Source organism: Lycorma delicatula, chromosome 13 (assembly GCF_047948215.1).
Source record: "Lycorma delicatula isolate Av1 chromosome 13, ASM4794821v1, whole genome shotgun sequence".
In the NCBI taxonomy this organism is placed as follows: Eukaryota; Metazoa; Arthropoda; class Insecta; order Hemiptera; family Fulgoridae; genus Lycorma; species Lycorma delicatula.
Window position 1 is genome coordinate 19475501 of NC_134467.1, and position 55877 is coordinate 19531377.

The following is a 55877-nucleotide window of genomic DNA, read 5'->3' on the forward strand; positions in this document are numbered from 1 at the left end:
AAAAAACAAATCTTAAGTAACTTTTTGCATGTATAATTATAATTCCAATTTATAAAAAAAATAACTAATGGCAGGAAAGTATTACAAATTTTTTGGTTAAATTTCTTTGTAATAATTACATGTAATACATTGTAATAATTAATTAGTAAAAAACGAATTTCAAATTATACATAAATTGTTTGTGTGTTTGCATGTTTTATTAGTGCTTATGTCATTTGTTACGCTATGAAAAAAAACAAACTATTACTTGTTAGTTTCATCATATTACACGAATATACATATTTTATTTAAATAAAATATTCAAAATTGTAATAAATGTTAGAAGATTATTCATAAGGTGAGAAAAAAGTGAAAAAACATACATTTCATTATTGAAAATTATATTTATTCAATAGGTAAATCATATATTCCATTACTGGCAATTTTAATTTAATGCAAAAATCTATTATTTTATAAAATAAGATTTTACGATTTTATAACAAGAAAAGTAATATGTGGCAAAAACAGGTAACATTGTTTATTAATTATTTTTACAAATAATTTATTTTTACAGCAGTTATTTAAAAGACCTTTTGGTTACATTTTGTCATATAAAAAGAGACTTAGGCCTTTTTTTACTTATAATTCTGCAAAATAGTTTAAATATGAATATTTTAATATTTATTTTAGTTACTGTGCTAAAATTAACTGTTACATTATTTTAGAATTATAACAGATATACTTAAAAGAACTGAAAATAAATTCTTCCCCGTATTTTTTTTTTCTTCAGTCATTTGACTGGTTTGATGCAGCTCTCGTAAGATTCCCTATCTAGTGCTAGTCTTTTCATTTCAGCATACCCTCTACATCCTACATCCCTAACAATTTGTTTTACATATTCCAAACATGGCCTGCCTACACAATTTTTTCCTTCTACCTGTCCTTCCAATATAAAAGCGACTACTCCAGGATGCCTTAGTATGTGGCCCATAAGTCTGTCTCTTATTTTAGCTATATTTTTCCAAATGCTTCTTTCTTCATCTATTTGCCGTAACACCTCTTCATTTGTCACTTCATCCACCCATCTGATTTTTAACATTCTCCTATAGCACCGCATTTCAAAAGCTTCTAATCTTTTCTTCTCGGATACTCCGATCGTCCAAGTTTCACTTCCATATAAAGCAACACTCCAAACATATACTTTCAGAAATCTTTTCCTGACCTTTAAATTAATTTTTGATGTAAACAAATTATATTTCTGACTGAACGCTCGTTTCGCTTGTGCTATTCGGCATTTTATATCGCTCCTGCTTCGTCCATCTTTAGTAATTCTACTTCCCAAATAACAAAATTCGTCTACCTCTATAATCTTTTCTCCTCCTATTTTCACATTCAGCGGTCCATCTTTGTTATTTCTACTATATTTTATTACTTTTGTTTTGTTCTTGTTTATTTTCATGCGATAGTTCTTGCATAGGACTTCATCTATGCCGTTCATTGTTTCTTCTAAATCCTATTTTACTCTCGGCTAGAATTACTATATCATCAGCAAATCGTAGCATCTTTATCTATTCACCTTGTACTGTTACTCCGAATCTAAATTGTTCTTTAACATCATTAACTGCTAGTTCCATGTAAAGATTAAAATGAGATAGGGAACATCCTTGTCGGATTCCCTTTCTTATTACGGCTTCTTTCTTATGTTCTTCAATTATTACTGTTGCTGTTTGGTTCCTGTAAATGTTAGCAATTGTTCTTCTATTTCTGTATTTGAACCCTAATTTTTTTAAAATGTTGAACATTTTATTCCAGTCTACATTATCGAATGCCTTTTCTAGATCTATAAATGCCAAGTATGTTGGTTTGTTTTTCTTTAATCTTCCTTCCACTATTAATCTGAGGCCTAAAATTGCTTCCCTTGTCCCTATACTTTTCCTGAAACCAAATTGGACTTCTCCTAACACTTCTTCCACTCTCCTCTCAATTCTTCTGTATAGAATACTAGATAAGATTTTTGATGCATGACTATTTAAACTAATTGTTCTGTATTGTTCACATTTATCTGCTCCTGATTTTTTTGGTATCATGACTATAACACTTTTTTTTAAGCCTGACGGAACTTCCCCTTTTTCATAAATATTACACACCAGTTTGTATAATCTATCAATCGCTTCCTCAGCTGCACTGCGCAGTAATTCTACAGGTATTCCGTCTATTCCAGGAGCCTTTCTGCCATTTAAATCTTTTAATGCTCTCTTAAATTCAGATATCAGTATTGTTTCTCCCATTTCATCCTCTTCAACTTCCTCTTCTTCCTCTATAACATCATTTTCTAATTCATTTCCTCCATATAACTCTTCAATATATTCCACCCACCTATCGACTTAACCTTTCATTTCCCCGGTTAGCTTCATTTATTAATAAAATACCTTTACGAAATTAGGAAGATTATATGTCAAATTGCGATTTGACATATCTAGAGTTTTACTTTTTACATTATCAACTAAGTTTTATTTATATACTCAGTTATTTAATTGAGGATTAATTATTGTTTATAAACCATGATAATGTTGTCTTCTTAGCTAAAATATAGAATATAACGAAAAAATACAATTTATAATATTTTTCTAGTGAAAACTTTGACTTAAAATCTGGATAACTCACTTAACTACAAAAAAGTGGGCAAAGTATGATTTTCCCATCTTTTCTGGTCAAATCATACTTTGCACTGCCTTTATTGGAGTGTTTTAATAATAAAAATTAATTAAATAATATCAATTAGAGTTACAAAAAGCATTATATGTATTTTTGACTTGGAGAATAAATTTTAAGAAAAATATGTTTAGTAATATTCGTATATAAATTAAGCATGACAAATTTACATAAGTAAATTTTTCTTAAAATCTAAACCTCCTTTAACAAAGGTTAAATAAGAAAAACTAAATTAAAAAAAAGTTTTTGCATTTTAGGTCTAGGGGAGTAAAAATTAAAAAAAAAAAAAAAAAAAACAGTGGTAGACATTTCTTTATATGTAAATATAAACTTTTAAAAAGTTTTTGATAAATATTTCAACCAAAGGGAAAAAGTAGAACAAAAAACATACATTTCAATTTTACGAGGTGAGGATTGATTTTTTGAAAAAATAATGTTGGTTTTATATATGAATTGTACATAACAAATTTGTTTTAATAAAGTTTTCTCAAAATTGGTTATTACGATATCCCCTCCCTCTTGACAAATTTTGAAAAAAAATTTTCAAAAAATCCTGATGCACCATTGTTGACGAGATTGCCACACATTCTTGTTATTGTTAAGGAAGTAATGCATATCGATATAAAAATATTGTTTTTTCACAGCAATGATTTAATTAAAATTTCAGAATTGGCACAAGAGGTCTTTTTAATGAATGGTGACACACCTATACATGTAATGCTAACATCAATAGACTCAAAAGTACGTTATTTTCTGTTAAGATTCTGAGTATCATAGCAAGACTTTTAAAAAAGATTTTTATAAATTTTGATTTTTAATAATAGTTAATTGTATTTTCCATTTCTGAATTTAATTTGTATTCATATATCTGATTTCATTATTCAGCTATTTTTTTAAAGAAATTAATCCACAGCTAAATTACCTGACCATTCAGATGTGTAATATTTTATAATCTGTTTATACATTTAAAATATTATACTTACTTTTGTGAGTAATTACCTTAATTTTATTATATTATACCTAAATGGTTTCTATTAAACAAAAATAATTTTTGAAAAAAATAACAAATTTGAATAAATTACATACAAAGAATGGTTAGTGCAAGTTGAAAATTTCATAATGGCTTTGAAATTTCATTTTTTATGCATACTTCAAAGTTTTTGTGTTCAAAAATGATCACAGTTAGTAGTATTCTTATTTTAAAATAAGTTGATAAAATATTTTACTACAAGCAAAAAAAAATTAAATATCATTAAAAATATCTTTATATAATACGAGTAATAATTTTTTACTTGCCTTAAGTTTCTTAGTCATCGTCTGCTTACTTGATAATTAGTGAATTATCCAACAGTTAACGGTTAGAAATTTCAAAATTACATTGATTATGTGGTATGCGTTTATGAATGATTACACTATGATGCAACTATTCTACAACTTGACCTACCTTACACACTGTTGGAAAATAAAGGCAAGTTAAAGAGAAAAAAAACGCTAAATTTATTCAAACAATGTTATAAAAACTGACATTTTTAAAATTTCTAATGTTTTTGTTTTTTTTTCTAACTATAAAATTTTTATAATGATCGGAATCAATTTTTTTTGAAGAAGTTTGTATTATCTCTTTCCTTAATAAACTTAACAGTAATAAAACCAATGAATTACAAAAAAAGTCTGTTGCTGTTAGTGCATCAGGAAGGTGGATTTCTGGTTTTAGTTAACCTTTAAAACGTACCCAAAAATCCATTTTATTGGTTCTAAAACTAGTTTCTGTAAACCGCTTCATTTGTTAATTATTGATGTAAATTGAGAAATCATCCCTTTTTACTGGGGTTATGGGAATTGATTGCTATAACCATTTAGTTCATTGGAAATTTTTAATATGAAAAATGTCATGTCTGACTAGGTCATGAACCTCGGATTTCAGGTTGAAAGACGCTATCACTCTACGAATGAGTTTTGCGGAAAACTCATTTTTTTATAAATTAATTAAGAAACTGTTAGTTCAATATCAACGTGACTCATAAAATGTCATTAAAAGTATATTTAAATGATATCCTATTTTTTGGTTTATGATGCGTAATAAAATTAATCATAAATGATAAAATTAATTAAATAAGGTCTGTAAAATTATACATTTCCTTTAATTACGTCATTGTAATAATAATTTGTTTTAATTGAATTTATTAAGATGAAACCAACAAATTTGAAGGTACAGAAGGTAAAGCATTCAAATCCCTCATTCTAACATATTTGATTTGACATCAAATATTCATTCATAGTGTTCTGCCATTACGACAGATCCTGTCATGGCTGTTCCTCTCCACCTATCCTTTGCTAATCTCTTACTTTGTTTCCATATATTTTCTCGTTTCCATAATCCCATCCATAATGTGAAATACCTTCCTTTCCTTTCGTTCACCAAGCCTTCTTCCTATTTTATCCACTAATAAAAACTACTTGTACAAAGTCCTGGCCGGTTCCTTTTCCTATACTTAATCACGTTTAACATTTTTCTGTTCTCTCTGATTCTCCTTAATACTTCTTCTTTTGTTACACCTTCTTACCATCTGACATTTATCATTCTGCAACATAAAATATAGCCATTTATTTATTAAACTGCTAATTTAATCAAAAGGAATAATTTTTTTTTAATATGTAAGAAAAATGTATATAATTTATTTATTGTTTTATTTTTATTGCAGCAATTATTTATATGTTTTATAATAACTGTAATGTTTGTTGGCATACTGTCTAAAAGCTTATGTATAAAATTTAGAAATGGAATACAGCAAACTGATAAAAGAAATAACGGTTATAAAGACAACAATTTAATTAAGTCATACAGTAATATGTTTTGTGGGAAATTTGGTTGCAAACCACAACGAAACCCTTTTCTAAGCGTAACATGCTCAAAATCAATGGACAAATATTTAAAATTAGTTGGAGAAAGTGAAGGTGATATAATAATGGTAACTATAAACCCATGTTTTTCACTAAAAATGATGTGGACACTACATGACTTCTTTGTATGCCTATTAAGTTGCATATATATATATATTATAAGATATTAATAGTTATTAATAAATCAATATATATAAATTTAAAAAAACTTAAAAAAAGAAAGTATGATTCGAACCAATGTGCTTTCTTTTAAGATACAAATATTTTATTAATAAAAATTCATGTGGCTATAGCTCTTGAACCAGTGAAAATAAGTACCTCATAATATATCGTTGAAAATCTCTCAATGGAGTCTTACTGCTGCATATAAGAAAAAGTCCAAAATCCAATTTTATTTTTTTATTGGATTTTAGCTTTTTTGGGTACTTTTGGTTAAGTCGATTGCAGTCAAGAAGAAAGATGCATAAATATAGTTACAACAGTCCTAAATCCAAAATTTCAACAATCTACGGGTAATCGTTTTTGAGCTGTGTGAGATACATATGTACATACGTATTGCCGAAACTAGTCAAAATGGATCAGTGATGGTCAAAATTAATATTTCCGTTGAAATCTGAAAACTGAAATTTTTCATGAACACAGTACTTCCTTTTCTTGGTACAAGGAAGTAAAAACATTAAAATATTTATAAAATGTTTAGTTGTCACAATTTAAATGTATCATGTTTGAGAGTATCCAAAAATAAAGTACCCTGAATATAATATAGATGGTTTTACAAGCATCTTAAAATAAGTACGTAAAGATTTCTTTATTACCTTAAGATTCAATTGGCATAACATTAAATGTCACATGTGTCAGGGTTTAGAAGTTTTAATTAAATTTAGATGGGATGGGTGAAAATGATGCCTCTCCTTATAATTAAAAAATTTACAGTATTTATTATTCGATTCACCCTGAAGCTAGATCTTAATTTAAGGTTGTTTCGTTACTTCATTCGTTAGTGTGTTTTGACATTGGTACAGCCATAAGCATTTTCCTGTTTTTTTTATCATTTTTTCAGATGTGTTTATATTGTAGCATATCATATATCATTTTGTATTCTCAAAGAAAATTTTATATCTCAAAGATCAAATCCAGGAATCATTAAAATATTTAGTACACAAGTGTACACCAGCTTTCCCTTACGAATGACAGTTCTTGTGTAAGCACATTCACATTTTCAAAAAATGGTGGCTTCATATATTTTTCAATCTTTTGACTTTGTAATCGTTACTTTTGTCAAAATATGTTTTATTCGCTAGAATATTTAGCCATTCGTCGTATTTGCAACCAAAATTATACATTATTTTGATTTTTTCAAAATCAGTTGACAGATCAATTTTAATCAGATTAAAATTAATGACATTTTCAACTGGATTTAATTTCCGCCACTAATGAAAAATTATTAAACTAAAATAATTTTTGGTTAAAAATTTAAATAATTAACTATTTAGCAACAATTTTAACATTCAATTTACTCCAAATGTTTGTACACAACACATATCACCAAAATATCTCTTCTTTGGTATTATTATTTATTTCCAATTTATCATGAATATTAATAATAATTTTAGTGTAAACATGTACTCAGTTACATCAGGAAATCTTTTATTAACTTCTTTTGCGCCAATCTTCATAGCAGATTATAGCGACTCTATCTTTCACCTGGAAGTTCAGGGTCAGAGGGTACAATCAGTCATGGCATTTTTCACAAGATACAAAAAATTTTCATTATCAACTATTAGCAGCTGTTACAAGGTACCAGCCAGAATAAAATGGGATATAGAGGAGTTAGTTACATTTGGGCTTTCTCTCCTTCAAATAGGTTACAAACATTCAAAAAATTTATTCATTGTTCAGAGTAAATGAATTGTACATATTTAATTGCCAATAAAAAGCTTATGTAAAATTGGTTACAGTGTACTAAAATCGTGTTTTGAACAGCGTTATCATTTTTCCCGTATTAATTCGATAACTGTAAATTTAATTTATATTTATGTTGTATGGATCTCTTATTATTATTTTATATATGTTATTTTCTTTTAGTATGCAGATATGTGTCGACAGATTTTACATTCTTGGAAGGTCTGCTTTGATGTAATTGACCTCTTGCAAAAAAGGTGCTGGGATATGCATAATGCAACCTTACTTCTGAAATTGATACAGAATGTTGACTTGTTATTGAAATTTGTAAAGAATAAAGATATATTTGTATATTATACAGAAGTATTAATGATGAATAATTTTCAGCCAAATAAATGTATAGATGAAATTATTAAAAATAAGCAAACTCGTGATGAAATATTTTTTCATTTTTATTATTACTGGTATATAGATAATCCAGGTGCAAAAGGATGTGACTGTACTAAAGTTATAGAAATATATAACAGGTACAAAGCATTTTTCTTTCAATCTTTATTATTTACCTTTATTAATATTACTAGTATTGATCACTGCTTAGCTTCTGACACAAGCACAGACTATTTTTTGTGAATTGTTCTCTGAAATTTGTATGAGAAAAAATTATAATATATCTTATTGTAAAGTAGCTAGGTTTATTGTTTTCAGCTGTATTCTTAGTCTATAGTTTCCAGCTGTATTTTTAATAGTTTAAACTGAACATCTTCAGCTTATTAGGCCAATTAACATCTATTAATCTGCCTGTCCTATCTCGCTGATTTGTCGAGTAATAGACTTGTCCACTGATCTGGGGTGCATTATTGTGGTCTGGTTTTTGTCATTGAGATTAGTTTAATGGATTTTTCTAGAGTATGGGTAAAAGGACCAATGTTTCACAGGATTTTACTATTTTTTCCCTTATACCTTTTTACTCCCTCTATGAATTATGAGACATTGTCGATGGTAAAGGTGTTATACAGAGTAGCTGGACCGAAGGTGCAACCACATTGGAGAGGTATCTGTTGGAGCCAGGCTTTTTTTCTTTTCTTTTTTTGTGGAGGTGGGGAATCCATTTCACAGATGCTGAAGCAGTATTGGGATTGCTAATAGGTCCTGCTAGGTTTTAGGAAAAGCGTATATGTACCTGCGTACTACCGACTAAACCTCCACTTCTGGCTATCCACCCTCCCTGGCATAGCTAATATTCAATCACACATTCAATCAGATAGGGGGAGATCACCCACACACACACACACACAGTCATACATCATATCATACTACAAGTACAGATCATAAGTTGAGACCACAATACAGATTCTTACATGAGATCATTAAATTATCAGTACAAAACACAATACAAACATCAAATGATACAAATTGTACATGATATATGTACAAATACAGCTAATCATAAGATATACAACAAACAACGTAAATTATTTTTTTTACATAATACTTAAAACTATTCATCATATTCTCATTCAGAATAGAATACATACATACATGTTACATAATACCTAAAACATTGGGAGCCAGGCTAAGGAATGATTACTGAAAGAGGGCAACACCTCTTCCAGTAGTTACGGATGTAGGTAGAGAATATAGAAGAAGAATGGGAGAATGTTAAAAAGGAAATTCTTAAATCAGCACAAGCAAACTTAGGCAGAACAAAGAGAACTGGTAGAAGCCCTTGGGTATCAGAGAATATATTACAGATGATGGAAGAACACAGAAAATATAAGAATGCTAGTGATGAAGAAAGTAAAAGGAACTATCGGAAATTAAGAAATACTATAAACACAAAGTGCAAACTAGCAAAAGAAGAGTGGATTAAAGAAAAGTGTTCAGAAGTGGAAGAGATCATCATTTGTAAAATAGTAATAATAATAGAGCATACAGGAAAGTAAAGGAAGATTTTGTGGTACATAAATTAAAATCTAATAATGTGTTAAACAAAGATGGTAGACCGATTTATAACACGAAAGGAAAGGTCGATAGGTGGGTGGAATATCACCCATTAACCATTAACTGACTAATTAACTGATTAATTGGTCTTGCATCAAAAATCTTAACTAGAATTCTGTACAGAAGAATTGAGAGGAGAGTGGAAGAAGTGTTAGGAGAAGACCAATTTGGTTTCAGGAAAAGTATAGGGACAAGGGAAGTAATTTTAGGCCTCAGATTAATAGTAGAAGGCAGATTAAAGAAAAACAAACCAACATACTTGGCATATATAGACCTAGAAAAGGCATTCGATAACGTAGACTGGAATAAAAAGTTCAGCATTTAAAAAAATTACGGTTCAAGTACAGAGATAGAAAAACGATTACTAACATTTCAGAAACCAAACAGCAACATTAATAAATGAAGAACATAAGAAAGAAGCCATAATAAAAAAGGGAGTCCGAAAGGATGTTCCCTGTCCTCTTTACTTTTTAATCTTTACATAGAACTAGCAGTTAATGATGTTAAAGAAAATTTAAATCCGGAATAATAGTACAAGGTAAAAAGATAAAGATGCTATGATTTGCTGATATAGTATTCTAAGAGTAAAAAAGATTTAGAAGAAACAATGAACAGCATGGTTAAAGTCCTACGCAAGAACTACTGGATGAAAATAAACAAAAAATGAAAGTAATGAAATGTAGCAGAAATAATGTAAATGGACCATTGAATGTAAAAGTAGGAAGAGAAAAAATTATGGAGGTAGAAGAATTTTGTTATTTGGGAAGTAGAATTACTAGATGGATGAAGCAGGAACGATATAAAATGCCGAATAGCACAGACGAAATGAGCCTTCAGTCAGAAATATACTTTGTTTACATCAAAAATTTATTTAAATGTCAAGAAAAGATTTTTTAAAGTATATGTTTGAAGCATAACTTTATATGGAAGTGAAACTTGGACGATCAGAGTACTTAAGAAGAAAAGATTAGAAGCTTTTGAAATGTGGTGCTTCAGGAGAATGTCAAAAATCAGATGGGTGGATAAAGTGACAAATGAAGAGGTGTTGTAGCAAAATGATGAAAGAAGCATTTGGAAAAATTTAGTTAAAATAAGAGACAGACTTACAGGCCACATATTAAGGCATCCTGGAAGAGATGATTTGATATTGGAGGTACAGGTAAGTGGGAAAAACCATGCAGTTAGGCAATGCTTGGAATATTAAAACAAACTGTTAGGGATGTAGATTGTGGGGAGTATATCGAAATGAAATGACTGGCAATAGATAGGGAATGTTGAAAAGCTTCATTAAACCAGTCAAATGAGTTAAGACAAAAATAATACCTCTTTGAATATTTTCATCTTTCTTGTTGGTGTTCTTTTCATTAACAATTTGTCTTGTTAAGTAGATCGTGTGGTGAAACCTTTTTTTCAGTCTGACATATATCAGGGAAGTGATTTCTTTTCTGTATATACTAAAATTTAAATTATATGAAAAGTTGAGGTTTCATTGATAAGTTATTATTTTTATATTCAGAACAGATATGCCAATTAATGGCAGAAGAAGTTTTTAATTTTATTTTAGGTAAGGTTAGTTAGTTTCTATAAGGTGACTTTGTCTAGCGTTAAGTGTTACAAATGTAATGAAGGATTTTTTAGGAAGCAGAAGCATACACCATACAAGACTTGTGAACAGCATTATTCCACTTCGAATGCCTTTGTATCATTGATGAGGAATTTAATTTCCTACTTTTTAATTGGATGAGAACATTTGTATGAGATGACTGCTCTTGTGTACACAACAGCGATCACTTTTGCAATTTCCAATGCTGGACAACAAGTTAGTATCAAAATGTATGTAAATGGATAACTCTATTAAGTTTAAAAAAAATGATATTACTATTAAAACAAAATGTATTTGTGATGACATGATGCCTAAATGTTTTGGGCGTATGTTTAACTCGAAGGAAAAATAAATAAGTCATATGATGTTGGTTGCAGATTAGTGAATCATCTACATTAATTAAAGAACAAGGCAGAAAATGGTGTACTGAAAAAGAAAGTTGCTTTTCTGTATAACCAGGTTCAGTTGAAGCCGAATTCTGTAAGCATATTAATGTTGTACATTTGTGCTGCAAAAACAAGGATGTCAATTATAGAGAGAAAAGAACTTAATCATCAAGAAGGGAATGATCTTTCTTGTCAATCGATCATGAACACAATGAAACATCTCCCAGCAGGGAAGAAATTGTCAACAAATGGAAGATAGTTAAGTCCCACAATTATAAGAAACCTAATTTGAATAAACAAATTAGTGTTGAAAGCTGTTGAGGCTAGTGGTATGAATAACTTTTATCTTGTCAAACCTAAAAGAAAAGCATTATTTATGATACCCCTAGTAGTGAGAGGAATCATCATTCCCTTAAGTCGATTATTCAATATAATGCATGAAAGAAGGCTGAAGTACTTTTTGAGTTTATGGATAGTAATTGCTCGGGTCAATATAATTTTTATTTACCATGTAGCGTAATACTTCACCTAATTTATTCAATGTGGGAGAAAGCATGGGCATAGAAATTAACCAAATTTTTTTATGTAGCTGCTTCTCATGATGCCCTTGCAGTTCATTTCAGTTTACAGGCCATAACAGCTAGTGCCAATAAACATTTTTACAATTACTTTGGAGGTAACTACTGAGGTCTGTACAATGCTTTTAGAGACAAAATACAATGGAGTTTATACTTCCTTATATTCGAGAAGCTGCCAAAACCTTTTCAAATATTTTAACTACAAAGATAAGTAATAAATAGGGATAAGGTCAGGCCCCACTTTTCCAGAGAGCTCATAAGAAATCTTTAAAGATAAGAAAAATCGTGTAAGTATTTTCAAAGAATCAGATCGATTGCATATTATGATGAGTTTTCTCTTGTAAAGAGAAAAGTTAGAGGTTTACTACAAGTTTAAGGTGTAGTACTAGAAGAATAGTAAAAGAGATTAAAATTTTATGCAAATTTATTCAAATATGTCCTTTTTAAAGAATTCTAATATAGTTTGCTCAATTAAGATTCAGTTGAGTAATTTTGAATGCTAAACAACTTAGTGAAGCATTTGGAAAGTATTTCCAATCAGACTACCAACCTCTAAACAAATAGAAACTTTCCAAGTAATTCAGATGACAACTGCATTACCAATATGATTAGAATCCCTGATGTTATTGAATACAAATTTTGGATTGTATTCTGAAGCTGAGTGCATGGTAGCGACAGCATCCCTGCTAGCTCTTCTAAATCCCTGGCAGTACTTTTTTATTTATTCTAGTTACCTTACTCTTATACATATTTTATAAAAAATTTCTTTTTTTTACATATTTCAGTCTTACTTTCTTAAAATTAAAAAAAAAAAATAAAATCAACATTTAAATCAAAATTAAAATCAGTCACTGCTGTTGATATTTGTAAATATCTGAAAATTAACCTAATTTTTTTCTCTGTCGATTTCCCTGCCACTTGGAGCGCAACTAAGTATAAGCTCAGTTCCAAAGGGTGCCATGGTCTCAAACTATCTCGATAGGGCACAAGGCCCTGCCCAGGCAGCTGGGACTTGATCTTTCTTGGTTGTCATACCTTAAATGAGGGGATCCCAAAGGGTTCCCCTCACTGGGGCACCAGTCTTAACACCTGGCTTCTAACGAGGAACCCCAAAGGGATCCCCTACCGGGACTATGATCTTACTTTCCCTCAATAGCACTGTAAGAGAGTCCCCACCCGATCATCAAAGATGAGACGTTGGCACCTTCCACCCCTCCCGGATGAGGCTGTACCTCGCAGACACTACAGTGCAGCTGTTCACATATTCATGGCGCTGGTGCAGGTGGGACCACCTTATATCCTCAACCTCCGGGAGCATGTCTGTGCAACTTAAATGACAGAGTGAGATTCCTGTTTGCAGTCCCTCCTCATGTGGCCGGCCATAATGCAACAAAACAATGACCACTTTGGTCTAGGCCAAGACAAAACTTGGCCCAAATTAACCTAATTTAATTTAACTTATTGCATGTTAATTGAAACATTTACCTGTTCCAATTATCCTATCAAAAATACCTACATGATTTAGACTAAGTAAACGTTATAAATTTGCAACTGCAATTTCTTTTGCTGTGTGTTTTCTTTTTTAAATGAATTTGATTTTTTATTTTTATTGTTGATTTAGTGTGAGACAGGATAGAAAAAATGAAGAAATGTTATCGATTAACTGCAAGTAATGTGGTATTGATAATTAAGTAAAATCTTCAAACATACTTACAACAAAAAAAAATATTTCTATTAATTAAGTTTACATTTTATTTTTCATTTGCTTAACTCTATAAGAAAACTTATACACACTGATGGAAAAAAAATTATTATTATCTCAAAATCAATGAAAATAATAAAGTAATAAAACAAAATGTGGCAACAGTGTTCTTATGCTTTCCTGCACTGGTTATTTATTCTTATTTAGTGGATAAACAATAAAAATTTTAAAAGTCAATATTTATTACTTTTTTTGTTCCCCACCACCAAAATCACCTCTCAAGAACATTTTTTGATTGTTTTAACATTTATTATGTTAAATGGAAGAAACTAAAAAAATTCCATTGAAAAATCTACAACCATAAAATGTTACCTAAAATTGATTTTTTAATGAAACTGTATTTTAATATTATTATTACAATATATGGTCAATATACATGAGTCTGTGTGGCTCTCGTTTTCCTGTTTTAGCCTCTGGTAACAACCGTTAAAATAATTCTTCAGAAGATGATATGTATGAGTGTAAATGAAGTGCAGTCTTGTACATTCTCAGTTAGACCATTCCTGAGATGTGTGGTTAATTGAAACCCAACCACCAAAGAACACTGGTATCCACGATCTAGTATTCAAATCCATGTAAAAATATCTGGCTTTACTAGGACTTGAACGCTGGAACTCTCGACTTCCAAATCAGCTGATTTGGGAAGACGCGTTCACCACTAAACCAACCCGGTGGATGAGTCTGTGTGGCTAATTTTATCAAAATCAGTTTATCCACTCCAAAGACTTTTAGACACATCATATGTAAGTATGTATTCCCTTGTTTTTGTTTTTGAGGTCCCTGGGTCTTTAAACATAGAGAAATGCAAAAAAACCAACCCCATTTTTAGACCGATTACCATACTTTCCTTCTTGCAGCGTGGCTCTAGAGACTAGAGCTATGATGCCAGCAAGATATAATACTAAATTTAAATATTATTTGAATTGTAAATTTTAAACCTTAAAACTTTCTGAAAAAAAAAACACTATGATGGCTGGTGGTTCATCTGAATAAACCACCACCTGAAGTCATGTGAAAAGACCTCATTCAGCAGTGGATGATGAGGATAAGAACTTTATTGAAGAGAACAGTTTAACTGGTAACACTTTCCATCTGCAGTACAAAAATATAATATTTGTTGTTCTTCAAAACGATCAGGAAGGAGGCTCTCTCCTTTCCTGATAAATAAAGTGATGACAGCCTTAAGTGGTTCATCAAAAAATGTCAGGAAATGAAGAAACGGACCGTTACTGGTTGAGACATTTAGCGACGAACAGAGACGATCACTCTTTCTTCCCACCAACATGGGTGATATCAACAGAAATGCAGTATGCCTCAAATCCTTGAATACCAGCCGAGGAGTAATATTTTGTTGGGACCTTCTGAAGACTGATGTTAGTGAGTTTACCGATGAACTTCGCCCCAAGGTATTGTGGAGGTAAAATGAATTATGAAACATCAGATTGGAATGGAAAAACCTACTCCTTTTCTTATACTGAAATGTTTAAACTTATCGTACCACTGGAGAAAATAAGTGTAGGTTATACATGTCTATTTGAGTATGATCATTCATTCCCAACCCTTGCCGATGTTCTCATTGTCAGAGTTATGGCCACACACAACTTCTTGCTCAAATACTGCAATATCTGTTCGATGTGCAAAAGAAGGCCACAACGATTGTGAATACCAGGAAGAAGAAATATGTGAACCGTGGGGGATCACATTCACCTTGCTCACGAGATTGCCCAACTTTTAATGAACAGAAAGCAATTCCTAAAACTTGTACAGAGCAGAGAAGCTATTTTTTCTCGTCGCACAAAAACAGTATAAATAGATGCTAAACACCCAGAAAGAACCTGGTAGACGTCTCTTTTGTAGCCACTACATCAAAGCATATCCCTATAAATGCTAGTAATCAAGAGTGCGGATCTTGTAGTGAATTGAAATAGCTTGTTCAGTTGTTATCTGATCAGGTCACCTCACTCACAAACATTATTACAGAACTAAGAATACAAGCAAGAAGAAATGTATTATTGGTGGAAAGACCAACAGTGGTTTACCAAAAACCACTTAAGTCAGTACACTACCAAATAAAATTCTTGCTGCATCAAACTACCAAGACCCCTATGAAATGCTCTTAACTAATCCTTTTTATGGAACTAACAAACTTAATAATACTTTTCAGTATACACAATTTTAAATACTTCAAATATTTTGTTAACTGTTTTTCACATCTTTTTGCAGTTCTTGCCTTTTTTTATTTCTAAAATATAAAAACGTATGTCACTTAAACAATTGTAAATCAATTGGGTCAACAGGTCAATATTTACAAAAAAAAAATCATAGATTGTTTTATTCTTTTTTGTATTCTGGTCCATAAAAAAACGTTTCCTAAGTATCTATGAATATTATTTATTACTTTTTTTTTAAATTAAATATTTACACTCATTAATCACTGTAGCAACAACCTTAATTTTTTTTTGGGCAAACATACCTGGAGGTTGTTGTAGCAATAATGTTTTATAATTCATACTTACTGGAGATGTTGATTGTCTTTTGTAAATGGAATTGCCAAGAACTGAAATATGGTTGCTTATGATATTCCTCGAGCGTCTATTCTAGATCTATTTAATTTACTCAAAATGGCCTGTTTATCTGTGTTACCAGAATCTGTGCATCATTGTCATGATGCAGCATCATGAATCAAATCAAAACCATGCTTATTTGTTTTTTCGACAGTAATGACATTGTTCATAAGTTGTTTTTGCCTATAGAACAGACTTTCTTTTTCCTGTTTAGCCTCCGGTAACTACCGTTTAGATAATACTTCAGAGGATGATATTATGAGTATAAATGAAGTGTAGTCTTGTACATTCTCAGTTCGACCATTTCTGAGATGTGTGGTTAATTGAAAGCCAATCTCCGCCATGTAGTTAATTGAAAGTTCCTCCAGTCTCTGCTGGTAAATGTATACGTGGACATCTCGGCTGACGAAAGATATCGTAATCGGTACCGATGCGTGTTGCAATTTATCAGCCGTCGTAGAGCAGTAAGTTTCAATCTTGTGTAATTTTGGGTGTAATACCCGCTTTGTTTACATTTCAGGGTCAATGATCTTCAATAAATGAAAATTTAATTATAAATTTTCGGGGTCAAAAGTCAAGGTTAGGCCAGAAGGAATATATCCAATCTACTTATAAAATATTTAATATTACAACCATGAAATAATGAATACGTCAGAGTCCCAGTATAGATGGTAAGGCGACCCCTGACTAGGTAGTAAACAATTAATATGCACAATATTTTTAAAAAAAAATTCTTTATTAATAAATTAGTTTTGAAAACTTGTTAGTTAATTTTTTACAGGCAGTTATAAAAATACATTCTACTAACATTATTTTATTACAGTAAAACATACTTTATTACAAAATTTAAGGTCACATTTTCTGTATTTTACCTTAAAAACTAATTTCTAGTATAAAATAATAATATGTATCATACATTCACAGAATATGATCTTCTGAGGTAGTAATAAACATTCAGCCACTTTAATGCTCTCGAACCATTTTATACCTGATACTCAATACTTCAGCAATTTGGTCGAATTGTTTTATTATCTGGTTAAGAATATTTACTTTTGAACTCTGCACTAAAGATATTTATTAATATCTATAACTAGATATCTGTTAATTAAAGCTATTAAACTTTAATGAACAATCTTTGATGGGAATGACTTCATGAAAATTATATTCGCTGAATATAAAAAAAAACTCATTAAATGTGAAATAACAGTTAACGTATTTTTTAAGAAGTTTTGTTAGCAGCTGACTACTAACTTCATGATGGAAAACAAATGTTGCAGTTTATAAAAATTAAATACCTTAAAAAAATGTGATTAGTTAAAAGATAAAATATAAATAAATTTATACTCATTAAGAAATACTTTTTTGTTTACTCTCTAACTGTAATATTTACCAATTAACAACTAAAGAAGTTTACTTATCGTTATTGTTATTGGTAACATGTACAGGAACCAAACAGCAACAGTAATAATTGAAGAACATAAGAAAGAAGCCGTAATGAGAAAGGGAGTCCGACAAGGATGTTCCCAATCCCCGTTACTTTTTAATCTTAACATAGAACTAGCCGTTAATGATGTTAAAGAACAATTTAGATTCGGTGTAACAGTACAAGGTGAAAAGATAAAATGCTACGATTTGCTGATGATATAGTAATTCTAGCCGAGAGTAAAAAGGATTTAGAAGAAACAATGAATGACATTGATGAAGTCCTATGCAAGAACTACAGCATGAAAATAAACAAGAACAAAATGAAAGTAATGAAATGTAGTAGAAATAACAAAGATGGACCACTGAATGTGAAAATAGGAGGAGAAAAGATTATGGAGGTAGAAGAATTTTGTTATTTGGGAAGTAGAATTACTAAAGATGGACGAAGCAGGAGCGAATAAAATGCCGAATAGCACAAGCGAAACGAGCCTTCAGTCAGAAAATTAATTTAAATGTCAGGAAAAAATTTTTGAAAGTATATGTTTGGAGTGTCGCTTTATATGGAAGTGAAACTTGGACAATCGGAGTATCTGAGAAGAAAAGATTAGAAGCTTTTGAAATGTGGTGCTATAGGAGAATGTTAAAAATCAGATGGTGGATAAAGTGACAAATGAAGAGGTGTTGCGGCAAATAGATGAAGAAAGAAGCATTTGGAAAAATATACCTAAAAGAAAAGACAAACTTATAGGCCACATAATAAGGCATCCTGGAATAGTCGCTTTTATATTGGAAGGACAGGTAGAAGGAAAAAATTGTATAGGCAGGCCACGTTTGGAATATGTTAACAGTTTGTTTTAACAAACTGTTAGGGATGTAGGATGTAGGGGGTATACCAAAATGAAACGACTAGTACTAGATAGGGAATCTTGGAGAGCTGCATCAAACCAGTCAAATGACTGAAGACAAAAAAAAAATTGTTATTGTGATACAAACATTTTGACTAAGTAATAATATTTAATTTGTTACGGTATCAATTTTGTAAAACTATATTCTATTTAATTATTTATACCAGGTTACAGAGTAACAACACAATAATAATGTCAACAGTACACTGCAGAGATGCCAAGGTATCTGTGTACAGTCTGACATGTAAGTGTAAATGTGTAGTCTTGACAGATTAAGGCCGACCATTCCTGAGATGTATGGTTAATTGAAACCATCAAAGAACACCAGTATCCATGATCTAACATTCAATTCCATATAAAAGCAACTGCCTTTACAAGGACTTAGAACTCTTGACTTCAAAAACTAGCTGATTTTGTGATGACAAGTTTAATCACTAGACTAACCCGGCAGGCTAAAATATAACATAATATACTTCGAGTTATATATTGCATGTGACATTACTACATATGTAAAATAAAAAATGATTTTACGATGTAAAGTTATACTAAATATAACAATTAAATATAACAGGTTTACTAAAATTTAGATTCTATGAAATTGGCCTATCCTCATTATGAAAAGTAAAAAAAAAAATCTACAGTGCAATACCTCAATTTTAATATACCCGTAACAAAACTTTAAATGTTTCATATCAAAACTACAGTGAAGCAAGCAATAAATTAACAACATGTCTATCACATAAATATTTAGAAATAAAATACATAATATCATAATTAAGAAAAACACATTTACAAAACTGATCTGAATGTTCAACACTACAACAATTATTCAAATTGGCTTTATATTTCTTAGGGTCATACGATTTAACAACTCTATTTGTTATAATTAATCTCTCTAAAGCTTTTATTAACTGTCTTTTACTTAAATCAATCTTGCATTTCTTTATTTTCATAATAATTATATCACAATAAACTGGAAATAGTTGTTTAATTTGCTCATCATTGTAAACACAGAAATTATCAGATTGTGAAATTAAATTCATTTCAAACTCGGATAATTTACAACAAAATTTAAAGAATGTTAAATTATCAACTATATTTGTAGATTTCATTTTATTTAATTCAATATTACACTCTTTAAGAAAAACAGTATGAAACGTTTTTACTGAACTATACATATCTAATTCCTCAGGATGTACTAAAAATAAATGTTTTATACACATCTTAACAGACCGATTATAACAGCCACTATTATACAACATTTCGTAACATGTTATTTCACCGTAATTATTTCTAGCAGTAACATCAGCATTACCAAACACAATTAACAAATTGATAGCTTCTGCGGAAAAAGTGAAATGAAGAGGTGTATTCGAATTACGATCACATAATTTCGCATTACCACCGTTTTCTAAAATTGCTTTGATCAATTTAACATTTCTACTTCCGATTAAAGCATAATTCAATGGTGTTCGAAAGTGATGGTCAGAATAATTTATATTTATACCGCAATAGAATAATAATCTTTTAATATAAACATCTGGAGCAATGAGAAAACATCTTTGAACGAGTTCCGAGTCTTTCATAAAAGCTTCAGTATGGTCAGAGAACAACAAAAGTGCAAGTTCTGCATGATGACCATATAAATAATATAAAAATGAGATATCACATCCATCAACTTCATTAATATCTTCTTTACTATGTAAAAATTCAATTAAAATTTGCACATCTGTACTATGATTTATAACATAAATTAAAGGCATTTTACCTTCATTGAGATTTATCATACATTTTTCAACAGTTGCTCCATAATCTAATAACAAACATAAAAACTTATCATTATTAATGTAATTTTTAAATGAAAGTGCATAGTTTAACGCTGTATAACCTTCTACATCACTAGCATCTATATAGGCGCCGTTCTCAATTAATGCAACTGCAATTTCAACTTGTTTATTTTCTGCACCATATAATATAGCATACATTAATGGTGTTAAACCTTTATTATCACAAATATTAACATCGGCACCTTTTTGAATCACAAAATCAACATGTTCTTTTTTATTATTACTTTTAACATGTTTCAATATGTATAATAAAAGTGTATCATTATTTTCGTCATGAGTGTTTATATTCACACCATTATCAATAAGTATTTGTATTATTTCTTTAAACATACTAGAATGAACAGCATGCTTTATAGGTGTTAATCCATTATTATCAATTACGTTGACATCAGCTCCATGTTCAATGAGTTTAATAATGACATCCACATCACACTCGTACTTTATAGCGTAAATTAGAGGCGTATATCCTCTATTATCAATTGCATTAATGTCGGCCCCATTACATATGATATTAAATATAAAATTTTTATTTATATTTAATTCTATTGCATACATTAAAAATGTCTGACCAAATTCATCCTTTACATTTATATCGTTCCTACTAGGAATAAGTTCAGCAAAAAATTTATCATTGTGTTTCTTCACAACTTCTATATTAAACCAAAACCTATCGTGACAATCATTTATTTGACTGAAATTGGCTCCTTTTGTAATAAGTAAATCAATTAAATCTTGGTCATTAAAATAAACAACAGCGTAACATAAGCTCGTTCTGCCAAACACGTCCACTGAATTTACGTCGGCTTCTGCTTTAATCAATCTACCAGTAACCTCATCATCATTGTTTTTAATTGCGTACATTAAAGGGGTAACTCTAAGAAAATCACATTTATTTACATCTGCTCCGAAATCGATCAATTTATCAATTATTTCTACCTTGTAATAGTTATTTATTGCACACACTAATGGTGTCATTCCACGTTCATCAATTGCATTAACATCTGCACCTTTATCAAGAAGCGTCAATATAATTTCCTTACCTCTATGAAGTTGCAGTGCTATTAATAGTGGTGAAGTAGTATAATCATTTTCACCTTCGTTAAGGTATTTCAGTTCATTAACATTTGCACCTTTATCAATGATTTCTATAATACAATCAACACTACAATTATTTTTCAGTGCTAAATATAGAAAACGATTACACACTTTATTCAGTGTATTTGTCATGAATCCATTATAAATTAGTACATCTATAAACTGTTTAATTCTACTTGTTTTAGATACTACAGTAGTTAAGAATGCGTCTTTCAAAGAATTCTTTGCTATATCATCACGAATAATTGGTCTTCTCTTTATAAGTTCTAGCCACAAATCTTCATGTGTATTCAATGTTAATTTCATTAAAGGTTTCTCCCTACAAAAATTTTCAGCATTGATATCTGCACCTGAGTCTATCAACAATTTAATAATTTCAATATCATCACCGCTACAAAAATTACTCACAGCTATATGTAATATTGTATTTCCACGCTTATCACATAATTCATTGACATCTGCACCCATTTTTAAAATTTCTTGTATAAAATTTACACTTCTTTTACTCTTTATAGATTGTAATAATGGTGATACATGTCTTACATCTGTATCATCAATAATTCCACCTCTATCAACTAATCGTCGTATCATTTCGATATCTGAACCATGCATAATAGCAACATTAATAATTGAAGTTAAAATGAGGGTGATATCAAATATATTTTTAATGTCAAAATAATCTAATAAAGCTATCAACATTTCTTTACTTTTTGTTTTATAAAATAAGTAATATAATTTAAAATTTGTCATTATCCTCTTCATTTCATTTGTATTCCTTTCCAACAATTCAACAATGCTATCAACATCGTTATCAACAATTCCTTTAACAATATCATCATAACACATACTTACGTTATGTTTTAACTAATATGGATAATTTTCTTCTAAGTTGATTTTACCAGATTTTTTAATCTGAAAAATGAAATTAAAAATTTATTTTGTGTATAATTGTAAAAGTCAATGGTGACTTGGAACATTGTTTTAGTATGAAATATTTTACATAGAAAAAAAAATATATAACTTAATTTTAAGTGGACACTTTCAAGTGGACTTTTTTTTTTTACAAAGACATTTACCTAATATTAAAAAAAGTCAATGTATAACCTCAATAAAAATTTGACCATTATTAATCACTAAACAAATATACTCATTTTATTGTTTTATTTAGAAATACTAACTTTTTTCCTTTCTCCTATAATAATAATAATAATCTGAACATGGTTCCAGAACTTAAAAAGAAAATAATATGTACAGCACACATAATTATGATAATTTGTTTGTTATTTTTTTTAATTTCAATAAAGAATAACCCCATTTTAAGATTTGTGGAAACCTGGGTGAAAATGATGGAATTCATATCTAAACAATTTGTATTTACATAATTTCAATAAGTATAATATTCAATGCCACAAATAAAATGGCATTTAGTTCTATGTAGTTAGAAACACTAATGCACTAATATAACAGCTCGTGAAATAGAAAATACTACACTAATTCAACAGGTTTTTCAGAATTAGTTTAATAAATTAGGGTGATCAATTAATTGTTATGCCTCACTTGCAGCTTATATCGTAAGTTATATTGTTCTTTCTGATAGTAGTGTATTTGAAAAAAGTCGTAGTTAACTGCAGTCAATTCTGACTAAAACAAGTTTACCAAAATACAGAAATCAATCGTAAAATACACATCACTACACTATAATGTAATCTTTTTCCACAAGAATTTTTTTTTTTATTGTTTTATTGCAGTTACAAAGAGACCATTTTATTGAAGTGACTGGTGCAACTGAATATATTTTATAAATATTAACATTCACAAGAAATTTAAATCAGTAAAAAGCACATAGTAAAATTTTCATTCATAAATATTATAAGTGCCATAATTATAAACAAATGACCACCTGATTTGAACACACTCAAAGATTATATTACAATCCTTAAGAACAAATAGCACACCATACTAGGCTTCCTAATGAAAAATTGGAGTTAACTGATTTTTCTTCTTCAATTGAGAACGTTATCTGCTTCGTGATACACTTTTACATCTTCAATTGAGAACATTATCTGTTTCTTGATATACTTTTACATATCGCCATCTTAATCCCGGCAAAATGCAAAGAATGTTCAGCCCTACAAATAATACCTCTAAAAAACCTCCTATGGTGGTTTAAATTCACTTTAAAAAATTAAATTACAACTGAATTAAAGTGAAAGTAAAATTAAAGGTCTTTTTCCGTTTTGGGAAACATTTATGCACCTTTGGTTAATAGTTTCTCTCATAATTATGTACCTCAATGTATGAAAAATTTACAGTTAATTGTAATGTTAAGCTTAATAAACAAGGTTCACGGTATTCTCTTTAAAGGATTCAAAGTTTAATAAATAATCCAGTTTTTTGCTATTTTAAAATGGGTTGACAATATACAAAGTGCCTCACACAGTAAAATATGATCAGAACACAAGTTAAGACGATAATGAAAATGATAACAGTCGGGTATAAATATGTTCAGCATTAGACGTACATTTTTCTTAAACTATGTTAACATAAAAGGACCAAGAATAGTTTGAAACTTAAATTTAGTGAATTTAAAAGCCACATAAGCTGGGTTCATAATAAAACTTAACAGCCAAATTTCTTCTTTAACACTTTCTATTTGCATCAACCAAAAGCAATTTGCCAGAATTTAACGTTTATTAATTAGTAAGCATTCATAGAAAAGTAGCCCTTTCTAAAGCTGACACTCAGTAGCAAATAAGGCTAAAATTAAAGGGACTTAGAATGGATTCTGGAGGAATATTAAGGGGAATCTTGCTTTAGTTCTTTAGTGGCTCGATTTACAGACCACAAACCTTTACAGTAAATATGACCTACATACTATAAAGCATTATTGTTAGTCACCATAATGCAAGCTTATTAATATTTAGTCATGAGACATTTAAAAATACACAATGGTTTTTTAAAAATCATTTAACTTTATTTTTAGGAACAAATAACCACCAGAATTGTATACACTTGAAAGAAATCCCAAAATTAAGATAATTTTCACACAGATTAATGAATGGAAATTAATTTCAAAAACATAATAACCATAAAGATACACATGAGATTTTTTTTGATGCACCATATAAGGAAAAAAGGTACGTACGTATTAACGCCACCGCAGCTACAGTTTTATTTAAATACAAAGTAGTCAATTGGGTTTCGGTGGAAAATGGGCCAATATAGAGTTTAACATAGATTCAAAACAGTGTCTTTATTAATTTTAATAAATGGTTATTTATATTTTCTTTTTTTTAAATATAACTTAACCTACACTCGCTTCGCTCGCTAACCTTGACTAATTAACAGGAGTGTTTTGATTATTTAAATAATAAATAATTGCAATAATTACTGAATTTATTAAATACATACTCAAAAAATTACGGTGTTAATTAGTCAAGGTTAGCGAGCGAAGCGAGCGTAGGTTAAGTTTGGTTAAATTATATTTATAAAATACATAAATATAAATAACCATTTGTTAAAATTAATAAAGAGACTGTTCATTTTCCATCAAAATCCGATTGACTACTTTGTTTTATATGTGAAATATTTAAAATGTGAACAGTGAAGAGTTTATCAAGAACTTTATTATGTAATGGTAACTAATGACTATCAGTTCAAACAAAATTACAAAAATATATAATTTACCTACCTTACTGACTAAATTAGGCCTTCCAAATTTGGTTTCCAGTTAATTACATAACATTGTTAAATTAATGAGTAATCATTTAACATTTATTATAGATATTAGTTCATAAATACTAGTATATTATAATAGTGTTATATCTCTAAGTAATTCAAAACTATTGTAATAAACATTAAAAATGAAATATAATTTAAAAAAAATATTTTACTGAAAGCTCAATAGAGTTTTCAACAGGAAAACTACCTATTTTTCAACAATCAGATAAATGCCGTATAAACAAGAAGTTCATAAAAAAAAGTTGAAATATCTATAAAATAGTTCAGAAAAAATATATAAATTTTTATTTGTTAATAATCTTTTAATAAGTGATAACTGAACAGTTAAAGTATTATTGTGTTATTACAGAGAAGTTAATGCTAGCTGCATACAAAGGATGTAAATTATTTTTACTGCCAACATTTAGAGAGTTAATCTTAGTTACATTCAATAAATTATAATAAAATTATTAAATTTCACTAATTTTTAATCTTAAGGATACTAAAAATAATATTTTACTAATCAGAAATAACTAACTTATGCCAATCACAGGAATTATAAAACACCATAGATGTTCGGATAACATTAACAAGGTTATTTACTAAGTACATGCCATTGAGAGTACCTTTAGTCATTAAAACAATGCTTATGGCTGTATGCTAATTTCCACCATGTGTAGCAAACCAGTTCAGAACATAAAATTAGAATCATTATTCTAGTATCAACACGCTAAAATATGTTTGCTTTATATACAATCACTGTGTATTTACTTTCAATAAATTAATAAGTACATTACATTAATGCACTTACATTATTCTATTATGAATGTAAAACAACTTATAAATCAAGTTTCATAAAAATTGTCATGGCAATGTAATCCAAGCCACCATCCAACTTTCATAAGGCATAGAAAGTTGCGATTCTTTGGCCTTGATTATTAATTTCAGTGTTACTTTCCATTTGTTAAAAACACTGTAACAGCTCCATTACCTTAAGGTGATATTATTCTACATTTCAAATTAATTTTCTACAAACATTTCAAAATAAAACTATTTGATGTAAGAATTTGCAAGTTTTCATTTCTTATATTTCATGCAAAATGATGGAACTATTCAAAAATTATTTTTCAAATTATTTAGATGAATACACCTAACAAAAAATACAAAGGTAGACTCATCTCAATAAGTAGTGTTTTTTTGTAAGTTAAAAATTATGTAAAATATATTTGAGTCCACCACATAAATAACAACTACTAGTTATAGGGTTAAGAATGCAAAAATTATATCCTTATTATTAAAAAGAAACGTTATAATACGATGTAAAATTAGTGGTACTAAATAATGACCTGATAGTTTACTAGTAATTAGAATTCATCAAATATTGCAATTAAATTTTCGAACTGCTTAAAATCAAACTATAGTTTATAATAAACTTCGAAAAACATACACAACTGCAGCCTGTATCATAACTACGTTTCTAAACTGAATTAAAAAGGTCAATTCTAAGTTTGAATTTATATTCATAAATTAATAAACATTTTTAAAAAACAAATAAATCACCAAATCTTGATAAATAACCTACACATTAAAATGACAGTTGTGAAGCAGTAAAGGAAGAATCGTAAACGAGTCGTTCCTTGAAATAGATTTTTTTTTTACTGAACGAAAGAATGTAGGTTTGCGGCAACAAAAACTGATTCTACTAATGACTGTCAACGGTGAATTCAATAAAAACCAAATTTTACTCAGTTTCGATTTGATACATAGTAATCTTTCTTTTTCTTGGCTTGTAGTGGGGGATCCTGCTACCATACAAAATTTTAGTTTGCGTTTGTTTACTTTATATCCAAACGTAACGCATATCTAATCACAATACCGCCACTAATGTGAATGAACATTCGGCAAATTAATCACGGCTTGATTATAAGATATATTTGTTAACTGTGCTATTTAAGTGAGTTAATCTTAAACAATTAAATTTTATCTGTAAGCAAGAAAATACATTTTTTATATTTCATCAGAAACTACAAAAAAAAGGGAATATATATTAATTAATTGAAAAGAAGAATGTCCACAAAATATGAAATCGCTAGATGAACCAAAGATCGAGATATATCAAACAAATTTATTTACAGTTCAATTTAACGTATATTATCAACATACATTTGTTACTCGAAACGAAAAAAGCCCGCAAAATGTGAACTCCCTAGATGAATCTGGTATCGAGATATATGGAAAAATTTATTTACAGTTGAATTTAACTTATATTACCAACATACATTTGTTACTCGAAACGAAAAAAGCCCGCAAAATGTGAACTCGCTAGATGAATCTGGGATCAAGATATATGGAAAAATCAATTTACAGTTCGATTTAACTTATATTACAAACATACATTAGATACTTAAAACATACATTTGTTACGCGAAACGAAGAAAACCCGCAAAATGTGAACTCGCTAGATGAATCTGGGATCGAGATATATAAGAAAAATTTTTGTTTCCAGTTCGATTTAACTTATATTACAAACATACATTTGTTACGCGAAACGAAGAAAACCCGCAAAATGTGAACTAGCTAGATGAATCTGGGATCGAGACATATAAGAAAAATGTTTGTTTACAGTTCGATTTAACTTATATTACCAACATACATTAGATACTTGAAACCAAGAAAACCCGCAAAATGTGAACTCGCTAGATGAATATGGGATCAAGATATATGGAAAAATCAATTTACAGTTCGATTTAACTTATATTACAAACATACATTAGATACTTAAAACATACATTTGTTACGCGAAACGAAGAAAACCCGCATAATGTGAACTCGCTAGATGAATCTGGGATCGAGATATATAAGAAAAATTTTTGTTTACAGTTCGATTTAACTTATATTACAAACATACATTTGTTACGCGAAACGAAGAAAACCCGCAAAATGTGAACTCGCTAGATGAATCTGGGATCGAGATATATAAGAAAAATTTTTGTTTACAGTTCGATTTAACTTATATTACCAACATACATAAGATACTTGAAACGAAGAAAACCCGCAAAATGTGAACTCGCTAGATGAATCTGGGATCGAGATATTTATGAAAAATTTTTGTTTACGGTTCGATTTAACTTATATTACCAACATACATTAGATACTTGAAACCAAGAAAACCCCCAAAATGTGAACTCGCTAGATGAATCTGGGATCGAGATATTTATGAAAAATTTTTGTTTACGGTTCGATTTAACTTATATTACTAACATACATTAGATACTTGAAACGAAGAAAACCGGCAAAATGTGAACTCGCTAGATGAATCTGGGATCGAGATATTTATGAAAAATTTTTGTTTACGGTTCGATTTAACTTATATTACCAACATACATTAGATACTTGAAACGAAGAAAACCGGCAAAATGTGAACTCGCTAGATGAATCTGGGATCGAGATATTTATGAAAAATTTTTGTTTACGGTTCGATTTAACTTATATTACCAACATACATTAGATACTTGAAACGAAGAAAACCGGCAAAATGTGAACTCGCTAGATGAATCTGGGATCGAGATATTTATGAAAAATTTTTGTTTACGGTTCGATTTAACTTATATTACCAACATACATTAGATACTTGAAACCAAGAAAACCCCCAAAATGTGAACTCGCTAGATGAATCTGGGATCGAGATATTTATGAAAAATTTTTGTTTACGGTTCGATTTAACTTATATTACCAACATACATTAGATACTTGAAACGAAGAAAACCCGCAAAATGTGAACTCGCTAGATGAATCTGGGATCGAGATATTTATGAAAAATTTTTGTTTACGGTTCGATTTAACTTATATTACCAACATACATTAGATACTTGAAACGAAGAAAACCGGCAAAATGTGAACTCGCTAGATGAATCTGGGATCGAGATATTTATGAAAAATTTTTGTTTACGGTTCGATTTAACTTATATTACCAACATACATTAGATACTTGAAACGAAGAAAACCCGCAAAATGTGAACTCGCTAGATGAATCTGGGATCGAGATATTTATGAAAAATTTTTGTTTACGGTTCGATTTAACTTATATTACCAACATACATTAGATACTTGAAACGAAGAAAACCGGCAAAATGTGAACTCGCTAGATGAATCTGGGATCGAGATATTTATGAAAAATTTTTGTTTACGGTTCGATTTAACTTATATTACCAACATACATTAGATACTTGAAACGAAGAAAACCGGCAAAATGTGAACTCGCTAGATGAATCTGGGATCGAGATATTTATGAAAAATTTTTGTTTACGGTTCGATTTAACTTATATTACCAACATACATTAGATACTTGAAACGAAGAAAACCGGCAAAATGTGAACTCGCTACATGAATCTGTGATCGAGATATTTATGAAAAATTTTTGTTTACGGTTCGATTTAACTTATATTACCAACATACATTAGATACTTGAAACGAAGAAAACCCGCAAAATATGAACTCGCTAGATGAATCTGGGATCGAGATATTTATGAAAAATTTTTGTTTACGGTTCGATTTAACTTATATTACCAACATACATTAGATACTTGAAACGAAGAAAACCCGCAAAATGTGAACTCGCTAGATGAATCTGGGATCGAGATATTTATGAAAAATTTTTGTTTACGGTTCGATTTAACTTATATTACCAACATACATTAGATACTTGAAACGAAGAAAACCCGCAAAAAGTGAACTCGCTAGATGAATCTGGGATCGAGATATTTATGAAAAATTTTTGTTTACGGTTCGATTTAACTTACATTACCAACATACATTAGATACTTGAAACCAAGAAAACCCGCAAAATGTGAACTCGCTAGATGAATCTGGGATCGAGATATTTATGAAAAATTTTTGTTTACCGTTTGATTTAACTTATATTACCAACATACATTAGATACTTGAAACGAAGAAAACCGGCAAAATGTGAACTCGCTAGATGAATCTGGGATCGAGATATTTATGAAAAATTTTTGTTTACCGTTTGATTTAACTTATATTACCAACATACATTAGATACTTGAAACGAAGAAAACCGGCAAAATGTGAACTCGCTAGATGAATCTGGGATCGAGATATATAAGAAAAATTTTTGTTTACATTTCGATTTAACTTATATTACCAACATACATTAGATACTTGAAACAAAGAAAACCCGCAAAATGTGAACTCGCTAGATGAATCTGGGATCGAGATATTTATGAAAAATTTTTGTTTACGGTTCGATTTAACTTATATTACCAACATACATTAGATACTTGAAACGAAGAAAACCCGCAAAATGTGAACTCGCTAGATGAATGTTGGATCGAGATATTTATGAAAAATTTTTGTTTACGGTTCGATTTAACTTATATTACCAACATACATTAGATACTTGAAACGAAGAAAACCGGCAAAATGTGAACTCGCTAGATGAATCTGGGATCGAGATATTTATGAAAAATTTTTGTTTACGGTTCGATTGAACTTATATTACCAACGTACATTAGATACTTGAAACCTAGAAAACCCGCAAAATGTGAACTCGCTAGATGAATCTGGGATCGAGATATTTATGAAAAATTTTTGTTTACGGTTCGATTTAACTTATATTACCAACATACATTAGATACTTGAAACGAAGAAAACCCGCAAAATGTGAACTCGCTAGATGAATCTGGGATCGAGATATTTATGAAAAATTTTTGTTTACGGTTCGATTTAACTTATATTACCAACATACATTAGATACTTGAAACGAAGAAAACCCGCAAAATGTGAACTCGCTAGATGAATCTGGGATCGAGATATTTATGAAAAATTTTTGTTTACGGTTCGATTTAACTTATATTACCAACATACATTAGATACTTGAAACCAAGAAAACCCCCAAAATGTGAACTCGCTAGATGAATCTGGGATCGACATATTTATGAAAAATTTTTGTTTACGGTTCGATTTAACTTATATTACCAACATACATTAGATACTTGAAACCAAGAAAACCCCCAAAATGTGAACTCGCTAGATGAATCTGGGATCGAGATATTTATGAAAAATTTTTGTTTACGGTTCGATTTAACTTATATTACCAACATACATTAGATACTTGAAACGAAGAAAACCCCCAAAATGTGAACTCGCTAGATGAATCTGGGATCGAGATATTTATGAAAAATTTTTGTTTACGGTTCGATTTAACTTATATTACTAACATACATTAGATACTTGAAACGAAGAAAACCGGCAAAATGTGAACTCGCTAGATGAATCTGGGATCGAGATATTTATGAAAAATTTTTGTTTACGGTTCGATTTAACTTATATTACCAACATACATTAGATACTTGAAACGAAGAAAACCGGCAAAATGTGAACTCGCTAGATGAATCTGGGATCGAGATATTTATGAAAAATTTTTGTTTACGGTTCGATTTAACTTATATTACCAACATACATTAGATACTTGAAACGAAGAAAACCGGCAAAATGTGAACTCGCTAGATGAATCTGGGATCGAGATATTTATGAAAAATTTTTGTTTACGGTTCGATTTAACTTATATTACCAACATACATTAGATACTTGAAACCAAGAAAACCCCCAAAATGTGAACTCGCTAGATGAATCTGGGATCGAGATATTTATGAAAAATTTTTGTTTACGGTTCGATTTAACTTATATTACCAACATACATTAGATACTTGAAACGAAGAAAACCCGCAAAATGTGAACTCGCTAGATGAATCTGGGATCGAGATATTTATGAAAAATTTTTGTTTACGGTTCGATTTAACTTATATTACCAACATACATTAGATACTTGAAACGAAGAAAACCCGCAAAATGTGAACTCGCTAGATGAATCTGGGATCGAGATATTTATGAAAAATTTTTGTTTACGGTTCGATTTAACTTATATTACCAACATACATTAGATACTTGAAACCAAGAAAACCCCCAAAATGTGAACTCGCTAGATGAATCTGGGATCGAGATATTTATGAAAAATTTTTGTTTACGGTTCGATTTAACTTATATTACTAACATACATTAGATACTTGAAACGAAGAAAACCGGCAAAATGTGAACTCGCTAGATGAATCTGGGATCGAGATATTTATGAAAAATTTTTGTTTACGGTTCGATTTAACTTATATTACCAACATACATTAGATACTTGAAACGAAGAAAACCGGCAAAATGTGAACTCGCTAGATGAATCTGGGATCGAGATATTTATGAAAAATTTTTGTTTACGGTTCGATTTAACTTATATTACCAACATACATTAGATACTTGAAACGAAGAAAACCGGCAAAATGTGAACTCGCTAGATGAATCTGGGATCGAGATATTTATGAAAAATTTTTGTTTACGGTTCGATTTAACTTATATTACCAACATACATTAGATACTTGAAACGAAGAAAACCGGCAAAATGTGAACTCGCTAGATGAATCTGGGATCGAGATATTTATGAAAAATTTTTGTTTACGGTTCGATTTAACTTATATTACCAACATACATTAGATACTTGAAACGAAGAAAACCCGCAAAATGTGAACTCGCTAGATGAATCTGGGATCGAGATATTTATGAAAAATTTTTGTTTACGGTTCGATTTAACTTATATTACCAACATACATTAGATACTTGAAACGAAGAAAACCGGCAAAATGTGAACTCGCTAGATGAATCTGGGATCGAGATATTTATGAAAAATTTTTGTTTACGGTTCGATTTAACTTATATTACCAACATACATTAGATACTTGAAACGAAGAAAACCGGCAAAATGTGAACTCGCTAGGTGAATCTGGGATCGAGATATTTATGAAAAATTTTTGTTTACGGTTCGATTTAACTTATATTACCAACATACATTAGATACTTGAAACGAAGAAAACCGGCAAAATGTGAACTCGCTACATGAATCTAGGATCGAGATATTTATGAAAAATTTTTGTTTACGGTTCGATTTAACTTATATTACCAACATACATTAGATACTTGAAACCTAGAAAACCCGCAAAATGTGAACTCGCTAGATGAATCTGGGATCGAGATATTTATGAAAAATTTTTGTTTACGGTTCGATTTAACTTATATTACCAACATACATTAGATACTTGAAACCAAGAAAACCCGCAAAATGTGAACTCGCTAGATGAATCTAGGATCGAGATATTTATGAAAAATTTTTGTTTACGGTTCGATTTAACTTATATTACCAACATACATTAGATACTTGAAACGAAGAAAACCGGCAAAATGTGAACTCGCTAGATGAATCTTGGATCGAGATATTTCTGAAAAATTTTTGTTTACGGTTCGATTTAACTTATATTACCAACATACATTAGATACTTGAAACGAAGAAAACCGGCAAAATGTGAACTCGCTAGATGAATCTGGGATCGAGATATTTATGAAAAATTTTTGTTTACGGTTCGATTTAACTTATATTACCAACATACATTAGATACTTGAAACGAAGAAAACCCGCAAAATGTGAACTCGCTAGATGAATCTGGGATCGAGATATTTATGAAAAATTTTTGTTTACGGTTCGATTTAACTTATATCACCAACATACATTAGATACTTGAAACCAAGAAAACCCGCAAAATGTGAACTCGCTAGATGAATCTTGGATCGAGATATTTATGAAAAATTTTTGTTTACGGTTCGATTTAACTTATATTACCAACATACATTAGATACTTGAAACGAAGAAAACCGGCAAAATGTGAACTCGCTAGATGAATCTGGGATCGAGATATTTATGAAAAATTTTTGTTTACGGTTCGATTTAACTTATATTACCAACATACATTAGATACTTGAAACGAAGAAAACCGGCAAAATGTGAACTTGCTAGATGAATCTGGGATCGAGATATATAAGAAAAATTTTTGTTTACAGTTCGATTTAACTTATATTACCAACATACATTAGATACTTGAAACCAAGAAAACCCGCAAAATGTGAACTCGCTAGATGAATCTGGGATCGAGATATTTATGAAAAATTTTTGTTTACGGTTCGATTTAACTTATATTACCAACATACATTAGATACTTGAAACCTAGAAAACCCGCAAAATGTGAACTCGCTAGATGAATCTGGGATCGAGATATATAAAAAAAATTTTTGTTTACAGTTCGATTTAACTTATTTTACAAACATACATTTGTTACGCGAAACGAAGAAAACCCGCAAAATGTGAACTCGCTAGATGAATCTGGGATCGAGATATATAAGAAAAATTTTTGTTTACATTTCGATTTAACTTATATTACCAACATACATTAGATACTTGAAACCTAGAAAACCCGCAAAATGTGAACTCGCTAGATGAATCTGGGATCGAGATATTTATGAAAAATTTTTGTTTACGGTTCGATTTAACTTATATTACCAACATACATTAGATACTTGAAACGAAGAAAACCCGCAAAATGTGAACTCGCTAGATGAATCTGGGATCGAGATATTTATGAAAAATTTTTGTTTACGGTTCGATTTAACTTATATTACCAACATACATTAGATACTTGAAACGAAGCAAACCGGCAAAATGTGAACTCGCTAGATGAATCTGGGATCGAGATATTTATGAAAAATTTTTGTTTACGGTTCGATTTAACTTATATTACCAACATACATTAGATACTTGAAACCTAGAAAACCCGCAAAATGTGAACTCGCTAGATGAATCTGGGATCGAGATATTTATGAAAAATTTTTGTTTACGGTTCGATTTAACTTATATTACCAACATACATTAGATACTTGAAACCAAGAAAACCCCCAAAATGTGAACTCGCTAGATGAATCTGGGATCGAGATATTTATGAAAAATTTTTGTTTACGGTTCGATTTAACTTATATTACCAACATCCATTAGATACTTGAAACCTAGAAAACCCGCAAAATGTGAACTCGCTAGATGAATCTGGGATCGAGATATTTATGAAAAATTTTTGTTTACGGTTCGATTTAACTTATATTACCAACATACATTAGATACTTGAAACCAAGAAAACCCGCAAAATGTGAACTCGCTAGATGAATCTAGGATCGAGATATTTATGAAAAATTTTTGTTTACAGTTCGATTTAACTTATATTACACCAACATACATTAGATACTTGAAACGAAGAAAACCGGCAAAATGTGAACTCGCTAGATGAATCTGGGATCGAGATATATAAGAAAAATTTTTGTTTACAGTTCGATTTAACTTATATTACCAACATACATTAGATACTTGAAACCAAGAAAACCCGCAAAATGTGAACTCGCTAGATGAATCTGGGATCGAGATATTTATGAAAAATTTTTGTTTACGGTTCGATTTAACTTATATTACACCAACATACATTAGATACTTGAAACGAAGAAAACCGGCAAAATGTGAACTAGCTAGATGAATCTGGGATCGAGATATATAAGAAAAATTTTTGTTTACAGTTCGATTTAACTTATATTACCAACATACATTAGATACTTGAAACCAAGAAAACCCGCAAAATGTGAACTCGCTAGATGAATCTGGGATCGAGATATTTATGAAAAATTTTTGTTTACGGTTCGATTTAACTTATATTACCAACATACATTAGATACTTGAAACCTAGAAAACCCGCAAAATGTGAACTCGCTAGATGAATCTGGGATCGAGATATATAAGAAAAATTTTTGTTTACAGTTCGATTTAACTTATTTTACAAACATACATTTGTTACGCGAAACGAAGAAAACCCGCAAAATGTGAACTCGCTAGATGAATCTAGGATCGAGATATTTATGAAAAATTTTTGTTTACGGTTCGATTTAACTTATATTACCAACATACATTAGATACTTGAAACGAAGAAAACCGGCAAAATGTGAACTCGCTAGATGAATCTTGGATCGAGATATTTCTGAAAAATTTTTGTTTACGGTTCGATTTAACTTATATTACCAACATACATTAGATACTTGAAACGAAGAAAACCGGCAAAATGTGAACTCGCTAGATGAATCTGGGATCGAGATATTTATGAAAAATTTTTGTTTACAGTTCGATTTAACTTATATTACACCAACATACATTAGATACTTGAAACGAAGAAAACCGGCAAAATGTGAACTCGCTAGATGAATCTGGGATCGAGATATTTATGAAAAATTTTTGTTTACGGTTCGATTTAACTTATATTACCAACATACATTAGATACTTGAAACGAAGAAAACCGGCAAAATGTGAACTCGCTAGATGAATCTGGGATCGAGATATTTATGAAAAATTTTTGTTTACGGTTCGATTTAACTTATATTACCAACATACATTAGATACTTGAAACGAAGAAAACCGGCAAAATGTGAACTCGCTAGATGAATCTGGGATCGAGATATTTATGAAAAATTTTTGTTTACGGTTCGATTTAACTTATATTACCAACATACATTAGATACTTGAAACCAAGAAAACCCGCAAAATGTGAACTCGCCAGATGAATCTGGGATCGAGATATTTATGAAAAATTTTTGTTTACGGTTCGATTTAACTTATATTACCAACATACATTAGATACTTGAAACGAAGAAAACCCGCAAAATGTGAACTCGCTAGATGAATCTGGGATCGAGTTATTTATGAAAAATTTTTGTTGACGTTTCGATTTAACTTATATTACCAACATACATTAGATACTTGAAACGAAGAAAACCGGCAAAATGTGAACTCGCTAGATGAATCTGGGATCGAGATATTTATGAAAAATTTTTGTTTACGGTTCGATTTAACTTATATTACCAACATACATTAGATACTTGAAACGAAGAAAACCGGCAAAATGTGAACTCGCTAGATGAATCTGGGATCGAGATATTTATGAAAAATTTTTGTTTACGGTTCGATTTAACTTATATTACCAACATACATTAGATACTTGAAACGAAGAAAACCGGCAAAATGTGAACTCGCTAGATGAATCTGGGATCGAGATTTTTATGAAAAATTTTTGTTTACGGTTCGATTTAACTTATATTACCAACATACATTAGATACTTGAAACGAAGAAAACCGGCAAAATGTGAACTCGCTAGATGAATCTGGGATCGAGATATTTATGAAAAATTTTTGTTTACGGTTCGATTTAACTTATATTACCAACATACATTAGATACTTGAAACGAAGAAAACCGGCAAAATGTGAACTCGCTAGATGAATCTGGGATCGAGATATTTATGAAAAATTTTTGTTTACGGTTCGATTTAACTTATATTACCAACATACATTAGATACTTGAAACGAAGAAAACCGGCAAAATGTGAACTCGCTAGATGAATCTGGGATCGAGATATTTATGAAAAATTTTTGTTTACGGTTCGATTTAACTTATATTACCAACATACATTAGATACTTGAAACGAAGAAAACCGGCAAAATGTGAACTCGCTAGATGAATCTGGGATCGAGATATTTATGAAAAATTTTTGTTTACGGTTCGATTTAACTTATATTACCAACATACATTAGATACTTGAAACGAAGAAAACCGGCAAAATGTGAACTCGCTAGATGAATCTGGGATCGAGATATTTATGAAAAATTTTTGTTTACGGTTCGATTTAACTTATATTACCAACATACATTAGATACTTGAAACGAAGAAAACCGGCAAAATGTGAACTCGCTAGATGAATCTGGGATCGAGATATATAAGAAAAATTTTTGTTTACGGTTCGATTTAACTTATATTACCAACATACATTAGATACTTGAAACGAAGAAAACCGGCAAAATGTGAACTCGCTAGATGAATCTGGGATCGAGATATTTATGAAAAATTTTTGTTTACGGTTCGATTTAACTTATATTACCAACATACATTAGATACTTGAAACGAAGAAAACCCGCAAAATGTGAACTCGCTAGATGAATCTGGGATCGAGATATTTATGAAAAATTTTTGTTTACGGTTCGATTTAACTTATATCACCAACATACATTAGATACTTGAAACCAAGAAAACCCGCAAAATGTGAACTCGCTAGATGAATCTTGGATCGAGATATTTATGAAAAATTTTTGTTTACGGTTCGATTTAACTTATATTACCAACATACATTAGATACTTGAAACGAAGAAAACCGGCAAAATGTGAACTCGCTAGATGAATCTGGGATCGAGATATTTATGAAAAATTTTTGTTTACGGTTCGATTTAACTTATATTACCAACATACATTAGATACTTGAAACGAAGAAAACCGGCAAAATGTGAACTTGCTAGATGAATCTGGGATCGAGATATATAAGAAAAATTTTTGTTTACAGTTCGATTTAACTTATATTACCAACATACATTAGATACTTGAAACCAAGAAAACCCGCAAAATGTGAACTCGCTAGATGAATCTGGGATCGAGATATTTATGAAAAATTTTTGTTTACGGTTCGATTTAACTTATATTACCAACATACATTAGATACTTGAAACCTAGAAAACCCGCAAAATGTGAACTCGCTAGATGAATCTGGGATCGAGATATATAAAAAAAATTTTTGTTTACAGTTCGATTTAACTTATTTTACAAACATACATTTGTTACGCGAAACGAAGAAAACCCGCAAAATGTGAACTCGCTAGATGAATCTGGGATCGAGATATATAAGAAAAATTTTTGTTTACATTTCGATTTAACTTATATTACCAACATACATTAGATACTTGAAACCTAGAAAACCCGCAAAATGTGAACTCGCTAGATGAATCTGGGATCGAGATATTTATGAAAAATTTTTGTTTACGGTTCGATTTAACTTATATTACCAACATACATTAGATACTTGAAACGAAGAAAACCCGCAAAATGTGAACTCGCTAGATGAATCTGGGATCGAGATATTTATGAAAAATTTTTGTTTACGGTTCGATTTAACTTATATTACCAACATACATTAGATACTTGAAACGAAGCAAACCGGCAAAATGTGAACTCGCTAGATGAATCTGGGATCGAGATATTTATGAAAAATTTTTGTTTACGGTTCGATTTAACTTATATTACCAACATACATTAGATACTTGAAACCTAGAAAACCCGCAAAATGTGAACTCGCTAGATGAATCTGGGATCGAGATATTTATGAAAAATTTTTGTTTACGGTTCGATTTAACTTATATTACCAACATACATTAGATACTTGAAACCAAGAAAACCGGCAAAATATGAACTCGCTAGATGAATCTGGGATCGAGATATTTATGAAAAATTTTTGTTTACGGTTCGATTTAACTTATATTACCAACATCCATTAGATACTTGAAACCTAGAAAACCCGCAAAATGTGAACTCGCTAGATGAATCTGGGATCGAGATATTTATGAAAAATTTTTGTTTACGGTTCGATTTAACTTATATTACCAACATACATTAGATACTTGAAACCAAGAAAACCCGCAAAATGTGAACTCGCTAGATGAATCTAGGATCGAGATATTTATGAAAAATTTTTGTTTACAGTTCGATTTAACTTATATTACACCAACATACATTAGATACTTGAAACGAAGAAAACCGGCAAAATGTGAACTCGCTAGATGAATCTGGGATCGAGATATATAAGAAAAATTTTTGTTTACAGTTCGATTTAACTTATATTACCAACATACATTAGATACTTGAAACCAAGAAAACCCGCAAAATGTGAACTCGCTAGATGAATCTGGGATCGAGATATTTATGAAAAATTTTTGTTTACGGTTCGATTTAACTTATATTACCAACATACATTAGATACTTGAAACCTAGAAAACCCGCAAAATGTGAACTCGCTAGATGAATCTGGGATCGAGATATATAAGAAAAATTTTTGTTTACAGTTCGATTTAACTTATTTTACAAACATACATTTGTTACGCGAAACGAAGAAAACCCGCAAAATGTGAACTCGCTAGATGAATCTGGGATCGAGATATATAAGAAAAATTTTTGTTTACATTTCGATTTAACTTATATTACCAACATACATTAGATACTTGAAACCTAGAAAACCCGCAAAATGTGAACTCGCTAGATGAATCTGGGATCGAGATATTTATGAAAAATTTTTGTTTACGGTTCGATTTAACTTATATTACCAACATACATTAGATACTTGAAACCAAGAAAACCGGCAAAATATGAACTCGCTAGATGAATCTGGGATCGAGATATTTATGAAAAATTTTTGTTTACGGTTCGATTTAACTTATATTACCAACATACATTAGATACTTGAAACCTAGAAAACCCGCAAAATGTGAACTCGCTAGATGAATCTTGGATCGAGATATTTATGAAAAATTTTTGTTTACGGTTCGATTTAACTTATATTACCAACATACATTAGATACTTGAAACCAAGAAAACCCGCAAAATGTGAACTCGCTAGATGAATCTAGGATCGAGATATTTATGAAAAATTTTTGTTTACGGTTCGATTTAACTTATATTACCAACATACATTAGATACTTGAAACGAAGAAAACCGGCAAAATGTGAACTCGCTAGATGAATCTTGGATCGAGATATTTCTGAAAAATTTTTGTTTACGGTTCGATTTAACTTATATTACCAACATACATTAGATACTTGAAACGAAGAAAACCGGCAAAATGTGAACTCGCTAGATGAATCTGGGATCGAGATATTTATGAAAAATTTTTGTTTACAGTTCGATTTAACTTATATTACACCAACATACATTAGATACTTGAAACGAAGAAAACCGGCAAAATGTGAACTCGCTAGATGAATCTGGGATCGAGATATTTATGAAAAATTTTTGTTTACGGTTCGCTTTAACTTATATTACCAACATACATTAGATACTTGAAACGAAGAAAACCGGCAAAATGTGAACTCGCTAGATGAATCTGGGATCGAGATATTTATGAAAAATTTTTGTTTACGGTTCGATTTAACTTATATTACCAACATACATTAGATACTTGAAACGAAGAAAACCGGCAAAATGTGAACTCGCTAGATGAATCTGGGATCGAGATATTTATGAAAAATTTTTGTTTACGGTTCGATTTAACTTATATTACCAACATACATTAGATACTTGAAACCAAGAAAACCCGCAAAATGTGAACTCGCCAGATGAATCTGGGATCGAGATATTTATGAAAAATTTTTGTTTACGGTTCGATTTAACTTATATTACCAACATACATTAGATACTTGAAACGAAGAAAACCCGCAAAATGTGAACTCGCTAGATGAATCTGGGATCGAGTTATTTATGAAAAATTTTTGTTGACGGTTCGATTTAACTTATATTACCAACATACATTAGATACTTGAAACGAAGAAAACCGGCAAAATGTGAACTCGCTAGATGAATCTGGGATCGAGATATTTATGAAAAATTTTTGTTTACGGTTCGATTTAACTTATATTACCAACATACATTAGATACTTGAAACGAAGAAAACCGGCAAAATGTGAACTCGCTAGATGAATCTGGGATCGAGATATTTATGAAAAATTTTTGTTTACGGTTCGATTTAACTTATATTACCAACATACATTAGATACTTGAAACGAAGAAAACCGGCAAAATGTGAACTCGCTAGATGAATCTGGGATCGAGATATATAAGAAAAATTTTTGTTTACGGTTCGATTTAACTTATATTACCAACATACATTAGATACTTGAAACGAAGAAAACCGGCAAAATGTGAACTCGCTAGATGAATCTGGGATCGAGATATTTATGAAAAATTTTTGTTTACGGTTCGATTTAACTTATATTACCAACATACATTAGATACTTGAAACGAAGAAAACCCGCAAAATGTGAACTCGCTAGATGAATCTGGGATCGAGATATTTATGAAAAATTTTTGTTTACGGTTCGATTTAACTTATATCACCAACATACATTAGATACTTGAAACCAAGAAAACCCGCAAAATGTGAACTCGCTAGATGAATCTTGGATCGAGATATTTATGAAAAATTTTTGTTTACGGTTCGATTTAACTTATATTACCAACATACATTAGATACTTGAAACGAAGAAAACCGGCAAAATGTGAACTCGCTAGATGAATCTGGGATCGAGATATTTATGAAAAATTTTTGTTTACGGTTCGATTTAACTTATATTACCAACATACATTAGATACTTGAAACGAAGAAAACCGGCAAAATGTGAACTTGCTAGATGAATCTGGGATCGAGATATATAAGAAAAATTTTTGTTTACAGTTCGATTTAACTTATATTACCAACATACATTAGATACTTGAAACCAAGAAAACCCGCAAAATGTGAACTCGCTAGATGAATCTGGGATCGAGATATTTATGAAAAATTTTTGTTTACGGTTCGATTTAACTTATATTACCAACATACATTAGATACTTGAAACCTAGAAAACCCGCAAAATGTGAACTCGCTAGATGAATCTGGGATCGAGATATATAAAAAAAATTTTTGTTTACAGTTCGATTTAACTTATTTTACAAACATACATTTGTTACGCGAAACGAAGAAAACCCGCAAAATGTGAACTCGCTAGATGAATCTGGGATCGAGATATATAAGAAAAATTTTTGTTTACATTTCGATTTAACTTATATTACCAACATACATTAGATACTTGAAACCTAGAAAACCCGCAAAATGTGAACTCGCTAGATGAATCTGGGATCGAGATATTTATGAAAAATTTTTGTTTACGGTTCGATTTAACTTATATTACCAACATACATTAGATACTTGAAACGAAGAAAACCCGCAAAATGTGAACTCGCTAGATGAATCTGGGATCGAGATATTTATGAAAAATTTTTGTTTACGGTTCGATTTAACTTATATTACCAACATACATTAGATACTTGAAACGAAGCAAACCGGCAAAATGTGAACTCGCTAGATGAATCTGGGATCGAGATATTTATGAAAAATTTTTGTTTACGGTTCGATTTAACTTATATTACCAACATACATTAGATACTTGAAACCTAGAAAACCCGCAAAATGTGAACTCGCTAGATGAATCTGGGATCGAGATATTTATGAAAAATTTTTGTTTACGGTTCGATTTAACTTATATTACCAACATACATTAGATACTTGAAACCAAGAAAACCGGCAAAATATGAACTCGCTAGATGAATCTGGGATCGAGATATTTATGAAAAATTTTTGTTTACGGTTCGATTTAACTTATATTACCAACATCCATTAGATACTTGAAACCTAGAAAACCCGCAAAATGTGAACTCGCTAGATGAATCTGGGATCGAGATATTTATGAAAAATTTTTGTTTACGGTTCGATTTAACTTATATTACCAACATACATTAGATACTTGAAACCAAGAAAACCCGCAAAATGTGAACTCGCTAGATGAATCTAGGATCGAGATATTTATGAAAAATTTTTGTTTACAGTTCGATTTAACTTATATTACACCAACATACATTAGATACTTGAAACGAAGAAAACCGGCAAAATGTGAACTCGCTAGATGAATCTGGGATCGAGATATATAAGAAAAATTTTTGTTTACAGTTCGATTTAACTTATATTACCAACATACATTAGATACTTGAAACCAAGAAAACCCGCAAAATGTGAACTCGCTAGATGAATCTGGGATCGAGATATTTATGAAAAATTTTTGTTTACGGTTCGATTTAACTTATATTACCAACATACATTAGATACTTGAAACCTAGAAAACCCGCAAAATGTGAACTCGCTAGATGAATCTGGGATCGAGATATATAAGAAAAATTTTTGTTTACAGTTCGATTTAACTTATTTTACAAACATACATTTGTTACGCGAAACGAAGAAAACCCGCAAAATGTGAACTCGCTAGATGAATCTGGGATCGAGATATATAAGAAAAATTTTTGTTTACATTTCGATTTAACTTATATTACCAACATACATTAGATACTTGAAACCTAGAAAACCCGCAAAATGTGAACTCGCTAGATGAATCTGGGATCGAGATATTTATGAAAAATTTTTGTTTACGGTTCGATTTAACTTATATTACCAACATACATTAGATACTTGAAACCAAGAAAACCGGCAAAATATGAACTCGCTAGATGAATCTGGGATCGAGATATTTATGAAAAATTTTTGTTTACGGTTCGATTTAACTTATATTACCAACATACATTAGATACTTGAAACCTAGAAAACCCGCAAAATGTGAACTCGCTAGATGAATCTGGGATCGAGATATTTATGAAAAATTTTTGTTTACGGTTCGATTTAACTTATATTACCAACATACATTAGATACTTGAAACCAAGAAAACCCGCAAAATGTGAACTCGCTAGATGAATCTAGGATCGAGATATTTATGAAAAATTTTTGTTTACGGTTCGATTTAACTTATATTACCAACATACATTAGATACTTGAAACGAAGAAAACCGGCAAAATGTGAACTCGCTAGATGAATCTTGGATCGAGATATTTCTGAAAAATTTTTGTTTACGGTTCGATTTAACTTATATTACCAACATACATTAGATACTTGAAACGAAGAAAACCGGCAAAATGTGAACTCGCTAGATGAATCTGGGATCGAGATATTTATGAAAAATTTTTGTTTACAGTTCGATTTAACTTATATTACACCAACATACATTAGATACTTGAAACGAAGAAAACCGGCAAAATGTGAACTCGCTAGATGAATCTGGGATCGAGATATTTATGAAAAATTTTTGTTTACGGTTCGATTTAACTTATATTACCAACATACATTAGATACTTGAAACGAAGAAAACCGGCAAAATGTGAACTCGCTAGATGAATCTGGGATCGAGATATTTATGAAAAATTTTTGTTTACGGTTCGATTTAACTTATATTACCAACATACATTAGATACTTGAAACGAAGAAAACCGGCAAAATGTGAACTCGCTAGATGAATCTGGGATCGAGATATTTATGAAAAATTTTTGTTTACGGTTCGATTTAACTTATATTACCAACATACATTAGATACTTGAAACCAAGAAAACCCGCAAAATGTGAACTCGCCAGATGAATCTGGGATCGAGATATTTATGAAAAATTTTTGTTTACGGTTCGATTTAACTTATATTACCAACATACATTAGATACTTGAAACGAAGAAAACCCGCAAAATGTGAACTCGCTAGATGAATCTGGGATCGAGTTATTTATGAAAAATTTTTGTTGACGGTTCGATTTAACTTATATTACCAACATACATTAGATACTTGAAACGAAGAAAACCGGCAAAATGTGAACTCGCTAGATGAATCTGGGATCGAGATATTTATGAAAAATTTTTGTTTACGGTTCGATTTAACTTATATTACCAACATACATTAGATACTTGAAACGAAGAAAACCGGCAAAATGTGAACTCGCTAGATGAATCTGTGATCGAGATATTTATGAAAAATTTTTGTTTACGGTTCGATTTAACTTATATTACCAACATACATTAGATACTTGAAACGAAGAAAACCGGCAAAATGTGAACTCGCTAGATGAATCTGGGATCGAGATTTTTATGAAAAATTTTTGTTTACGGTTCGATTTAACTTATATTACCAACATACATTAGATACTTGAAACGAAGAAAACCGGCAAAATGTGAACTCGCTAGATGAATCTGGGATCGAGATATTTATGAAAAATTTTTGTTTACGGTTCGATTTAACTTATATTACCAACATACATTAGATACTTGAAACGAAGAAAACCGGCAAAATGTGAACTCGCTAGATGAATCTGGGATCGAGATATTTATGAAAAATTTTTGTTTACGGTTCGATTTAACTTATATTACCAACATACATTAGATACTTGAAACGAAGAAAACCGGCAAAATGTGAACTCGCTAGATGAATCTGGGATCGAGATATTTATGAAAAATTTTTGTTTACGGTTCGATTTAACTTATATTACCAACATACATTAGATACTTGAAACGAAGAAAACCGGCAAAATGTGAACTCGCTAGATGAATCTGGGATCGAGATATTTATGAAAAATTTTTGTTTACGGTTCGATTTAACTTATATTACCAACATACATTAGATACTTGAAACCAAGAAAATCCGCAAAATGTGAACTCGCTAGATGAATCTGGGATCGAGATATTTATGAAAAATTTTTGTTTACGGTTCGATTTAACTTATATTACCAACATACATTAGATACTTGAAACGAAGAAAACCGGCAAAATGTGAACTCGCTAGATGAATCTGGGATCGAGATATTTATGAAAAATTTTTGTTTACGGTTCGATTTAACTTATATTACCAACATACATTAGATACTTGAAACGAAGAAAACCGGCAAAATGTGAACTCGCTAGATGAATCTGGGATCGAGATATTTATGAAAAATTTTTGTTTACGGTTCGATTTAACTTATATTACCAACATACATTAGATACTTGAAACGAAGAAAACCGGCAAAATGTGAACTCGCTAGATGAATCTGGGATCGAGATATTTATGAAAAATTTTTGTTTACGGTTCGATTTAACTTATATTACCAACATACATTAGATACTTGAAACCAAGAAAACCCGCAAAATGTGAACTCGCTAGATGAATCTGGGATCGAGATATTTATGAAATATTTTTATTTACAGTTCGATTTAACTTATATTACCAACATACATTAGATTCTTGAAACCAAGAAAACCCGCAAAATGTGAACTCGCTAGATGAATCTGGGATCGAGATATATAAGAGAAATTTTTGTTTACAGTTCGATTTTACTTATATTACCAACATACATTTGTTAGGCGAAACGAAGAAAGCCCGCAAAATGTGAACTCGCTAGATGAATCTGGGATCGAGATATATAAAAAAGATTTTGTTTACAGTTCGATTTAACTTATATTACCAACATACAATTGCTACTCGAAACGAAGAAAGTCTGCAATATGTGAACTCGCTAGATGAAACTGGGATCGAGATAATAAGAATAATTTATTTATAATTGGAATACTTTATTTTACCAATATATATTATTTACTTGAAACGAACCATGTCCGTAAAATATGAACTTTTATATATTTCTTTATTTGTAGATGAATGAATTGGTGTTTTGTTATAGCTAGATTGTAAATAAAAGGTTTTTCATAATCAATCTCATTACTTAATTTACAGACATTTTACCACGTTTTCTATTAGTTCTTGGTATAACACTTTTACTCTGTGTCACACAATTTACTGCATGTGGTTCATATTTCCATTGTTAACCTATCACTGTAGGTGTATAAAATGATTGTAACATATGTAAATAAAAATTCCATGTTCCATGTTTATGCTGTGTGGTGTTGTTAGTGGTGTGAAAAATGTATGTATGTGAAAAATCAGAGTACAATTTGTTGAAAACTGTTGCAAATATTTCATTATCTTAGCTCTTTCTTTTTTAAAAAAGTGAAATGTGGTATGTCTTATATAATAAATCTTTTTAAATAATTATTTGTGTTTCAGTAAAATAGATTTTTTGAGAATATTAATATAAAGAAGATGTTTATCATCTCAAAAAGCCTTTCTATTCACCTGAGCTCTTCAGAATCTTAATGATTGTAAAATATATAGTCAATCAAAATTTATGGATGGGTGAATTATAATGCACAGTGTCTCATAACTTCCTAATGAAAACAGATTCAAATAAGACAATTATAGTATAAAAGTACATTTTATTTGTTACAAAAACTTACATTTGTTTTTCCACCTAATCACTATTTACAGCTATAAATTTCTCCCAAAATTTTCTCATTCCATCAATAAAGATCGACTGGCAGTCTTTCTTGATCCATGACCTGGTTGCTTTCTTCAGTTCATGATCCATGGTGAAATGAATTTTTTTTATATCTCGTTAAATTACAGAAAGAAATAAAAATTGCAGGGTGCCATATCTGTTTATAAAAGGTGTGGAATAGTCAAATTTCAACTTCACAAGAGTTTTGACTGTTGCATGTGATGTTTGTGGCTGAGCATTATCATGCTACAAAATTATTAGTCCTGTGTATTGTTGAACTTTACATAAAAGTCTCCAATGATATTTTAACTTCTCTATATATCATACAGAATTACAGTTCACCAAGCTTTCAGGTAGTTTGTCACATACATACGAGGTGTGTTCAAAAAGTAATGAGAATTTTTATTTTTTAAAAATACTTTTCTTTATTTGTTTACATTAATGTTATCCCCTTCAAAATAGTTCCCATTAGATATTATACAATTATACCAGCACTTTTTCCAATCTCCAAAACACTTCTGGAACTCGATCTTTGGAATAGTGTTTAGTTCTTTCAGCAATTCGCTTTTAATCTTGTATATGCTTCTAAAACTATGACCCTTTAAGATTCCCTTTATTTTTGCAATAGAATAAAGTCACATAGGGCTATGACTGGCAAATATGGTGGCTGGGGTATCATTACAGTGTTGTTTTTGGCTAAAAATTGATGAACAAGCAATGAAGTGTGAGGAAGTGCATTATCATGGTGCAAAAGCCATGAATTGTTATGCTACAAATCTGGGCATTTTTCCAGATTGCTTCATACAAACGGCGTTGAACTTATAGGTAATACAACATATTGATCGTTTGACCTTTTGGCAAGAACTCATGATACACTATCCCATTAAAATCGAAGAACACGGTGAGTATAACCTTCAATTCGACCGTATTTGTCAACCTTTTTTCAGTCTTTGTGATCCAGAACACCTCCACTGGTACGATTGAGCCTGTTTCAACATTATATCCGTAAACCCATGTTTCATCACCTGTTATGACACATTTCAGTAGTTCTGAATCGCTGGTGACATCATTTAGCGACTCCTAAGCAACTTCCATTTGCCGCTGTTTTTGTTTGAAATTCAACAATTTTGGAATAAATTTTGCTGTCACATGTTTCATAGCTAAAACATTCAAAAAATTTCATGGCACAAGCCAATTGATATCCCAACATCATCAGCAACTTCTCTGATTGTGATTCGGCGATCATTCATAATCATTTCTTTCACTTTTTCCTTGTTTTCATTGTTCATTGATATGCTGGGACGTCCAGGGCATATCACAACCTGTTAATGTCTTCACAACCTTCTTGGAAACGGTATACCACTCATAAACCCTTGCTTTACTCATAGCACTCACCAAAAGCAATATTTAACATTTTTTAAATATTGCTACACTTTATTCCATTCTTATAGCAAAATTTAATACAAATTCTCTGATTCATTATTTATATAAATAAAAAATCACCAATTGTACCAAACACATGTTATAGTGTTGACAGCTGACAACAGACTAAACATCCAATATGGCTAAAAATGTACAGATACTTTTCAGACATGTTTACCAATACAACAACATAAAAATCTTGAGAATCGGACTAATACAACCTGCAAAAGTTCAAATTTTTCATTACTTTTTGAACACACCTTGTATGTTTGGAATCCCGGATAATAATCCTTCAAGATAATTTATTTTGCATTGGATTGTGTTTTGAATTTTTTTGACGTGACATACATACATAGTACTGGTATTCCATGATTTGCCATTTTTTTACTGGATTGGGATAAGCAGAACTTATTTTTTTTTTTAAATTGTCTAGTGCAGATATAAGTAGTTTGGATGGTTGGACATATGGAGAGCAGTGTTCAGATAATCAGTGACCCACTGTATTTTAGTATTTTAATGAAATAAGCTCAGGAATAATAAAAGTGTTTGTTAGTTTTACACATCAATACTTTTCATAAATTAATTTACATATTGACAAACTGATTTTTTTTTTTTTTTATTATTTTATTTTTCTGTTAACGACATTTTGTTAAATATGTTAATAGGTTGTTATTATTGTTTTATATTGTGTAATGAAATTGGAAAATGTTCAACTAAAAATATTGCAAGTGTTTATTAATTTTTTTTTTTTTAATATTTCCTATTTATTTTGTAATTAAGTCTGTCAATATTGTGTATTTATTAAGACGTTTAAGTATTTATTATGTTCAGTAATGTAATTTGACCGTTTATTTCTCTTTTTTATTATTTTATTAATTTCTTTTTTCTTTATATTATTTTATAATTAGGTGTTTCTAATTAATTAATTCTGAATTAATAATATCTGTTTATTTTATTTTTATGCATCTTTATAGCATTGATTTTTATTACAGTGTATGACTGATAATTAATAAATTTCTAAGAATTTTTTCAAGTGTCTTTGAATCACATTTTTTCCCGTAATTCCAATAAATCTAATTTTATAATATGGAAGAACTTTCTTCCATATTTTACCAATATTAAAGGATACCTTTTATCATCGGAGATAATAGATTATTTTAAATTAATATAATTGAAAAAATTCCAAATGCGATTTATTGCAATTCAATTGAAATATTAAATTATTTAAAATCCATGTGAAATTAAATGGTCTTGTTTTATATTTTCTTGTTTATAAATATGATAAAAAGACATTGAATGAAGAATTAGAGGCTTTAGAGTACAAGTTGGCTGAAATGGTAATACACACTAGAATGTAATGAGAGAACTAAATTTTGCAAATATTGGCAGCTCCTGATATCTTTTACAAGGGACGTTCAATAATTAACAAGACAAATTGATATAGAGAAAAAATTATTTATTCAATGACAATGAAATATGCTAGTTTTCAACATAGTCTCCATCAATATTTAGACACTTTTTCCACCGCTCTGTGAGCTTTCTGATTCTCACAGCATGGAAGTCTTTTTACCTTGCTGTTTAATTCGCAATACTTAATACAAGTACCCAATATAGAAGAATTCTGCAAAAATCATATAGCTCCAAATATTAATGATAATAGTTTGTGTGATATTCTGTGCAAAAAAGTGGATGTTACAATTAAAGAAATCTTAATTACTGAAACTCATTATATAAAAATTAATATTGGTGAAGGGAGATTGATATGGCTTTGCAATATGTAAATGAAACCATTGAGTTTAATAATTTTTCAGTGAATAATAAAAATATAGCTTCTTTTAATTTATTTGTGCAGATCTTCAAATTAAAAAAAAAAAAAAGAAGCCAAATAAATAAAAGAAAGTTCAGATACGACACAGAAATACCAGGAAAATGTACAATGAGAAAATTACTAATTTAGGAAAACTTTTCAATTTGAAAACGAAATGCAGCCTTTCAAAAAAAGATAATTTACGATTGAAATTTTGGTTTGTAAAATTAGTATATTTTAATGCAGTTTTTAAAGATACTCTACTAATAATAAATAGTGTCACATAACTCTCATTTGTGTTTATGACGAATCTTTTGCTTCACACAAATATTATATAACATTAGAGTTGTTATATTATTAGGGTAAATTAAAATTAAATAGTTTTTTATGTGTTTACAAGCACAGAAATCTTTTGCCAGCTACACTTTCTAAAAACGCGTTCCCGAATCCACATTTACATGAATTTTCTTCATTTTCACCGGTAGAAATTCTGAATGGTTCTTTCGTGAATCACTGTGTTGTATCTCTTTTTTGTATTCGTATAGAATATCAAGGTTGTATGATTTGCGATTTAATTTTTAAATCTCACGTAAATTAAAAATTTAAAGCCCCGCTGGTCTAGCAGTCGTCGTCAATAAGCTTTTGACAGCTGATTTTTGAAGTCGAAGGTTTGGAGGTTAAAATCCTAGTAAAAGTTGCTTTTATACAGATTTAGAATAAAAAAGTAGATTTAAATTTTAATCTGTGACATTATAAAAAAGAATAGATAATGAGAAGAGATTTGTCGGAAATAAATTTTTATTAATTAGTTCAGTGGATTAACAGCTATAGCCCTCGGGGACAATTATTCTTAGTAGTATGTTTTTTAATTTGTGGATTTATAATCATTGTAATTTTTATTTTGTATCCTGTATTTCGTATTTGAGAAGGAAAAGTAATTATTGACGGTGGTTATTTTAATTTACTTTGAATAGTGATTGTGTGTGTTGCCATCACTGAAAACTATGTTATTGTATTGTAGATTTTGAGGTTGGAATAAGCAATTTGTGTTTGTTTCTTAGGTTATTATTATTATTTTCTGAGTTTTGTTCATTCGTGAATTGGTGGTTATTTCTGTTGATGTTACATTTAGAATCGTTAGCATTCATTTTGTTCAAATGTGATAAGTTATTTTGAAGTTAATTTTTTACTGTTGGAGTTGTACTGGGATCTGGTTGCTGTTAGTACAGTAGTATAAAATATCGCTTCTTTTGAAAAGTGTTATGTATTTTTTTCTTAACATTAAATTTTTTACAATAGAAACGTTGATCGTTTTTTTTAGAATGATGGCTATATGATTTTAATCGAAAGAAACGTAATATAATGTTTTTCAGTTTTGAATCGGTTCAGTCTTTTAGCTGCCTACACTATAGAATGAATTAGTTTAATGTTAATTAATAAAGATTCTCTCAAGTTTCACTTAGAGTAATATATTTTACTAAAGAAACCATTAAAAGATTGTTTATGCATCATGTCCAAACAAATTGTGTTTTACATTATTTAAATACGTGTTGGATTTTAATTTACAATTTTAATAATAATCTCTTAACGTAATGTAAAAATAATATAGCATAATCATGGTTAGTATATTGAATTTCTTATGAAAAATGGCCTAATTTATTTAATTGTAAGTCTTATAAAACTATAAATAAACTTACAAGTTTAAGTTTTTAGTTTGTTTTATTTGAAGGACATCAACAAAATGAATTGTTTGCATGATCATTTTGATTTTATTAATTTTTTGTGTAGTGATTCTCTAATACTTGAAGGGTTCAAAACTAATTTTTTTTTAAGTTCTATGCATTACGTTAAATTTTACTGACTTAGAAACTAAAAACAAAAACTTGTGTATTCTACACAAAAATTAATACATGTTATGTACGTAATTATTCTATCATGTATGTTTATAAACTGAAATCATTAAACATAATCTCATTGGCCAGTTACTGTTATTCTAAAGGAGTGAGTTTACTTAACTTTTTTCTCTTTTTGCAGTGCCCACATCGTATCAGCATTTGTTAATTAAAAAGACAATCTTAGACATAGTGGATGGGTAAACCTCAAATAGATATTATTATTCCCAGTGCTTTCATACTGATAACACACAGCTACCATTTATCATAAATGCCAAGATAATCTATATTGAAAGTCAGATTCTCCAAAGTATCTTATATGTAACCATATCTTAAAAATCTTGGAATTTTGATGTTCTGTATCTCCTAATAGTAATATTATCAGTAGGAATGGCTTTTTCTTAAATTTCATTTGTATTTACAAAAAAAATAATGCTTCCCCATGTTATTTTTGGTACAGTAGGTTACATTTTTCTGGAGATAAAATATGGTGATTTCTCTGTTAATCCAATGCTATCGCAAACATTTTTGCCATGAGATGATGCAGTGAATTTCTATTTCACTTCAACTACAAAGTTACTTACTGTGATTGGAAATATTGATAAAAAGTTTTTTATTGGATCGATGATCTACCACTAAAATAAATCATTTTTTTTCACCAAAGAGGCAGTCCTTTGGATTTTTTGTATAAGTCTCATCAAAGTGTATAATTCACCTTTTGTAATATATAAATTCAGTATGTACCATTATATATGTGTCTATTTTATTTGGAGTTACCATTTTCATTGCCATTTACCAGTATTTACAAACTTTTTCTTCATCAGTTAACTTAGACCTGAATTTATTTTTTTATCATTATGAGAGCTTTTGTCAAATTAACTTTACTCTATGGCCAAACCAAAGTATAATTCTTGGAATTTTAATTATTTAAATTTAAACAATTAAACTTAGAGTAATTCATAATTAAACTTCCAGATGTTTTAAGTTAAAGGTTTGATTCTTAAAAGAACAAATTATACAGGGTCATTCACGGGAACCAGATGTTTTTAAAATAATCATAAAAAATTGAATATTTACTTTAAAAAAGTTTTATTGGTAATGAAACACTTGTTAAATCAAAGCATTTGTTACTTACTCATGAACGAAAAATTATGTCCGGCAAGTGATGTCCATTTTGGGCAATACATTGTTGTAGCCTTTCACGGTAACCGGCCTCAATTCTTTGCAGCATGTCTACATCAATCTGCGTGACGTGATGACGAATTGCGATCTTTAGGTCCTCCAATGTACGCGGTTTATTGCCGTACACACGCGATTTCAGAAACCCCCACAGAAAAAATTCACAACTACTCAAGTGGGGAGACCGAGGGGCCAAGGAATGTCGCCGAATCTGGAAACGATCCGTCCCGGAAACAAGTTACGGAGAACAGCCATCGCTGCCCTCGCTGTGTGCGCTGTAGCTCCATCCTGCTGTAATAACACATTTTTAAAATCGATTCCCCGGTTTCGTAACTCAGGGATGTTAAACGTATACGACATCGCAATGTAACGATCAGCTGTTACAGTTACGGCAGCGTCATTTTCTTAAAAAAAATACGGTCCAATAACACCGACCTTTCCTATTGCACACCAGACGGTCACCTTTGGGCTATGAAGTGGTCTCTCGTGAAGCCGATGTGGGGTTTTTCTGCCCGATACCGGCAATTCTGTTTGTTGTCACTCATTAACAATAACAAATTTTCATTTTCTTCAAAAATGGTAAGCATTTGTCGACAAAATTGTAATCGCTGCGTGAAATCTTGCTCGTTTAACTGCTGCACGACGGCTATCTTCTAAGGATGGAAATGCAGGTCTGTATGCAGAATTCGTATTACCGTACTTGTGCTCATTTGAAGCGCTGCTGAATGCCTCTGAATAGAGCGGCGTGGGCTTCTGACAATGGCTTCCCTTAGTCGTTCGATGTTCTCCGGAGTGCTAGCAATTCGTCGGTGACCCGGTGGTTTTTTCTTCAATATTGAACCGCTTGTTCCAAGGTCGTTTACCCGTCGCAATATTATGTTACGAGAAGGGACACTTGCATTACGATGGATATTAAACTGACGGCGGAAATCTCGCTGAACAGCAGTTACGGATTTGTCATTTCGCACAAAACTGTCATACGCGTCCACGGCTCCATCTCAACGACTAAAATGTAAATGCTATGAACAAAGGAAACGTCAGACACCAGCCACCGGCTCTTCCCACCACGAACGCCCGAGTACAACCCACTTCAAAAACATCCGGTTCCCGTGAATGACCCTGTACTTATCGGTATTAAAATTTTTTGGGCATATTGTAACTAGATTATCTCATTTATCAGTTGAATGCCAATGTTGTAATTTTTACTGCTTTTTCCACTCCTACAGGGTTTAAAACCAAACAATTTCTGAATCTTTATTACTTTACCCTGTTTTACATATGACATACAAAATAATTCATTTAAAAAATCCTGTACTTTGAACTTTTATAAAAAATGAAGGAAGGGAAAATCAGACCTCAAAATTCATGAATAGATTC

General features: G+C 30.3%; 3 protein-coding genes across 15 annotated transcripts in view; 2 read left to right on the forward strand and 1 right to left on the reverse strand.

Annotated features, from left to right (window-relative positions):
* Positions 1 to 355: 355 nt before the first annotated feature.
* On the forward strand, positions 356 to 13995 carry LOC142333772 (uncharacterized). Of its 5 annotated transcripts, none has more exons than XR_012758682.1 (6): positions 356 to 507; positions 3359 to 3432; positions 5394 to 5660; positions 7678 to 8021; positions 11134 to 11328; positions 13684 to 13995. XR_012758682.1 is itself a non-coding variant. In XM_075381285.1 (5 exons), the coding sequence occupies exons 2-5, from the start codon at positions 3382 to 3384 to the stop codon at positions 13733 to 13735; spliced, it is 714 nt and encodes a 237-aa protein (XP_075237400.1). In that variant the 5' UTR covers positions 363 to 507; positions 3359 to 3381; the 3' UTR covers positions 13736 to 13995. The 5 variants fall into 5 exon arrangements, 1 of the variants encoding a protein (XP_075237400.1); XR_012758683.1 differs by having other exon boundaries at positions 11134 to 11314; XR_012758685.1 differs by lacking the exon at positions 3359 to 3432 and adding an exon at positions 2949 to 3098 and having other exon boundaries at positions 357 to 507.
* Positions 4844 to 26949, reverse strand: LOC142333767 (uncharacterized). Of its 2 annotated transcripts, none has more exons than XR_012758681.1 (2): positions 26727 to 26949; positions 4844 to 5273 (listed from the first exon to the last, which is right to left on the reverse strand). XR_012758681.1 is itself a non-coding variant. In XM_075381258.1 (2 exons), exon 2 carries the CDS (start codon positions 22504 to 22506, stop codon positions 19417 to 19419), a length of 3090 nt encoding a protein of 1029 aa, XP_075237373.1. In that variant the 5' UTR covers positions 22507 to 22572; positions 26727 to 26949; the 3' UTR covers positions 17161 to 19416. The 2 variants fall into 2 exon arrangements, 1 of the variants encoding a protein (XP_075237373.1); XM_075381258.1 differs by lacking the exon at positions 4844 to 5273 and adding an exon at positions 17161 to 22572.
* A 25023-nt stretch (positions 26950 to 51972) lies between these two features.
* The window catches only part of LOC142333769 (uncharacterized), a 23058-nt gene continuing 19153 nt past the window's right edge, over positions 51973 to 55877 (forward strand). For 3 of the 8 annotated variants that reach the window (XM_075381267.1, XM_075381268.1, XM_075381261.1), the window contains exon 1: positions 52670 to 53048. Coding sequence is in view for 1 of the 8 variants with exons in the window: in XM_075381261.1 (XP_075237376.1) it covers positions 53046 to 53048 (3 nt within the window). In the remaining 7 variants the exon portion in view is untranslated. The other 5 variants (XM_075381266.1, XM_075381265.1, XM_075381262.1 and 2 more) reach the window with 5 other exon arrangements.

Excerpts from the sequence above, each read along its gene's own strand:
- LOC142333772 (XM_075381285.1), top strand. The coding sequence starts at position 3,382 with ATGAATGGTGACACACCTATACATGTAATGCTAACATCAATAGACTCA. Across the intron at positions 3,433-5,393 it reads TAACATCAATAGACTCAAAA|CAATTATTTATATGTTTTAT; the intron begins GTACGTTATTTT and ends TTTTTATTGCAG. Across the intron at positions 8,022-13,683 it reads GTTATAGAAATATATAACAG|TGTGAGACAGGATAGAAAAA; the intron begins GTACAAAGCATT and ends TTGTTGATTTAG.
- LOC142333767 (XM_075381258.1), bottom strand. The coding sequence starts at position 22,506 with ATGTGTTATGATGATATTGTTAAAGGAATTGTTGATAACGATGTTGAT.